The sequence below is a fragment of the Diospyros lotus genome, chromosome 3 (assembly GCF_014633365.1).
Source record: "Diospyros lotus cultivar Yz01 chromosome 3, ASM1463336v1, whole genome shotgun sequence".
Lineage (NCBI taxonomy): Eukaryota > Viridiplantae > Streptophyta > Magnoliopsida > Ericales > Ebenaceae > Diospyros > Diospyros lotus.
In genome coordinates, this window is record NC_068340.1 from 2300455 (window position 1) to 2371649 (window position 71195).

Here is a 71195-nt window from a genome sequence, read left to right on the forward strand (position 1 = left end):
TAATTAAAATGGAGATAAGTTAGCAATAAATTTGGATAGGGATCAATAGGTTGAATCTGAAAAATTACAAATATATCGAACATTAAACATTAAACAGCCTAAACCAGCCATCGCCACCAACGGCGTCGACAACAATCATTGGCTGGAGATTCCCACGATTAGAACTTACAATTAAAAACACCAAGTTAAGGAGGTTAACATACACAAAAATGGACCAGATTTAACGATTAAATTTTTGTAAATTTAATTTTTAATTTTCGACCATAAATAAAAAACGCACTGCTAGTCACCACCACGGGCCACCGTGGCCGGTGGTTTCCCGTGATCCCCAATCCACTATATAATAGAAGAACTTTGCGACGGTGCCAAAGCCCAAACCAACAGTGGCTTTCCAATTAGGAAATGCAAATTCCCCCCCGGGTCGTGCTCAGGGTTTTTTGGGTCCATGCAGGTGCCACCTGTATATTCGTCATTTTTTCAACATAATTTTTACAATCCACTATATAATAGCAGAACTTTGCGACGGTGCCGAAGCCCAAACCAACAGTGGCTTTCAAATTAGGAAATGCAAATTCTCCCCAGCCATGCTCAGGGTTTTTTTACGTACATGCAGGTGCCACCTGTGTATTCATCATTTTTTCAACATAATTTTTACAATCCACTATATAATAGAAGAACTTTGCGACTGTTCCGAAGTTCAAACCAACAGTGGCTTTCCAATTAGGAAATGCAAATTCCTCTCGACCGTGCTCAGGGTTTTCTTTTCCATGCAGGTGTCATGATAAGTGTCTTTTATACACTTATTTTGGTCTATAAACTTAGCATTTATACATTCAATGAGCATGATTTCTACTTGATTTGGTTCTATATATGGTTATGTAGATGTGGAGCATGTGTTAAAGCGGACATGGAGCAAAAAGAGTGATTTTGGTGCATTATGGAAGTGAAATAAAGCTTAGAGGCATGGTCGGGTATCAAATTAAAAGAAATCAAAAGAGTATCAAGAGCAAGAAGTTGAAAATGATAAAGCAAGAGGCTAAAGAAGAAGGCTAGCGGTTTTACAGCGGAATGCATACCGCTATAGGACCGCTATAAGGTTTAGTTTCTGGAGCTCACAGTCCTACAGCGGAATGCATACTGCTGTAGGACCGCTTTAGGAATTGCTTTCTGGAGCTCACGGTCCTATAGCGGAAACTTGCCTGGCTAAATTCTATCTCGCAAGTGGACGGATCGTGACAAGTAATATAGTGATGAACAGAGTGTCGTACCCACGAGGACTAACTTTTGACGTTTACTCTAACTGATTTAACCTTAACCTAACACACACATTAACGAAGAATTCAATTGTAATGAAAACTAATTTATGAATAAAAGATGCAAACAAAATAATTCCTTTGATTTAAAACTCACAAGACTAAGGCACTAGGGTTTGTGAATCCACCGTCGATCTCTATGATTCAATTATTCATTACTCGGGTGTTGCTATTCCTTATCTTAGGTTGAAAATCGATAATCCAATTACAACCAAAAGCCTCTCTCGATGGTCATTTAGTTCTATGTATATATATGAGATTAACTATCTCTAGTCAACCTTCGAACATATAAACATGCATTCAATCACGGAGATTATCACACAATGATTTCATAGGGCATAACGATATCTCTACCTATTATCGGACCCTACGTTGTTTGCTACCATATCTAATCCGTATTGAATCTCTCGAAAGCAATACAAATCACAAATAAGTTTCAATGGTGATCAAGCATCAAAACAACATTATAAACATAACAAACAATCAACCCGGATAGATAAGAAAATAGCAAACCAAATAATTTTAAATCAAACCATTAGAAGTCGAGGTTTCATCATTCACCCTAGCTATAAACACTTAGCTATGCATGCTCTCAATCAAAAGAAAAGGAAAAGAGTTGGAATCCATAGCAAAGAGTTGAGAAAGAAAAGAAAAATACAACCCAAGAGTAGTCTTCAATCTTCCATCCGCTTCTCTTCTCTCCCCCAAAAGATCCCAAATCTTCTAAGAATAAGTCTTTATATAGTCATCTTTAGGTTATCAAAGTCCTGTACCTTAAAGGAGTCTATTTCTCTTTTATTTGGATTGAAACGGACTTAAAACGGCCTTTTCTCGAAGCTTTGAACCCTACCGTGGTCCTACCGCGATATGCTTGTTGCTGCAGACCCGTGAGCTCCAGAAACTAATTCCTAAAGCGGTCCTACAGCGGTATGCATTTCGCTGTAGGACCGTGAGCTCTAGAAAGCAATTCCTAAAACGGTCCTACAGCGTTATGCATTCCGCTGTAAGACCGTGAGCTCCAGAAACTAAACCTTATAGCAGTCCTACAGCGGTATGCATTCCGCTATAAAATCGCTAGCCTTCTTTTTTAGCCTCTTGCTTTATCATTTTCAATTTCTTGCTCTCGATACTCTTTTGATTTCTTTTAATTTGATACCCGACCATGCCTCCAAGCTTTATTTCACTTCCATAATGCACCAAAATCACTCTTTTTGCTCCATGTCCGCTTTAACACATGTTCCACATCTACATAACCATATATAGAACCAAATCAAGTAGAAATCATGCTCATTGAATGTATAAATACTAAGTTTATAGACCAAAATAAGTGTATAAAAGACACTTATCATGTCACCTGTGTATTCGTCATTTTTTCAACATAATTTCTACAGAGGCTCGGGTAATCCAAGTCTCTTATACGGGCTTATGTTAGGTGTGCTTGTGCAGTCGTCGTCATATTGGATCCCAAACCTCTGATATAGGTTAAAAATGGTTTCTCTGGGACAGGTATTAGTTTCACAACCCAACTTATTGGCCACGATGCAGCAGCAAGAGCAGTGCAAATCAGCCACTGCCACCAATCCAATCTTTCTGTGTCTGCAAATTTCTTCAGGAACTCTACCATCACAATCTGAAGACCAATAGTTATTCCAACAATTCCAATAAATAGTTGGTTCTTATGAAGACCTGTGAATACGTTCCAGTTCTCCAGGTTCCTTGAATTGAATTCATTGAAAACTTGGCAAAGGACAAAAGTATTGAAGATAAGAGTGTTCTTTACTGCCTCACTCACATTGAAGATTGACTTGCCCCTGAACTGTAAGGTCAAAAGTACGGCTATCTGGAACAGTACTTGTGCTATAAGGTTTCTCCACATAATGTTTGTTATGAGGGGTTCGGTCCTACCCACAGGCTTGCGGTGCATCAGCTCATCTGTTGGCCGCTCGGTAGCTAGGGCCAAAGCACCCAAGGTATCCACGATGAGATTTACCCACAACAATTGAACCGCTGTTAGGGGAACGTCACCGGAAGAAACTGCTGCAATAAAATTGATCGCAAGAGCTGCAACATTTACGGTAAGTTGAAATTGGATAACCTTTTGGATATTGTTATAAACACAACGTCCCCACCTCAAAACGGTGGCAACAGAGGCAAAATCATCGTCCAATATGACAATATCTGAGCTCTCTTTGGCCACCTCGGTGCCCTGGATTCCCATGGCAAGTCCCACATCGGCTTCTTTGAGTGCAGGTGCATCATTTGTACCATCTCCGGTGACTGCAACCACATGACCCTTCTGTTTCAAGCATTGAACCATCAAAAGCTTGTCGAACGGGGACGATCTTGCCATGACGCGGATCTGATCGACCTTCCTCATTCTCTCTTCAGCGGTGTAGTTTCGAAACTGAACACCTTCCACCACCTCTTCACTGTTAACCTGCTGATTAGGCTCAAGAATTCCACATTCTGCGGCTATAGCTTTTGCTGTGAATACATTGTCTCCCGTTATCATTTTAATGCGAATTCCTGCAGACCTGCAAACCTCAATTGCTTTTTTCGCCCCTGGTCTACATGGATCTTTCAGTCCAACTATCCCCAGCAATGTCAGATCGTCTTCTATTAGCTTTTTGTACGCTTTTCCATCTCCAATGTCTTGCATATCTTCCTCCGAAACTTGCTTATGAGCAAAAGCAATGCATCGGAGGCTGCTCGCAGCCATTCCTTGGATTATCGTCTCAAATTGCGTCCTTTCTTCATCTATTGACTTGATTGCGCCGGTGCTCTGGCGGTAATTTGAACACATTGCCAGCACCATCTCAGCAGCACCTTTCCAGTGCACATGAATACCGCCATCAGCCGTCTTCCTTACTGAGACTCCGCTTCGTTTCTTCTCAGAATTAAAGGTTTCAACGTGGAGAATGCTACAGCTTCGCCTCAGTTTTTCCATGTCCATTCCCAGCTCCAGGACAGCCCAAGAGAGAATTGCCTTTTCCGTTGGACTACCAGAAAAATCAGGCATATACCCTGAAACTGGTTTATATATGCTACCAGTGGTGTTCAAGCCAACTCCTTGGTGGAACAGTTCAAGGACCTCAGGGGAAATTAATCCAGAATAGTCTTCTACTAGCTCTTCTTTGCCCAGCCAAAACTTGGTAACTTTCATTTGATTCATTGTTAATGTACCCGTTTTGTCTGTGCAGATTACGGTGGCCGAGCCCATGGTCTCACACGCCGGGAGCTTCCTGACCATCGCCTGATCCGCCATCATTCTCTTCATGGAGTAAGCAAGCGTGAGCGTGACCGCCAACTTGAGGCCTTCTGTAATTGCAGCGGCTACCATTTTTACAACAGAATTGAACACAAGATTTATGTCTGCTCTGCCACTGGTAAACTCCTTATTTCCATTCTCATCATCCGTGTTTGCTGTGAAATATTGAATTAACACAACTACTCGAAGTAGGACAGCTACAGCGAAGACTACCTTCTTGATCGATGAGGTCAGTTTGACAAGCCTGGCTTGTAATGGTGTTTGTTCATTGGAATCCTGGGTTATGGAACTCATCATCTTGCCCCAGGCCGTGTTCATCCCAACAGATGTCACCAGCATCCGAGCAAAACCATCTCCCACTTTAGAACCAGATAGCAAGAACGGGTTCTGAACGCTATCTACCTCTACGAGATCGATCTCTCCCGTCATGCTGGATTCATCGACTTGCAAGGAATAGCCCCTGAGGAACAGCCCATCGGCCGGAATTTGGTCCCCAGTTGTCAGAAACACGACATCTCCCACCACAATATCAAAGATGGAGATCTCTTGCCGCCGTCCATCTCTTGCAACTTGAATCTTGATGTCCCTACTTTTCTTCGATAGCTTGTCAAACTGCCTCTCCTGCCTGAAGTTACTAAGCGCAGATACACCAAGAACTAGGAAGACGGCTACAAAGATGTTGCCACCCTCGTACCACCCTTCTCCGGCGCCGTGTTCTTTGATGCCAAAGCCAAGGGAAAGGGCAGAAAAGCCCAGCAGGATGAGAATTGTGGTGTCCTTGAAAGCCTCCACCACGAAGAAGCCGAGCCCTTTCGGGGGCGGCTTGTGGTAGGTGTTGGAGCCGAACGTTCTCTGCCTCAGGCTGACGTCGCGGTCGTCTCCACTGGTCCCGTCTTCTGGGTCAGTCTGAAGAGCCTTGGCGAGACCCTTGATCCCGCCAAATCTAGAAAGCTCATTCATGTTTTTCTCTTTCGCCATATTTGCGAGACTTGCTTGGTCGATGTCGTGGAACGAAGAACAAGTCCCATCAATATCATCTTGAATCTCAAGTATTCCCAGGTTGCACTGCGAAGAAGAAGACGAAGAAGAAGAAGGGACTTGGTCAGCCATTGTTGCAGCTTTTTGAGAGATAAGTGGAATGGATGGAAAGAGCTTCATTAATCTGAAGCTCACACATATGTTCATTTGTTGTGTACTTATAGACCCACGCACACAGCTTATGACCTTTATCTTATGAATATGTTATACGTTTATATTAATTAATATTAAACAAAACAAAATATAAGACATTGGAGCTCACGAGATTTAGAGCTTCTCCAATGGAGAACCAAATTAGCGTCCACTTGGTGTCAAAATGCTCTTCAGTGAATACACCAATTTGGTGTTTGGGCACAAATTTTAATCATCAAATTTGATGTTGAGTGGATAATATAACATCAATTAACACTAATTTTGTTTTATTTTATTTTATTTTCAATTTCACCCCTCTTATTATAATTTTAAAATAAATTATTCTTTTTATATTTTTTATTATATTTATATTTTTTGATTAATAATTAAAGATATAAATTAAATTGTTATAAAAATATACATTGATGGAAATATTTTATTAAGATCTATAAAATAAGTATAATATTGAATATATTTTATAAATATCATGTTATAAAATGAACTAATTTTGTTTATGTATATGAAAATTTTTTATTTTAATAATTACTTCATAGAAAGAAAATAATTTTAATGTAAAAATTTAATAATATAATAAAAAATAATAACATTTTTATTAACTTAAATTAAAAATATATGATGAAAATAGAAAAAAATAATTGGATAAAAAAATAACAATAACATGGCTTAAAAATAAAATGCTTTCTATATTTAATTCTAAACTACCATTTAAAAAAATAAGTGGATAAAAGAAGGTGAGAAAATTAGTTGAAATATTAAGTGAAAAAATATTTATGAAAAAAATAGTTTGTTTCATTTAAAGTATTAGTTGAAAAAATGAGATGGATAAATAATTAGGTGGATAAACAATTATTTTGATAAAATTTAGGTGAAAATAATTAATTAAAAAATTAGTTGAAAAATTAAGTAGAATAACATATTTTGTAAAAAAAATTATGAGAGTAATTATTAATTTTTTTATAAAATGTGACTAATTATTTTTAATAATATTATGCTAAGTTAAATAAATTAATTAATATTGATTAAACAATTATTTATAAAATATTCTTTAAATATGTCTTTTGCACTAATTTTGTGTTGAAGATTTTGGAAGAAATACAAATTTGATGTTGAAAAATTTGGTGCAAACTACTCTTTTACACTAAAATAGTGTAAAATTTGATACGACAAATCTATTTGGATAGAATTTATCCAGATAGAAAGGCATTTAATTCTTGTTTTATATTATTTTAATAATATTTAACAAAATAAAAAGATAATTTTAACCTTATAAAAAATCTAAACATTCACTTGTTATTGTTGATTTACATCATTGAGGTCTTTGGAAGGTATTTTTTGTTTCTGGTTGACAACTACCACTTGTTAAAATAGACAAGAAATCTCTCGTGTAAGGTCTCTCTGCTATAACTATTTCTTATCACTACTACCTTACTTTCTTCTCTAATCTTATGAGTCATAGCTATAACTAAATCTAAGTCACTTGTGGGACCCCACCACACAAAAATCCAATAATTTTCACAATAAATGTACCCACCCATGCCTCATCTCTTCATTTGAAACCCTATTCATCGCGGAAGATAAGAGGTTTGAATAAACGGAAGCCCTATTCCACCAACCCCGTTCCCATTGAAATGTGGATTCATTTGTATTGTTGAATATAGAGATCTTTCTTACAATAATTGTGCCTTTAAATTAAAATAAAAAATGATTCTAATTTCACTCCATCTAATGAGGCTAAGACTTGGATTTTTTTTTTTTCATTCGAGGAGTCGACTGAAAATAGTCATACGAAAAATGGAAACAAATGAGATACAAAACAGAAATAGAGAAATAATATTTTTTAAAAAAATAAAAAATAAAAATTTATAAATATAAAAATCCTTTTATGAATATAATTTTTAATATAAAAAATTATAAAAAATAATTATTCAATCAAACATAAATAAAAATTACATTACCTATTCAACCAAACAAAAACACAACTTACTTTTGCCTCTAAAGTACTCGTCAAGTTAGCAAAGATAAAATTGTTTCCATCTTCAATGTGGTCGCCAAATAAAAATGCATCTCTATTATTTTTTTTGACCCTTTTTGGACAAGCTTGTGATAGTATTCATAGATGATATCCTGATATACTCTGCAAGTGAGAGTGAGTATGAGGAACATTTGAGGGTAGTAATGCAAACCTTAAAAGACCACAAGTTGCACGCGAAATTCTCAAAGTGTGAGTTCTGGCTTATGCAGGTAGCATTTCTTGAACATATAATTTCAGCAAAAGATATAGCCGTTGATCTAGCAAAGATAGAAGCAATTCAAAATTGGCAAGCATCTAAGACTGTTGGGGAAATTCGAAGGTTTCTTGGACTAACTGGATACTATAGAAGATTCGTGGAAGGATTCTCAAAGATATCTGCTCCATTTACCCGATTGTTGCAGAAGAAAGTTAAATTTGAATGGGATGAAAAATGTGAGCACAGTTTTCAAGAGCATAAGGCATGACTAATCACGACACAGATTCTAGCAATGTCGACGAAATCAAGAAAATATGTGGTGTATAGTGATGCTTCTGGAATAGGCTCAGGATGTGTTCTAATGTAAGACGAGAAGGTAATTGCCTACGGATCTCAACAACTAAAAAGGCACGAGCAGAACTACCCAACTCACAACTTGGAGTTAGCAGCCATAATTTATGCCTTGAAGTTGTGGAGACACTATCTATACTGAGCATAGTTTGAGATTTTTACAGATCACAAAAGTCTGAAATACATATTCTCTTAGAAATAGTTAAATATGCGACAAAGAAGATGGATGGAGTACATGAAAGATTACTATTGTATCATCTCCTACCATCCAGGGAATGCAAACGTGGTTGCAGATGCTTTTAGTCGAAGAAGTTCGGAGATTGTGGCTAGCATGATGGTTAAGGAATGGAAAATGATTGAAGAATTCAGTCGTTTGACAGTAAGTGTCTAGCCTAAACCAATCAAAGGGTATTTGACAAATCTGACAATCCAACCTGATATGGTGAATCAAATCAGGTCAGCTCTTCAGATAGATGCAAGAAGAAGTTAATGGATAGACGAAAATGAACAAGTAAAGGCACCTGAATTCAGTTACCGTGATGGTATACTTCAGTTCCAAGGAAGGACCTACGTGTTGAAAGATCAAGACCCGAGGCAAGTTATCTTAAAAGAAGCTCATCAAGCTAGGTACACCATACATCCAGGGTCCACAAAGATGTATAAGGACCTTAGGGAAGTTTATTGGTGGCCTGAGATGAAAAAAGTACGTTGCGCAATGCGATACTTGTCAGGGTATCAAAATTGAGCATTAACGTCTGGGAGGAATTCTACAATCTCTGGACATTCTCGAGTGGAAATGGGATCATGTTACTATGGACTTTGTGACCAACCTACCTCGAAGTCCTAAAGGAAACGATGTTATTTGGGTAATAGTGAATCGATTAACCAAGTCGGCACATTTCTTGTCTATTAATATAGGGCAACCAATTCATGCTTTAACTTAGCTATATATTGAGGAAATAGTTTGATTACATGGAATCCCTGCAAGCATAGTATCAGATCGAGACCCACGATTTACGTCAAGATTTTGGGAAAGTTTCCACAAGTGTATGGGAACACAACTGAAGCTTAGCACGACTTATCATCCCCAGATCGACGGACAGTCTGAGCAAACAATTCAAACGCTTGAGGATATGTTGAGGGCATGCATTCTAGATTTCTTAGGAAGTTAGGAGAAGCAACTACCACTGGTGAAATTTGCCTACAACAACAGGCACCATAGTAGTATTGGAATGGCCCCCTATGAGACGTTGTACCGGCGAAAATGCAGAACTCCACTTTGTTGGGTAGAAATTGGGAAAATAGAATTGATTGGAACCGAGATAGTGTAGATCATTACCGAGAAGATTAAAAGAATTCAGGAAAGAATGAGAACAAGTAAAAGTCGTTAGAAGTGGTATGCTGACCACCGAAGACGAAATTTGGAATTTCTGATCGGTGATAAAGTATATTTGAAAGTCTCTCTATTTAAAATAGTGATTCGAGGGAAAAAGAAAGAAAAATTAAGCTCAAGATATATCGGTCCATATGAAATTTTGAAGAAAATTAGACCAGTAGCCTTGCCAGTAGCACTAGCAAATATCCACAACATGTTCCACGTATCCCAACTGGGAAACACGAGCCAGATCCTACACAGGTTCTTCGAAATGAGATCATAGAGATACAAAATGATCTAACCTACCTTGAAAGGCCAGTTCAAATCTTAGATCAAAGGGATCAGGTCTTAAGAAACAAGGTTATCTCATTGGTAAAAGTGCTATGGAGAAACCATGACGAAGAAGAAGCCACCTGGGAAAGCGAAAAAGAAATGAAAACTTCATATCCACATTTATTTAATTGTGAGAATGAGTGATTTCAAGGACGAAATTCCTTTTTAGAGGGGGATGATGTAATACCTAGTATTTAATATCAAAGGTATTTTTGAAAATTATGGGGTTAAAATGGAATTTATCAAAGTTTTGGATCAATGTGTAATATTCAAAACTTGAACAAAAAGGTAAGTGACCTAACCAAGACAAAAATTGGAGGGTAAAAATGTTCAAAGAGTCATGGGATGTCAAAAACAAGAGATTTATAAAGGTTTTGGGTCAAAATTACGCGATTAGGGGCATTTAGCCAAAGTACAGAATCTAGAAATTAATGGAGGGTGGTCAAAATAAGGATTTTTCTAGACTTTCAAGGGTGTAGTGACACATCCCAAACTTTAGGGGGCTAATGGTATTAATGAAAAGCCAAGGGTTTGAGTGAAAGGGGCATAATCTTGAAATATCAAAAATTGGGGGGTGAAAGCGCAATTATCGAAAGTTAGGTGTGAAACCTGTAAACCACCGGCCAACTTTGGACGACCGTCGTCGGAACTACCAAAGGGCACCAGGATGTGCTCCAAGCCATGATGGTTCGAATGAACCAAGCCATTGGCTGAGATCAACGGTGTAGCGACGGGAATTAATTTTTAAAGAAAATTGGAATCTGACGAAAAATTTTGAAGCAATTTGGTCACCATTTGGCTCGATTTAGGGCTTGATATGATGAGGTTTGAAGCTTGGCAACTAGGAAAGCTTCTGATTGGTTGAAGAATCGGTCAAAATCGGGTATAAATAGGGGTCAAATGGCTGAGGGTTTCAAAACAAATTGAAGTAGATTGGTTGTGTTTTAGCAAGAATCGAGCCTCAAGAATAAGGGGCTTTTGTTCCTTGAGTGCTAGGGAGGTTTTGGTATAGGTTTAAGAGGTTTCAGTGGCTTGGCCGGAAAATCGGCCTTCGCCGGAGCCGACCCTGTAAACGGTCGTTTGAGACCTTTTCGGTGGCTTTTTCTGACAGTTGAAGGTACCCTTAGGATTGCCTCTTCAAGTACTTCAAGACCCTGTAGCTTGTTTGGCAGTTGTAGGTTGTCGTTGGTGGCCATCATCGGAGAATACGATTGGAGAAGACAAGGCGCGTGGGTGCATGCGCGAACTTTAGTCACAACCTACTTATTTGGCGCATGAGGGCACGTGAGGTACATCCAGGCTCCGAAATTAATTTTATTATTTTTGTAAAATTATTTTAGGGATATTTATGTAAAAATATTTGGAGAAACTAGGTGTTTAGTATTTATTATGGATTTTCAAAGGAAAAATGGTGTGGAAAAATAGAGAAAAAATAAGAAAAATTAAGGAAATTATAGGGAAAATGGAAATATTGATTTTTATAGTCATAATGGTAATCAAGAGACGACTTGACTGTTAGAGGAAAAAGATTATACGATTTTCGAGGTGCGACACGCTTTTCGAGGCAAAAATCAATTTTTTTTTAATTAAGGTGAGTGGTTCTATTCCAGTCTTACCGTTGTTTGAAAGTGTCTTGATGTGTATATAGTGAGTTTAGGTGAGCGATTCAACCTTCCCAAGCTTAGGATTGGATGTGTTTGAACCAGTTCCAATGAGAGGTTATACTCTCTAGAACTTGAGATATATTGAATAGGCATTTTACTTATTTGTGGCAGCGTATGCATATTTTTCATGTGGAATATTGCATCAACTATTTTACTTAAAAAAAGTTGGTACATGGTACGTATTTTCCTCATATCATCGAGGTATTGATTTTGTGTCGTTATTGAGGTGGATCTTCTTGAGAATGGAGCAAGGTTAATTCTGGTGATCGGATGACATGGTAGGGCACTCGGTGATTAAGTATGTCGCGGCAAGTTCAACCCCAAAGGTGAGTGGAATGGATTTCCACTAGAGGTTGAGTATGCTAGGGAGATTTCTTAAATTAGACGTGTTGCATGTGGTATTTGTTTATATATGTCATGTTCATGTGTTATTCATGCATTTAGTAAACTATATCATGCCATCAGTTAGATGTTTTATCATTTAATCTGGGTTATGCCCTTGGAACATTCAACGTTTCAGTCAAGGACTACTGCAAGGGCAAGGACGTGGTCAGTTGAAGGTCAACGGAATTTATTGTGATAGTCATTGTATCGTTTTGGGGTGGTGGTCTTTATTTTGAAATATGTATGGACAGGTGCATGATAGCGTTATTATCATTTTGTAGCATTGTAATACTTATCTTGCTATATATGTACCCCGTGGTAGGCCACGGTACTTGATGTTATGATATTATTTTTCGTTGCGTATATTATGACTTGTTTAGTTTGAGATTATGGATCTTGTTAGAGAAACGGGCAAGATTGGGGTTTTCGGGATTTTCATCTGCATGTGAAGATTGTTCTTAGAAATCACTGCGAGTGCCGGCCTATGTAAGCATGTGAGATTGTTCGTTGGATCGTTGTATGTGTCAAGTATGTTGAGAGTTGTTCTTGCTGCACTACGTGTGATTATCATGGAAGGAAAAAAAATTTCTCGAGAATTCCCTTATAGTGGCACGCCCGACGAGATGGAGGTGTTACACATAATTCTCTTTAAAAAAAAGGCGATAGAGAAGAAGATATGTAGATAGAGGTTAGAAGAAGAAGTATATGATAGAGAAGAAATATAGGTTGGACTTGGACGAAGAAGAAACACAAAATAGTTTCTTGGGGAATGCCATTGTCAATATTGATATTCTAAAAATTTATTAAATAAAGTGAGAGAATGAAATTTTGACTTGGATGAAGAAGAAGCACATAATAGCTTCTTGGAGAAAGTCATTGTAACTCTTGAGATTATAAGAATTCATTAAATCAAGTGAGAATAAAATTTAAAGTTAACAAGAAAGAGAATGAAATTTTGAGTTGTGACTGGAGATGAGTATTATTGATAAATAAAATATTAAATGACCTAATTATTCTAAGGTGAATAATTAAAAAGACAAAAAGAATAATTGGATATTATCTACCTAAATAGGAAAGTCCGACTTTGAAAGGGAGCTGCCGCCTAATGTATTTTGCCTTTCTTGTGAGCTTTATGATTGGAAGGATAAGGAGGAGAGGAAGGTGCAGCGAAGTTTCGCGGATGTGACGTGACTTTTAATATGTTTCATGATTTTAGCAAAAATATAAAAGTCGGTAATCGAGCAAAAAGTCAAGTCAGTAGAGTCAGTCAACTAAAGTTGCGTGCCTTTTAGTTGTCGCATGTCCTGCGAAACACAATTGTGTGAACTCTTCCTCTAATGTTTTATCGATTTCTAAATCTTTTCTTGGAATATAAATTTTAATTTTTATATTTTGAACAACAACAACATAAATAAAACTCATCTTTGGCCCTTCTCATTGCCCAATAATTTTCACAATAAATTAATGTACCCACCCATGCATATCTCTTCATTTGAAACCCTATTCATCGTGGAAGATGAGAGGCTTCAATAAATGAAAGCCCTATTCCACCAACCCCATCCCCCAATTGAAATGTGGATTCATTTGTATTGTTGAATATTATAACGACAGTGTAACATTGAAATCAACTCAAAAGTTTGACCATAGCTGCACAAACGCGAGTACATATATATATATATATTATTTTTTAATTGTGAACTGTCACAATTTAAAAATTTGGCCGTAGGCACAAATGATAAAAATTATCTTTCATATGATAAAAAAATAATGTTAATTGTAGTCCTATCAATATTAATATTAACATTATATAAAATAAAACGTAAGCGTATGAGTCCCAAAGTTTTACTAGTAATGAAAATATCATTAGAATATTGAGATATCACCCACAGGACTGATGTAATAATTCTACAAAAAATAATTAAAAATTTAACATCATAACACTAATTATTATTATCTTAATAATAATAATAATACCGTAACTTTTGTAAAGCTAGAAATCTCATTTATTTACCGTTTTAATTAATGATATTACTAATAAATAATTATCATTAAAATTAGAATAATAATAAATAACCTTATTATTAATTTTATTATGAATATAACATTTGTCGCAATTAAAGCGATGGAGACCAAGAAAAAAAAGCTGGCAAACTTTGAATTTAAAATCATTAAATAGAGCTACCACCATGACTTTAGTCGATAAACCTACCACCACAACTAATCACTTTAGAAGTATAATTTTCACCCCCAAGGCATAGTCTAGTGGGAAAAGAATAGGTTGGAAATTTGTCTAGTAACTTCCGGTATAAGTTTGATTTTTGAGAAAAGTATAATATTTTTTTATTTAAAAAAATTTTAAGAGCGAGATTAATGGTGTCAAAGCTTACTATCTTAGTTATTCGGACATATTTTTCAATTTATCTCCTCAATATAATTTTAGGAGGGGGTGATTGAAGACACTAGTTATAGGGTATAATAAAAAAGAAAAAGTGTAATTTCTCACTATTTTACTTTAAGACCAATAATAATAATAATAATAATAAATAATAAATATAAAGACAATCACCAGCTGCCATCTAGAGCAGCGTTAATCTCACGTTGGAAAATAGAGAATGTCATAAATCTCTACTACAGACAGACAGACAGACCGACCGACATGGGAGGGTATGCGTGGCACCTTCGTGGAAGTCACTCATTGTGGTGTGGTGTTGGACTTTTAGGCAAAAGTTAAAAAGAGCGTGTGGGTCGGGGGGGGGCGGAGAATAAATTATTATTGTCATCAATCACCGGCAGCAATCTAAAGCAGCATTAATTTGACTACGCTCTGATTCGTGAGCTCTTCCACAGGGTCAGATGCGTTTATGGACGGGTTTACAGAAGTGATATCTTGCAACAGAAGTGATATCTTGCAATATTTTGACTGATAAAATATCGTAAGATATTGGTTAAGTTAGAAGCGCTTGCGTAAAAATTTTTAGGGCTTATCGGGAAAATTTTTAGGTTTCTTCCTTCGGTTTCTTCCTTCAGATTTTAGTTTGTCAAGGGCTTTTAATTTGTCAAGATCTTCAAATTTTAGTTAAGAGGCTTCTGCTTAAAAGAGAGATTTGTTGTTGATTTTATTTAGATCTAAAAGATCTGCTTGCTGAAAAGAGGAAAAAACTGTGGGTTTTTGAGATTGTCGACAAAGGGGAGAGAATAAAATCAGAACAAGAGTAAATCCACAGGAAAATCCCAATGTCTTCGAAATGATACGGCTTCCTGTAATTGATCTTTCATTTCAAACTAAAGCATCTGCCATTATTCATCAAAATTTCAGAAATGAGAGCTTTTTACATAAAAAAATCTGTTAGTTTCCTTTGGATATTGACAGACACCTCAAAACATGCGTAAGATAAAAGAACAGGATAAATCTACAGAAACAGATTCAGTCTTAAGAAACAAAAAAACGCACCCACAAATTTATCATTGTTTCAGAAACTACTACAACAGACGGAGATGAGAGAGAGAGACGGCCGCTCCTGGTGTTCTGATGGTCTCGTCGACGGAGATGAGAGAGACGGAGTAACTCGAGAACAGTCCTTCAGTTGACGAGGACGGGAATGGCCGCATGGAAAGGAATGGGGTGCGATTGAGAGAGACGGCCGCTCCTGGTTAGGAATTGAAAGGATGAGGAGGAGGAAGACCCACCCTATTTGGTTTGCGGGAAATATTACCAACTTGTTAGGGACATTTTTGCTCCTGGTTAGGAATTGAAAGGATGAGGAGGAGGAAGACCCACCCTATTTGGTTTGCGGGAAATATTACCAACTTGTTAGGGACATTTTTGTCAAATCAAGACTTTCGGTAAAACGTCGGTAAGGCCTTTCTGGCCCTCCAGAATTTTCCCCGATTCGTGGCGTGTTTGGAAGGTGGGACATTGTAGATAGGTAACTTATAATAAATTGATAACCCCTTTTGTGGTCTTAAATATGTTACAGATGGCAGCTTCATAGTGGTGGATTGATAATGGATGACTCCAGACCACCGGATGCGCCCCTCAACGGCCATTATAAGGGTCCCATTTTGCTCAGGATTTCTACTCCTTGCTTCTTCTAGTCTTCGAGTTCCTACAATCTTGCGAGTTCTTGGTGTTTTCCTTTCATCTTTGGGGCCTACAGTCCAGAATTTTTTTCCTGTTCGCGCTCTCCCTTCGCCGACTTTTCTTCCTGTTCGCGCTCTCCCTTCGCCCGTTTTCCTTTCATCTTTGGGGCCTACAGTCGAGAATTTTCTTCTTGTTCGCGCTCTCCCTTCGCCCATTTTCCTTTCATCTTTGGGGCCTACAGTCCAGAATTTTCTTCCTGTTCGCACTCTCCCTTCGCTGACTTTCTTCCGGTTCGCGCTCTCCATTCGGCCGTTTTCCTTTCATCTTTGGGGCCTACAGTTCAGAATTTTCTTCCTGTTCGCGCTCTCCCTTCGCCCGTTTTCCTTTCATCTTTGGGGCCTACACACTCCAGAATTTTTTTCCTGTTCGCGCTCTCCCTTCGCCCGTTTTGCTTTCATCTTTAGGGCCTACAGTCGCTTCGCCCACGACTTTGACTAGGTAACTTCTCGAATCTGGATACCTTTTGTTATTGTGGGTTTATGTTGGGCATTGTGGGGATTTTGTAATATCCTAAATTCTCATGAAATTGTTATATAATTTAGATGAATTTAAAATACTGAAAAGTAACTTGATGGTGAAAATAAATTGTCAAATCAACTGCAGGAAATATCTTGAGATTGAGACTTCAAAGGAAAATAATATGTCATTACTAAGCCTCCCGAGATAAGATTTTTAGTATCAAAATAAATTGGATCGAAGTTAATTTTCGATACAGCTTCAGTTCGGGTTGAAAACTAAATTGTCGTTAGAGAGCGCCTCAAAATTTAAATGTTTAAAAAAAAGGATATATTATTGACAAGTACTCTAAGAATGTTTGATATAGATTATAGTTATTTTAAATAAAAGATGTTATGGTTAAAAAAAAAAATTCAGAATTTGTAACGTAAGGCATGGTCGCCTGTCTCAAATCGTGGAAGACAAATTCGGCAATGGGACAGCTGTACTTCGACAGGGCATGACCAAGCATGGGCCAAGATCGCGTGAGGGTGAAACAACGGCCTCTGATTGGTCAGAAAACGGACGAATTTGACTATAGAGTGCCTCGAAATTTAGATGTTTAAAAGAAATGATATATTATTGACGAGCACCGTAAGAATGTCTGATATAGATTATAGTTATTTTTAATAAAAGATGTTATGGTTAAAAAAAAAAAATTCAGAATTTGCAACGTGAGGCATGGTCGCCTGTCGCAAATCGTGGAAGACAAATTCGGCAATGGGACAGCTATACTTCGACAGGGCATGACCGAGCATGGGCCAAGATCGCGTGAGGGTGAAACAACGGCCTCTGATTGGTCGGAAAACGGACGAATTTGACTATAAATAGCCGAGTTTTGGTCGAGGGTTTGCATCAAAGATTTTACTTCGGATTTCTCACATTTGGGAGCGAATCAGAGGTCAGGGTTAAGGGGCTTTTGTTCCCCAGGTTGTGAGAAGCAATTTTGAAAATTTTGAGAATTTTCGGAATAGTATAGGGAGTGTTTTCGCATATATATATATATATATATTTGGCCCACCTATATATATATATATACATATTGCATGGGTGTTTAAATCGAGTTGTAGAGTGATCGATCGAAGGATCTAATAAGGGGCTTTTGGTTGTGAGGCTATGGGCAGATAATCTGGAAAGTTTCATGTTAATCGGAGTTCGAATCGAAGGTCAATTTGGTTCGTCAGAGTTCGTTGGCGGACGGCTTGGGTGGTCTATTTTCAGCCAAATTAAAGGGCTTTCGGTGGTGTTTTTCGACAAAGAAGGGTACTATTGGGATCGACTAAGGGAAAGGAGCAACCCGGTGTCATCAGTTCGATTTTCTGGTGTGCCGGCGCCAGAGAAGATGACTGAAGGTATTTTATGTATTTTCTTAAATGCTGAAAATATAAAAAATTTAAGAAAAAATAAATTAAAGGAAATAAAATTCTGAAAAAATATCCTGAAATTCAAGAGAAATGAATAGTTTATTTTGATGAATTTTTATCATGGAAATTTCTTGAGGAGATAATTATTTTAGATTTTTTAAAGGAAAGGTAAATGGAAAATAAATATGAGGGATTTTTAGAAAATTCTGAGAAACGTCCATAAGAATAAGAAATTTATTTTATGAATTTTTGTGATTTTTCATGGAGGAAATTCGAAGGAAATCAAGGATAAATAAATTTTCTCAAGGAAAAGTAATTATGGAAATTGGAGAAAATAGGAGAAAAATCTGAAAAATTTCCAGAAATTTCAGAGGCTTAAAAATATTGTTTTATGAATTTTTGTGGAGAAAAATTTAGAAAAATGCTTGAAGAGGTATTTACTTGAAATTATCGAGAGAAAAATAGGAAGAAATTAGAGAAAAATAATGAAAAAATTGAAAAAATAGATATTGATTTCCCTTTGAATGCGTATGATGTCTAGGGTATTGTTGAGGCTTGAGGTTGAGTTATAGTACGCCTGGCACTAAAATCGAGGTAGTGCACGAGGATCGAGACAATCTGAATACATTCGAGGTGAGTGGTTCTACCAGAAAAACTTGTTTGTGGCATGTGAATGGTTTACTATGAGTTGTTCAATCCAATTCTTGTGCATATTCTTGTTACTTTTGATCACTTTTGATTTATTGTGAGCGGTTGGTTTCGTGCGATGGTTCATCCAAATGATTATTTACACATGCATTTCGTACGATAAATTACATACATTGAAATGTTCATTTTATGTTATACATGTTATGATTTTTGGCATTGGCATGTTATGTGTTGTCCATGTGAGACGTGGGTTGTTAACCTATGACATGGCCCTTGAGTGACAGCACTCGGGATATGTGCCGAGCATTAATGCTATGTGGCCCACTTGGGACGGGGCTAAAGGGAACTTCACTCTACGGTACTCAAGTGGCGGGGTAGAAAATGGACACCACCTCGGTTGTTGGCTCAAGTGGCGGGGCTGAGAGTGGACACCACCTCAGGTTCTTTTGAGTAATAGCATTAATACCAATGTGTCATTGATTTCAGGGATAGTGCTGATGTGATACTCTTGGGATTAGAGTTGCGTTGGGTTTTGGAATGCTTTTGAGTAGGAGCGTAATTCCTAACAATGATAATGAGATGATTTCCGAGTTCATATGTCAAGGATGTCCCTCTTAAGCATGATTGTGTTTACCAATGGGTCAATGTGGTCGTGTCGCCTTTAGAGAGATTGCATTTTCCCCAGATAGGGCTAAGTACTATGTGGGATTCTCTTAAGCTAGGGCATGTCAGGATTTGTCGGTTTTATACATGATTTGCATATATTCATGAAAATATTTTTGAACCCACTTAGATGATTCAGCATCTAATTTGGACTATATCCCTGGAATATTCAAACGTTCCAGGTGAAAGCAGTGGCGCCAAGGGAAATGATGTCGTCAAGATGTAGCTGCTATGTTTAGTTTTTGTAGGTTTTGTCTATGATTACGATGTTCAGAAGTTATGTATTATTTTGATATTTTCATGTGAAATATTGATTTGGTTATTTAACTATAAAATGAATTTGTCGGTTATATATCATTGAGGTTTCGATCTTGCTTCCGCTGATGTAATTGATAATACCTATCTTAGTCTATTAATTTTTAAATTTTGATATTGTCAGGAGATGATTATGATGAGGGTATGTATATCGAGAGGTTTATGTTGTGTGTATAATGTTGAAAAAAAAAAATATTCTCGAAATCTTGAGGTAATGCACGTTCTAGGAAGACTGGGCGCTACAGATTTTACCAAGTGCGTGAGCAATTTATCGCTTCGCTCATTCTCACGACTGTGTATCCCTTTTGTAGGCAAAATGCCACCGCAGTTTCCAAAGAAAAAGCTGAAGGCACTCTACAAATGGAAGAATGAAACTATGTTGGGCTTTGCGTCGGTTGACAAAGCAGCTGGGAAGGCCTTAGCCCTGCCAAAGTTAGCTCCCTTTGTCGTACGACCCCTACCCACGGTTGTTCCTACCGAGGTCTTGATTCCCTGTCCCGAGGAGTTGTCTCAGCACAATAAGAAACAAAGGGGCTCTGAGTGGGAGGCAAGATCATCTGGTGGTTTAGACCTTGCTGGGTTTAAGACTTACTCGGTCTTATTCCAGGATCCCAAATTTTGGAGTGACCTCTTTATTGATGCTCATCTACATCCGTTGTCGGAGCGAAAGAGGCTATTGGATCTTGGGTAACTTGTCACGTTCCACTAGGTTGAGCACTAAGTACTCCAGTTTACTGTAGATTGTCGATTGCTTAAGGCAGATACCGTGAGCCAACTCACCAAAATGAAGTAGGATTACGAAAAGAAACTAGATCGGACTCAGGAATCAGTGAAAATGGAAGTAAGGAAGGCCGTGGAGATAATCACTGCCGAGGCAAAGAAGTGGGTCGACGAGATCGAACTTATAGTTGACATTCTTCAAAGCCACCTTGGACCGAGTAATTGTAATATTAGCTTTCGCCTTCATCTCCTTCTCGGTCACCTCAGCTTTGTCTACCACAACCTCCTCCTTCAACCTTCTTGACCCTTGGCCCATGACCCAAATCTTGGCCCTCAACCCTGGTTCCATCTTAACCCTAGGCCTGCGACTGGATCTTAGCCCTGTGCCAGTCTACAACAGTATCATTGCAGCCGCATGATGGGTATTCCCGTGCCCGCTCAAAATCTCATCCTCATTAATGGCAGATCTCATCCTCATTAATGAAAGATCACATCCACATTAATGAGGGTTTCATCGGCACCATGCCACCATCAGGGAGCCCCGTCGGCATCGGATATCTAGTCTCATCACCCTGCAAACGCACGATGCATGCATATAGGAAGACCTATCCTCCTTTTATATAAACCAATTTTCTTTAGAGCTAAAGTATGTCCTCTTCTACCCTACTGATACTTTGCCTATTTACTCTCTTACTCACTTGAGCGTCAGAGTACTTGTAGGTGCCCGCCACCCCCCGACTGACCGATCACTGGAAGCCCCCGTCCGACCATCCTTTTTGGTCGAAAGGAACGTTGTTAATTCAACTAAGACCATGAAGACCTCAGATGATGAACTTACTTGTAGCGTTTTCTTGGAGCAAGTTACTATAGGAGAACTCATTCGTAGCTTGCCATGTTTGCATCAGGTTTGTTTCACATTTTTACTACACTCACCACTCTAAAGCATTGAATTTCATTCAATTAATGATATTGTTGAATGACAAATGTTAGATAAAATTACATGATTTTCCATTGGTATTGTACTAGAGATCCACCATTTCAGGGCCTTCATTTGTAAGTGCTGACAAGAAGATTCATCACATTTTTTTTTTTTTGTTTATGTTATTTTTTTTATAGTGATGATGATGATGATTTGGTTGTTAAAATGAAAATTAAGGAACATGATTTATTTTGGGTTGTAATAGAACGTTATTTGTTTTTTTATTGTATTGTCTATGTATCCAAATGTTGATAAAGATTTTGGGGTCTTGTTTGCAAAGGAAAATGAATCGGGCCTATGTGAAAGGGCCGACGAACGGAATTCACCCACTAGCCAATGCAGCAAGAAAAAGCCTGAAGATGGTTTCAATGATTTATGATGAATACACAACTCATGATTGAATTTAGATAACTTCAATTTGTTTTTTTTTTTTCTTCTAGCTTCTGCATTGTCCAATTAAGCATTGTTTGACAGACTCGATTATAAAATGTTCATCTAAATCACACTTCATCTGTTCATAGAGCTGTTGTATATGATTATTGGCACTAAATGTATAATTGGTCTTCTTTTTTTTTATGATGTAACTCAAGAAATTTATAATACTTGACTATGCACCACATGTATTCTTTTCATCTTTTTTCACAATGTTGAAAATTTAAATATAATGCTAAAAAAGGGTTAAAAACGTGTATCAAATTATTGATATGAGTATGGTGGTGGCCCTTCAGGTCTTTAAATTGGTAATGGATATGAATATGCAAATTTAAATACAATCATGTAGTGGTGGCCTTAAATGTTGTAATGATTAAAGCTTAATACATTGTTTGTTTCTTTCACACTAATTCAAATGAAAGTTTAGAATAAACGAATGGCCTCAACCTTATGAAAACCAGAAAAATGGGGTAGAAATAGCAACATGCATGCACTTACAGAAAGAATGAGAGAAACACTTATAACCAACCATATCACTAATTTTCGACCATAAGTGAAAAATGCATTGCTAGTCGCCATTGGCCACCGTGGCCGGTGGTTTTCAGCGATCAGAGGCAACCACCCGACACCTAAAAACTTATCGACCAATGTACCCAAAAACCAACAAGATTGAATGGCCGAATCTTTATAGATCTAAGTTTTAAGTTTCAGCCAAACCCAAATAACGCATACACACATATATATGATGGATGTGTGCTGAAAATCATTGTGGATAGGTTTAAAAGACTTATCTTCTTGTACATTGGAGCTAATGGAGACTTGTGACAGACAGGAGACACAGAGAGAGGGCCAAAGCGAGCCCAAGAGACAGATGATCGAATCGGACGAGTCGAGAGATAGAGAGATACAGGTGGATAATGCTTGCACAGGACCGACCCAAGGGCTGCTGGAAGGGAGAGATAGTGATGGCTGAAATGACACGCGCACACACACACAAAGATTGTGATGTGAACGATAAAAATGCAAAGACAAGGATTGTCCAAGAGAATATAACTCCACGACTTGGGCCAATTACTTGTTCAAGGGCTAAACAATTTCAAAAGGAACTTGAGTTATTTATTGAGAAGACTCCAGCCCATTTGAAAGAGTTAGAATTCAAAGTGAATGAGCTAAAACTCAAATTAATCACATTGCTTGTTTGCTTGGGAGCTCAGAATCAGAATGTAACCTAGGCACTCCATGATCAAGCCCAAGTAGTCAACCCATCTCCCAAGCCTAAATCTTTTCAATAAGACCAAGTCTCATAACTGATATCATGCATGGTGACACCCTTCATTTATTTTTTATGTTTGAGAGTGTTTTATCTTTTATGTATTATTGTGTTTTATCATCGAGATTCCCTTTATCAAAAACGACATAATAATGTTTTTCTATTTTATGTTTTTGGTCTGTTTTTTATCATCATTAGCCATCTTTTGTCAAAAGAGGCAATCACGATTTTCTTTGTCAAAAGTGACATGATGATTTTTTTTTCTACTTTATACTTTTGGTGTGTTTTTTATTATCATTAGTCCAATTTTGTCAAAAGAGGCAATAATATTGTCTATCTTTAATTATTATAATTTGTCAACAAGACTAAGATTTATATGTGTAATCTTATAATATTTTGACATGGACATTTTTTATGAAGAAAGTGCAAAGAGCATTTTTACCTTAATTTTTATCAAAGCAATTTATTTGTTTAGGAGCGAGTTTACTTGATTCTTATCACTTTTTCTTCTTCTATTTTAGAATGTAGCGAATCAAAACTGGTATTTTCTTGTTTGTAGAGAATTTTCTTATTAAACAAAGGAGTGCTAGTATTTCTTTTATATTTTGGGCACATTAGATTGAGACCTCGAATCGCGCGAGCCTTTGGTATGAGAGAGAGAGGAAGGACTAGCTAAGGTCATTTTTGCAAATCGACACTATGAGTAGATTGGTAATTTGCTTGAGGTTGTCATTAAGGATGGCCGAATAACATTACTCTATTGTTAGCTACAACAAACTAAGTCTGTCATAACAATACAAAACAGTGAAGTGTGATTAACAAATAATTTTGGGGGAATAACACCCCCCTCCTCTACCCTAAGATCAATTTGTGGAAAGGTTTTATAAACACAAGCAAGTTCATCAATTTGCGGAAAGATTTCAACACATTTTGGAAATGTAGAGAAAAGTTTGGCTTAAACGATTTGCTAAATAAAAATAAAACAAAAAGTTGATTAGCCAAATTTGGATGTGTTGCGTGACATAGGCCAAATCTAGGCCATTCATTGGGTGCATGGACTCACTTATTTATCGGGTGTACCTAATAGGTATTTTCTCCCCTTCAGGGTTTATGCTGCATCCATTTCCATAACCCGAGTATTACTTTCTTGAAGAAACTTCATTGTTCAACCTATTTACAATTCTACCAATATAAGTAATCACATCCTTTCGGGTTGGGCTACGACGCCTCTCTATTTTCTCTCATTCGGTCCTACCTCACATCTCTCTTCTGCAACATGCTTCCATAGCCATCACTGTCAGTTGCCATAGTTGTCGTCTGCAGCCAGTCCTTTGGCCTCAGATCCGTTCTTCAGCCACCTCTTTGGCATCATGCCTTTTCTTTGGCTTCACAATTATGATTCATTGCTCAGTGCGCTGTAACTATCATCATCGTCATCAGAGCCATTGTTGTGGACAACTCACTGTTTCATAATCATTTTCATTGATGCTTCGTGCTACAGTGGAGGTGTATGGTTGACTTAAAAATGGGTGTCATGGCGTAGAGCAGATATATTGCCGTAGAGAAGATTTGTGTTCCAGATATGGAGACTATCAAGGCAAGGGTGCTGATCTGCACGGAGGATTTACAGTTTGCAATGTGGAGAAACAAATGAAATGTTGAAAATCTGCGTCGTGCTCCATCAATGAGGATGTTACAAGTTCTAGTAGAGAGGAGAATGCCACATGGACCCACCTGCGACAAGCTACTGTGGCTTTGTGGAGGTAGACTTGGAAGCATTTCAGTCAACTACGTGCCTGTTGGGACCTTAATTACCAATATTTTTAAGAACTTGAAATGATCATGCTTACACATTCTCCGGTTCTTGTGCTCTTAATTATGTTAATAGAAATAAATTATAAATGTGAAACTTTATCTCATTGTGCAGGGAGAGAGATAATCGAACTTATGACCTACTAAATTAATATTAATATATCACTTGCTCGATCGTTCTATCTATACTTTAGGCACATTTTTTAAGAACCTACTCTGATAGAAGTGTGGACATTTTTGATAATTAAGCAGTAGCAGCCAGAATTCTGACACAATTGAATAAGATAGGAATTACATGTCTCACGATTGTACTTAACCGAACAACATAAAGTCAAGTATCAAAAAAGATTAAAAAACAACCGCTGAAAGTGGTAGCTCCGCTGGTGATACTCCTTGAATGGAGACTTAAGGTCTTAAGTTTCCGTTAGGTGCCTAACGATTGCTAGGGTGGGTGGTCACCAGCCATACGATCCACAGGTTTCAATGGTGGGTCAACTTAGTTGAATAAGATAATATCCCAATAAAAATACGAAAAAGAATAATAAAGTGGGACATTTTTTTTGCTAATGAAATTATTTAATGTGATTTTTAAATAATAACAAAAAAAAATGTTGAATAAGTGGAGAAAAATAACTTTACTGCCTATTTATAAGAATAAAGAGACAATCAGAGTTGCAAAATTATTTAGAGACCAAGCTAATGAGCAACGTGTTGGAAGCTTTGGGATAGGGTAATAATTGCAAGAAGGTTTAAGGGGAGAAGCTATGGTTTGTGAAAACTATCTTGATTTTATGAGCAATAATGGAAACTATCTACTCATTGAGATGCTTAATGGAAATGTCAAAGATAAACAAAAAAATTGCATATGATATTTATAGACTTGAAAAGGCCCATGACAAAGTACCAAAGAGAAGTTTTGTAGAAGGTATTGGATGTATTAGTACTTATGGAAAAGGTGAAAAAGGTTTTTTGAGTTACAATTAGATTCCATCAAAGAACCACACCAAACCCTTACCTCTCTAGTCTTGTTATGGATTAAGTGACAAATATCTAATAATAAAAAGTGTCTTGGTGTACACTACTTGCCGATAATATTATCTTGATAAAAGAGACAAAATAAAGTGAGAATAAATAAGCTTGAATTATTGAAAAACACCTTATAATGCAAAGATTTTAAATAAGTCCCTAAAAATTGAATTTGTAAAATATAAGGTCAATAAAAATATAAGTAGGGATGATATTATTGTGAAACTTGAAGATCAAATTATTTAAAAAAAAAGATAATTTTGACATTTTAAATTGATTGTAGTTTTTGAATAGAATGGGAAAAACTAATTTGGTTAAGAATAGAAAAACTGTCACTTAGAGAAAAAAAATAATTATACAAAATTATAATCACATAATTTTTTACACATTTCCTCAAGTTGGGTTGTAAATATTAGGAAAACCTAACTTGGATCACAACATCTTCAAACTGGTCTTCGATAAATCCTTATCCACCTTCAAATTTTTTTTTTTTTATGAAGTGTGTCTATTTAGGTCACTTTGAACATATCGAGTTACTATCAATATCTAGTTAAATGACTAAAATATTGGGTAATCGAGAAGAATCCTTGACAACACATCTACCATGTCCTCAATGTCGGAATATGTCAGCTTTTCAGCATTCTAGACTTCTTGAGCCGCCTTGTAAAGGATAAAATTTATTTTGACTTGATGTGTCTTCAGGGTTGGAATACATCTCCTTTGTGACATTCTTTTGTGCCATCTTGTGGATGATAAAATTTTCTATCAAGTGTCTTTTATTAAAGGCGATCATTATCATCTTTTATGATGGTAGCTTTTGACGAATTTAGTTATAACCACTCTATGCTTTTACACGAGTTCAAGCAATAACTCTTTTAATGTTTTTTACACTTGGGCTAAAGCAATTACTCGTACAATGCTTTTTACACTTGGGCTAAAGCAATAACCCTTACAATTAAAATAAGATGAAGTCACCATAAATACTAAAACAACCTCCAAAAAAAATAAAGACAACTTGCCATACTTGCTGTTTAACTCATTCGTGGCAAGCATTTTTTTTAAAAAAAAAAAAAAACTCTGAGGATTTCTTGGCTAAGTCCATGAAAATCACCTTCTAAGGATATTTAACAAGGCTGACGAAGGGCCAATGGCTGTAGAGGTAATTCCAAGTGCCATTATTGAATGACCACATGCTAATGACCTTCGGCTGACGAATCGACCTTCTCTAGTGCGACTCTTTGCCTTCTCTGTGAGTCCGTCCGTGACCAACATCTACCATCTTCAATGCCAACTCTAGGCTACGTCCTTTCATTTTCTCCGACAACGGTGATGGTTGTTTGGGTTTTTGTGTTGCAAACCTTTTCGTCTTTCTCGTCAATCTCTATTATGCGAATCTTCGCTTTCTTCGTCGTGACTGTAGGTAGTTATCCCTTCAAGGACGATGGTTGTGGGAAATGGCGATGGTTGTGAGTGGGGCTGCGACTATGGTGGATGAAGTTAAAAGAGATGATTGAAGATGTGTAATGGCCGACGATGGTAGAGATCTTCACCACTTTCTATCTCTCTCTCTTTCTGAACTCTTCGTCTCACTGCTATGGCACCATGTAGTTTTTAGACAAAAATAACTTCTCTCACGTTTCATTTGACAGGGCATACATATATATAGAAAATACAAGGGAGAAACTGTTCGTATGAATTCGATTAAGGAAGGAAAAACTAATTCGGTTAAGGAAAGAAAAACTCACTTAGAAATAAAAAAATAACTGTACACGTAAATACAAAATTGTAATCACATGATTTTCTACATTAATTATTCAGAAAGATAGGGAGATTGTGAACATGTTACTCATAGAATCAAAGTTGGATAATTAAAGTGGAGAAATATGTCCAGCAATTTATCTATTGTAAAATTCCTTAAAAGCTAAAAGAAAATTTTATTAGAAGCTATAAGACCATCTCTTTATATGGCTTAGAATGTTAGATAGTGTCATGTACCTAGAGTTTAGCCTAGGATTGGATTGGAAATTGAAAGAATGAATGGAGAAATTTAGAAGAAGAATAAGGAGAATCAGAAGAGCAAAAAGTGAGGGAGAAAAAGATCGAGAAAGAAAGAATTTAGAGGAAGCAAATTAGAGTATTCAATTATCAATTCAAAACATAACCTCTCATAATCAAAAGCTATATTTTACTCAATCACCTATTCATATGAAATTAGAGTAATGTTATTCGGTCACCCTCAAAGCCACTCAAGATATCGTGATATGAAAAGTGGCCCTAAACCAATTATTTCAAATTTTTGTCCCCTCTCTCTTACTCACTCGGGCTGAAACCACCCCCTTCTTTCCAGTCGTCGCTCTATCTTGCTCCCTTTCGGCTGTCGCTCTCTCGCTCCTTTTTGACTGTCGCTCTCTCTCTTTCTCTTTTTCGGCCATTGCTCTCTTTCCCTTTCGACCATCTCTTTCTCCCTTCCGACAACCCTTGGGTCGGTCCCGCGCTCAAACTCTCTCTCTCTTTCTCTCACACTCTCGCTCGCGCTTCCTACGATCTCGTTCCTCCCTTCATCTTGTCCCATGCCACGACGTCTCTGACGTCCTTGTTTTGGCCCCGATCTACAAGGAGGTAAGTCTTTATGATTTTCAACAAAGGCCATGATATAGGTATATACTTACGATTTAGGTTTGGCCGAAAGTTTAAACTTAGATCTATGGAGATTCAACCGTTGAACCTTGCTAGTTTTTTGGTATGTGGGTCGATGGGGATAAGGGTGTCGAGTGGTTACCTCAGATCGCCGACAACCATCCGCCACGATGGCGACTAGCAGTGTGTTTATTATTTGGGTTTGACCGAAAGTTTAAACTTAGATCTATAGAGATTCGACTGTTGGATTTTGTTGGTTTTTGGGTGTGTTGGTCGATGGAAATAAGGGTGTAGGATGGTTACCTCTGATCGCCGGAAACCACCAGCCACAATGGCCGATGGTGACTGGCAGTGCGTTTGCATGGGTGTCCTAAAATTTAACAAATATTGCTTGTAATCTACATAAATTCATTAGCTTGGTCTATTATAATGTTAAATATAGTCTCTTTTGAAGTGCAAACTGAATGAGCATGTGATTGATTAGCCTCTTGCATCCTCTATAGAATTTGGAACTAGCATGAATGTAGTGTTTTTTAGTTGAATACAATTCCAGAACTTTGCTGACCTCAATAATGTTAACTTTCAACTCTCAAGAAATTGTTCAATACCGTTATACTATGTTGTTGGACGTACTATATGGATGAGATAATTTCTATGTAGAACTTCTTGATAGTTGGTAGAGTTATCTTGCATTTTTTACATTTAATTTTTGTTTGATTATGCTCATCAAGTGCCAACATTTTATTATCTTGTGGTTTAGTAGAAAAAACAAGATAGTGTTTGTTCCTTCTAGCCCAAAAGGATGGTCGGACAAAGGCTTGCAATGGCAAGGGATGGACTCTGACGATCGATCCGTCAAGGGGTGACGAGCACCTGTAAGCACTCCGATGCTCAAGTGAGTAAGAGAGTAAATGAGAAAAGTATTAATAGGCTAGAAGATAATATACTTTAGCTCTGAAAAGAGCTGATTTATATAGAAGGAGGAGAGGTCCTCCCACATGCATGCGTCGTGCGTTTCAAGGAGGAAAGGTCCTCTCACATGAGACTGGATATCCGGCACCAACGAGACTCCCTAATGGTGACATGGTGCCGATAAGACCCTCATTAATGTGGATAAGATCAGCCATTAATAAGGATGAGACCTATCATTAATGAGGATGTGATCTTGAGCGAACGTGAAAATACCCATCATGCGACTGCAATGATGCTGTTGCAGGCTGGCACAGGGCTAGGATTTGGCTGCAAGCTTAGGGCCGAGATCAGACAAGGGCTGAGGGCCAAGGGTCAAGATTGGACTAGTACGATCCACAACCCTCCAGGTTGAATGCTCGAGAAACGAGTATTCGAGTTAGAGAAGGGGAAGCTGGGTGAATTTATTACTTTAACCAAGTTTGAGAGTTGAGTTGACATTAGGACCTAGCTAGGATAGATGGCTGAGCCGACGTGCGGCTACGCCTAGGCGGATGTAGGTCTTGTGGGTACTTGAAGTTAGCTCAGTTCCTATGGTGAGACAACTCTTTTCACGCCCTGATTCATGGTGCATGTGGTTTTGAGATTCGAGGCACTACGCTTGGGATGTGGGACATTGCAGACAAGTAACTGATAGCCCATTTCACGGTCTTAAATATGTTACAGATGGCGGTTTCATAGCGGTGGATTGGTAACGAATGACTCCCGACCGTCGGATGCACCGCTTAGTGGCCATTATAAGGATCCCATTTTGCCCAAGGTTTCTGCTCTTTACTTCTTCTAGTTTTCGAGTTCCTGAAATCTTGCGAGCTCTTGGTGTTTTCCTTTCGTCTTTGGGGCCTACGATCGAGATTGTGCTTCCTGTTCATGCTTTCCCTCCGCCTACGACTTTGACCACATAACTCCTCGAATCTGGATTCCTTTCATTATTGTGGGTCTGTGTTGGGGCGTCGTGGGGATTTTACCAAGTGCGTGAGTAGTTTATCGCTTTGCTTGTTCTCATGATCGTGTATCCCTTTTGTAGGCAAAATGGCACCGCAATTTCCCAAGAAAAAGCTGAAGGCACTCCACAAGGGGGAGAATGAAATTGTGTCAGGCTCTGCGTCGATTGATAAGGCAATTGGGAAGGCCTTAGCCTTATCAAAGTTGGCTCCTTCTGTCGTACGACCCCTACCCACAGTTGTTGCCACCCATAGTTGTTGCTAGCTTGCAACATCATCATTGTAGCCGCATAATGAGTATTCCCGCGCTTGCTCAAGATCCCATCCTCATTAATGGCAGATTTCATCCACATTAATGATCGATCTCCTCTCAATTCAACAACCTTGAACCTATTTCACTGAATCACTGCTATGGATTTGCCTTGACTCTACTGCTCTAAATCAGTAGCAATCTTAGCCGAAATCAACCTGTAGGTTTTGCCTAACTCATAATGCAGTAGCTGATAACCACCAACTCTGAATTGCTTTCAAATTCGAAATCACGACTGACTATCCGCCGTCAATCCCTTCCATGCATCAAAATCTAATTTCGAGAATCAATAGCTAAGAGACCCACCCAAACTCACTGGAATGCTTGAACTCGCCGAGTCCATTGAATCACCAGACCTTGGACTTTTATTACTGAAATTGATTTCAGCAGCCTTCAAATCAAATCTTAATCACACCAAAATTCACCACTAGAATCATTGACCGTTAAGTGATCGAAAATTACAAAAGCAATAGGTGATTACTATTATCAGGAAACAATAGCCAAGATCGCTTGGGTTTACTTGCCTTTACCACATGCAGCGACTTGGATCTAACTGCTAGGATAGCTAGAATCTTCTCATACGTCACGATCAATTATGAAAAATAGATCCCATTCTTCAAGTTGCCTCCAAAATTCGGGCAACCTTTGAATTTCTAACCCCGAGTCAACCATTGGCTTCGCCTTCAAGACTCGGACTCGAATCTACTATAATCATAAAATTCACTGGAATTGGCTTCATTTTCACACGTCGCTTGATAATTTATGTTGAATCAGTGGTCAGAGTTATTGCTAGGAAGTGCCTCTAACACCTGAATGGATTGGCTTTGATACCACCACCTGCTGTGGATCAACAATCCACAATTCCCAACCAATCTCGGTGGGTCACCACAATTCACCGATTCGATCACAATCATTAGGATCCTGATGGCTCGAATCTGCCTCCAATACGTGATCGAAGTGAATTCGCCACTAGAATCGGCAAAATCATAGTCGAGAATCAGTCTCTAATACCAATTTGTCATGTACATAGAGTTTAGCCTAGGGTTGGATTGGAAATTGGAAGAATGAAAGGGGAAATTTAGAAAAAGAATAGGGAGAATCAAAAGAATAGAAAGTGAGGGAGAGAAAGATTAAGAGACTGAGAGAATTTAGAGGAAGGAAATTAGAATATTCAATTATCAGTTCAAAACATAACATTTCATCCTCAATTGTGGCTTATATATAGCTTACAGTCTCCCACATGCACTCATGTGCAATACAAAAACAACCTAACTGCCTATTAGCTAAAGACAAAGCCTTATAACATAAAACAAGAAAAAGAAATTACAATTATTGTATAATGCATGTAAACTCCTATTATTATATTTACTAATCTATCTTTGGGGTCATGACAGATAGTTAATCACTAACATGTGCAAAATATAAGTATAACTAAGATGAGAATATTACGATGACCATATGACCATACAAGAAAAAACAAAATATGAGTATTGCGGTGGGTCACCGCAATTCACCAATTTAATCACGATCGGCTTAGATCCGCCTCCAATACGTGACTGAACTGAATTCACCACTAGAATCGGCAAAATCACAAGCGAGAATCATTGGCTCTAATACCAATTTGTCATGTACATAGAGTTTAGCCTAGGGTTGGATTGGAAATTGGAAGAATGAAGGGGAAAATTTAGAAGAAGAATAGGGAGAATCAGAAGAATAGAAAGTGGGGGAGAGAAAGATCAAGAAACTGAGAGAATTTAGAGGAAGGAAATCAGAGTATTCAATTATCAATTCAAAACATAATCTCTCACCCTCAGCTGTGGCTTATATATACCCTACAACCTCCCACATGCACCCATGTGCAATACAAAAACAACATAACTACCTATTAACTAAGGACAAAGCCTTATAACAGAAAACAGGAAAAGAAAATTACAATTATTGTATAATGCATGTAAACTCCTACTATTATATTTATTAATCTATCTTTGGGGTCATGACAGATAGTTAAGCACTAAAATGAGAATATTACGATGATCATATGACCATACAAGAAAAAACAAAATAAGAAAAAAGATCATACATAATAAAATTAGAGTGTCACCTATTGAAGATAAGATATGAGAGTCACAATTAAAATGATTTGGACATGTGCGAGTAAATGAATGAAAATTTAGAATTCATATAGCTAATCCCACATAATGGGATAAAAACTTGATATGTTATTAGACATATGAGAATAAGATAGATAAAACACCCAAGAGGTAAGCCAGATGTAACAGAGGAAATTTGTAGCAAAAAAAGGGAGAGGATGGACAAAAAAACTTGATAAAAAAACATTTAAACAAGGCATTGGATATAATGGTCTAACAAAAGATAGACATGGATAGAGACTTTTGGCTGTCCTTGTTGTGATAGAATTGAAATTAGAGTTCTTTGAAATTTTCAAGGGCAATATGATTCCTTGAATGGGGTACATTTACTCTTAAAGATGAGAAATGTCTCAAGATGGATATATAAGGGGGAGTTACAATCAAGCTTCTTTCCTAATCTGATTGTAGTGAGATGTGTAAGGTCCCTATTATCAGTTTGTATAACCTTGTAATGCAGAAATGAACTTTCTTTTCCTCACAATGTTTAGGGTTTCAGTTGGAAATAGTTAATTTTCACAATTGTACGTTCAATTTGGCTTCACTAGCTCGTCAAAGGAGAGATCCACACATGGTGCCTTGGGCAAGTTCTTCTACCCCACAGACCTGTCCACGACGCTTTTGCCTTATGCTAACCTGATTAGAAAAACAAAAGATTGGAAGAATGAACAGGTCAACATATGCTTCTCTATTTAACTTGATGTACTGGGTCTTCTAAATTTAAAACTACACTATCTTATTCATGTAAAGAGTAAGGCCATTAGCTATGCGCCAGCAAAAGAACTAAAGGAAAACTTCACCAGCTTAAAGAAAACAAAATTCAGAACTTTCATTTAACATTGACAAACAATAGTTCTGATTAATTCCGTGGTTCGTGTAATCCCAGAAAAACAATCCCACAATACCCTTATTATCCAATTCTATCGTTTACACTCCATTAAAGAATTAAGATTAGGAGGTGTTACCTAATGGGGCAGCAACAAACTAATGGCAAGAGAATCAGGTTGCCCATAATGGTTATAATAGTTGATATAGTAACCACAATAATGTTATAGGCAGTGCCGGTTCTGAGATTTAAGCAAATATCAAAATAATGCAGCAGAAAGGACTGCCCTGGCAGTGCACATAGATCAAACGAGCAAAGTAGATATATATGGCAGTGATGGTAACAGTGGCTACAAACATGGAAATAGTGACAACCATAATTGATCAATTGTTTCTGAGTGCTTTTAAGTTCAAATTTGTGCATTTATAAAGGGTTGTCTAGAACCTATTGACGAATCAGCTGAAATTCATACCTATGCTATTCATGAAATCACTTGAAGATCAAATCAGAATTGTATAGAACCTTCACCAAAAAGTTGTACAGATAGAATTCTCTTCAAGAATAGGCTGAAATTCTTACCTATATATCCCGTTGGGGCTGAAATCAATTACTTTCGAGTTCCGCCTTCGAGAATCTTCAATTACGATTGGAAGTGCCTATCAGTTCACTCCCTCTAAAGTTCGTCAGTCGAAGTCGATCTTTAAACTCAGCCCAGGCGCCCAATTGGTCCAATCCTAGAAAACCAAACCCTAATCTAATCAACGGAGACGTCGCCCAACAGATTAACATAGAAGCCTCTTTCCAGTCCACCTTCCTGTGATTGATAGCGATTCGCGCGCCACTGAAAACGGGCCGACACTTGTCCGCAGCAAATTTCGAGCAATTGGCTTTGGCAGCCTCGAGGCAGAGCACCGTTTCTCGCTCTTCGCATTCTCCTCTGTCGGTTTGGGGTCGACCGAGGAGAGAGTGCCACCAGGGCGGCTTGCACTTGCTGGAGGCGCTAACGGCGCAGCCGATTCGCGCGCCGGCCTCGCATTGCTGGACGAGTTTCGATTCGCAGGCTCTGTATGCGGAGGCCCAGGAATCAGCGTCTCTAAACGCCAGCACAAAGCGACCATCGCCTTCGGGGACAGGTCCCCGGAGGAGAGGCACCGGCCGGTCGAAGGTCACGACGGTCGACGAAGCCGAGTAGTAATCTTCGTCGACACCAGTTGGCGGAAAGCTCATTTCTGCGCCGCCACACCTTCCGCTAATAGGCGAAGGTAAAATGCAAACGGGACTTGTGGCCAAATTGTAAGAATGAGAAATAATAATAAACATTTTCATTGTTACGAAGATATAAAAGGATTAATTTATGAAAATAATAATAAACATTTTTATATGCCAGATAGATTGACCGACAGACTTACAGAATAAGAACTAAAATACTAAAATACGTTCACTCATATTGCATTAAAAAAAATACAATATAATGTGGGCAAGGGTATTTTAATCTTTTAGCTCATATTCTTTAAGTTTGTTTGGCTCTCAAGAATTTTTCTTAATTTATTTTTTATCTTTTTTTTTTCAATTAAAAATAAAAAAAACACCCCATGTTGGAACCTACATTTGTGCCGTGCAAATGATGAACCATGGTTACTGTATGAATCCCAATCTCCATTTGAATAAGGGAAAAAAGAAAAAAAGAAGATGACAATGAAATTAAGGAAGTTGAAAGAGAGAGACCGAGGAAAACTTTATCTAGAATCCAAATTTAGATTCAAAGAATAAATAAAAAAATAAAAAAAAATAAAAAGAAAGCAAAACATTTCATCTCGAACAAACCCAAATTTAGGTTCATAGGAAGAGAGATAAAGATATAAAAAAGAGAGAGACTATTTATCTTGAATCCAAATTTGGGTTCAAGATGAATAAGAACCCATATTTGGAATTAAAGATAAAAAAAGAATAGAACAAGAAAAAATCCAAAGAGTAATGAGAGAGAGTAAATGCCTACAATCATCGATGTCACCATGATCAATCTCCGCCATGACAACTATTCGTTGTCGTTGTTCTTCTTCATCATTCATTGCTGCACAAGAAAGAAAGAAACAAAGAAATGATTTGAAAAGACAAAGAAAATGATGAGAAAAAAGGATAACAACTTAAATATAAAAATATTTTAGTCATTTAATAAAGTTAAATGATGGTTAACAATAGTAGGGGAAGATTGCAACTAACATTAAATTTCAGGATTGTTCTTTATATTTTCTCAAATGTTAAGATACTTTTTATAATTACCCTAAAGTTCAAGAATATTATATTGAGTTTTCTTATAATAATATGTATAGATTTTAGAACCAACATATTTCTCAGCCAAACACAGATCAAGTACAGTAAACAAGAACACATAAACGAAAAATACAACCACAACTCACACACACAAATAACGATACAGCGAGATACGTGTTCGGATCAATAAATCCTACTCACGGCAGAGGCTCCGCCTCTAGTCAATCCACCAGCTTCTCAAGTTTACAATTGATTACAAGATCTCAAAAAACAATAAGTAAAACAATATTGCAAATACAACTGAAACAGAATTCAAAAATTAAGAACAAGTGTAGATTTGTTCTAAACCGATCTCGCGATCAAGGTTTCGGATCTATTCTTTCAGCCAACCAATCTCTCACACCTCATGAGCTTAAAACAACATAAAGATTAAAATAATACTTTACTTACCAACAAATCTTACCATAGAAACAATATATCGATCGAACAAGAGAGAATGATTCACAGGATGTGTATCGCTTCAAGAGGCGCTGATTAAGGTTTCAGAGAGTGTGTCAGAGAGAAAAATGAGAACATTCTGGAGATTAAGGTATCGGATTGCCCTTTTATAGCATCGTCGAATGGACCGATAAATGAAACATGGAAAAGCCAATGGACTTGGGCTTGACCCATAATAAACTCAGCCCACATATATGACCAATGACCCAAATGATTTATACATCAACAGATATGTATAACAATTAAAATAAAAGAAAATGAATATAATATGAATCTCAATTTCATATAACAGCATGCAATCATTTTGATAAATCAAAAATACAAATGAAAAATCATTTAAACAATTTTGAATCACACAAAATCAACGATATATAGTAAATTACAACCCCCACCTTGGGGTGAAGTGTAAATTACACAAATCTCCTTTGCTAAAACGGAAACATGTAAAGCCAATGGACGAAGGTTTGGCTTGATATGGTAAGACGAGGCAACGAGAATCTTTAAATCACAAATTTGACTATTGTCACATACACATTATTTGTAGATTTTTCTTCAATATATTTACTTGTGTTAGGATAACATCTTGTATTTATCCATGTAATTTATATTTTGAAATAGTTTTGAATAGGTAGGACTTATACCTAGTCTTTAGGATATGGTTTTATCCAATCCGTATGGCTAGGAAATTGGTTAGCTTTCTGTATTATAAAACCATTCCAAATCCTATGTAATGTATCATTCAAAGCTTAAACCTTGTTATGGTATCAGAGCCTTAACAGCTTAATTGGCTATCTTGTTTCGATCCAAAATCCTTAACACCTTCTCTAAAAAATAGCCAGACTTCTCAGAGAATCTGTCGTCAATTTCATGGCTTCAAACCCAGCTAATGCAACAACCCTCGCTGTTGCATCACCTATTCCAAACATGGGATTGTCATTCCCTTCAGTCTCAATTAAATTAGACCATGATAACTTTTATGTGTGGAGTGCGACGGTGAAGGCTGCATTGGAGGCATTTGAATTAGAGGTTTTCATACTCAATGACCCATCTGCTACACAATTAGCTTTTGCTAGCTCTGTAACATTCCAAATTTTTTAAAAGGGCTCAAAAGTAATTTTAACGTGGGTCATAGGTGTAATTATCAAAAGAGTTGAGACTTAAGTATAATTTCTTACAGTTATCAGTACCAAATCGATTGCAGGGAATGTCCCGGAGTGTAAATGTCTATGAAAAATGATATGGTCTTCATGAGCGTCCAGAGATAGGATTTATAGTATTAAAAGAAATGAAAATCAAGACTATTTTCAGTACAGCTAAAATACAACTATGATTTAGGCTGAAAAATCGAATTATCATAAAGGACTCCCGAAAAATCAAAGAAAGCTTGAGGGGGTTTCAATTTTTCATAACAATCAACCCTATAGTGGTTTTGAGAGGAAATGAAGGTCCGGTGAGGGTGTAGGGACGAAATTGTCCTTATTAAGTAAGTTTAAAATTATTAATTTTAGGATTTTCTATATCGTAATGTAAATTTATTCGACGTTTGAGGGTGTATTTACAAATTAAAAATTTTCAAAGATAATAAGGAGGAAATATGGAGATTAAATGTGTATTTTTCTCATAAGTATATTAGTGTAATATATATAAGTGTATAAAGAATGGCAGACAGTGAGGGATGATATTCACGTGTGAGAGGCCAAATTTGCTATAATTAAGGGACAACCAATTAAAACATTGGGATAAGAGATTGGGTTAAGGATAAGGATGAGAGATTGGCTGCAATTATTTGATTAAAAGATGTAATATATATATATATATGCTAAGTGTGTGTGTGTGTGTGAAGAGGCAGAGGGCCGAGAGCTGTGAGAGAAGTCGAGAGAGAAAGAGTGAGGGCTTGAGAGAACTTGGCCGAGGGCCATGAGAGACCAAGAATGAGAGATCGGGAGCGAGAAAGAGAGAGGGAGAGTTGATCGAATTCGGCCATGGCTGCAAGCTTCAAACGCTATGGCAGCCGCGATGAAGGTGAAACAACCGCGATAAAGGCGAAGCAGGGCCAGCAACAGCAGTAATCGACCGGAGAGGCCGGAGGCACGGCCATGGCAGCCGCGAAGCTGTTGTTGCAACCAGTGCCGTACCTGAGATTTGGGGGCCCTGAGACGAAATATAAAAATGGGCCCCCGAATCATAGAGTATATTTAAATTTTATTTTTTATAATAAAATATAAAATAAATAAATAAATATTTATACCATATCAAAGAATAAAATTGAAAATTTTCTAAATTATCAATTAAAAACTACTCTCCTTACAGTTTTGGAGGAAAAAATATCAATCAAGTTTACATAATCAAGCTGGTCTAACATTTTTTTCTCAATAGACAACATAGCCAATCCATTCAATCTATCTTGTGACATAGTTGAGCGGAGATAAGTCTTGATCAACTTCAACTTGGAGAAACTTCTTTCTGCAGATGCAACTGTAACTGGTATAGTTAACAAAATTCTGTACGCTACACAAGCATTTGGGAAACACCCATCCATTCTCTTCAAATAGTTCACCACATCAATTGCTTTTTTTGTTTCTTTCGGTAAAGAGTATTTCAAGATTGTCAACTCCAAAAACAAATCATCTCCATCAATATCAGAATGACCATTATGTGTCAAGGATTTTTCAAGATTCTTACAAGACCCCAATAAAGTATCATCATCAGCACACTTCAACCTCTCCAAATTAAACAGAAATCCAAATATTTCCTCATATTTTTTAAATTGTTCAAATCTAGTTTGAAATGAAGAACGAGCTCGATCAATTATGAAGAGGAAATAATTTACTCTAAAAGAATCTTCTGCTGATTGTGTTATCTCATCACTGCCATCCTCATCAAACTATTTCTTTCTTCGAATCATACGTTTTTCTTGAAATACAGCTTCAACTCCTATTTCATTTGCTATTTGTTTCGCTTCAACCATGGCCTTATCAAACCCAGATTCTCTATAGTCATCAAGAAACAAAAGAAGTCCTTCTAAAAGACTGATAACAACATCAATATCCATATTTTCAGCTTGAAGGAATTTACTTACAGTGTTGATTGCATGCAACAACTTGTACCAAATTACCATGCCAAGCAAGAACTCAAAATTCTGAAGTTCATGTGTTGCTAAGGACTCAGCTTCGCTCTTTGTTTTAGGATCTTCACTAGTATCTACCAAATCAAATAAAGCATATATTATTTGTACAGTTTGCTCTTTTATAGGCCTCACACTTTCAACATGACTTTCCCAATGTGTTTGTGACAATGGCTTAAGTGTAAGACCTTTCACATGATCTTTGAAAATTTTCCATCGCTTGGTAGATGAAGAAAACAATGTATAGATGCGTTGTATCACTCCAAAAAATGACATAGCTTTAGGACAACAATTTGCCATATCACATAAAGTCAAATTAAGACTATGACCAACCACATGGAGTATAAAAAGCCCTCGGATTTATTTCAAGTAATCTTGTCTGTACACCTTTATGCTTCCCTTTCATATTAGACCCATTGTCATACCCCTGACCTCTTATATCATCAATGTCCAGCTCAAGATTGGTCAACATGTTTTTAAGCTCAGTAAAAAGTCCAAGCCCTGATGTATCATCAACCTTTAAAAATTCTACCCAATATTCTTCTACCATTACAGAGTTTGTTGAATAATCCACACATCGTATTACAAGGGACATTTGCTCCTCATGACTAGCATCTGGCGTACAATCTAATATGACCGAAAAATATTTTGCTTGCTTAACTTTTTTAAGAATTGAACTTTTTACCTCATTTGCCAACATTTGTATCAATTCATTTTGAATTTTAGGTCCCAAATATGTATAATGAGTCTCATGTGCTTGAATACGTCAAATGTGCTCCTTCATAATCGGATCAAACTCAGCAATCATTTCAATCATTTGCAAAAAAAGACAATTGTTTTCTACATACAGCTTCTCACAATCTCCTCGAAATGCCAAGTTATTTTTTGTCAATCTTTGCACAACAGCTATTATCCTCTTCAACACTTGTCTCCAGTGTTCTCTTTCTTTATTGATTTCAATCTGCACACTTTGATCAATTGTCTTATTTTTACTCAGTCTTGTTTCTAATTCAATCCAACTAGTCATGCAATCTATATGCTCCTTACTTGCTTCATGATTTTTAAAGCCTCGACCCATATTATGCCAATCTCTGTATCCTTCATTTCCCAACGGACCAATTTTACTCATTGTTTTTTGAGTCTTGAATAACTTATAGCAAAAGCAAAAAACCTTGTCCAAATGAACTGAATATACTAGCCATCTCCTGTCATTTGTTTCCCCATTGAGCAATACTCGCTTATATTGTGATAATTCAAAATGCCTACCACTACTATTTTTAGGAAACAAGACTCCATCAACTCTTTTTGGACCCCTCTCTACTAACAAATCTCTCATATTTTGGTCAATTTTATCCCAACACCCTGGATCATAAAAATTAATCAATAAATCTTTATGTTGAACATTGTCTTCTTCTTTCTCATTTGATTCATTGACATCAACGTGATCATCTTTGTCTTCATTCAATTCATCAACTAAGTCTCCTTGATCATTGACATTATCATTCCAAGTTTCTTGTTCCTCTATTGAAGTTTCACCCAAATTTTCAACTATTTCTTTTCTCTGTGTTACTTTGCTGCTATTAAAGTATTTAAACATATCACCAGCTTGATATTGAACTAATACTTCTTCCCTCTGTTTTCTTTTTCTTTTTTGAGCTCCAGACATATGTTTAGGAGGCATGATTTGTAACTATTGCTTAAACCTAACAAAAGTCAAAAGAAAAAAAATATTATGACATCACACGACACACTTAAACAATAATAATGTTAAACTTAATTTTTATCTCAACTTGTAATAATAAGAAGAATAAAATGAACCAAGCATCTCTAGACTCTAATTACAATTTCTAAGAATAAAACAATTATCACGTATATAAACAAAATAAAGACAATAATAAAATTAAATTTTATTTTACCAGATTCAGCCAACACCAATAAAGCCAAGTTAGCCAACATCAATAAAATAGACACATAGGCAGCTATCAAATAATCCAAATCTCCAATGTATCAGTATCACAAATGAAACGAAATGAATCAGCTATCAAATAATCCAAATCTCCAATGTATCACAAACGAAACGAAATGAATCAGCTATCAAATAATCCAAATCTCCAATGTATCACAAAGCTATCAAATAATCCAAATCTCCAATGTATCACAAACGAAACGAAATGAAAATGATTCGTGAAAGAGAAACTAACCGCTGAAAGTGAAAGTTGAAGCAATGAAATGAAGATAAGCTAAGTAGATCTTCTGGAGAAGCAGATCTGCTTCAGCCTTCAAGGACCGCCGAGTCGCCCACGCTGACTGAATCTGGAGGCTCCGAGGCTGGAGCGACTGTCGACTGAGAGGCGAGAGCGAGGCAGCGAGCCACTGGACCACCGGTGACCGGCCACGAGGGCGAGCGACCGCCTAGTCGCCGACGCCGACCGAGCAGGCGCAAAAAAAGGCGACAGGCGAGAAAGCAAGGGCGACGATCTGACGGACTGATGGAGCAGCGAAAGGAGAGAGGCAGCGAAAGGCGAGAGCGGAGAGCAAGGGCGAGCCATCGACCGACGGCGAAAGTGAGGCGTGAGACGAGGATGAGAACGACAGACGGAGGGACTTGCAGTTACAGAGCGATTGAGCGAGAGAGGGCAGCGAAAGCGAGAGCGAAAAGGGCAGGGGAGATCGCGAAGCTTCGAAGGGGAAGGGGAAAACCGTGGGCGGTTGGGCTAGGCGGCTGGGCTCACCAAAAAGAGGGTTCCAATTTATGGGCCCCCAAATTGATTAATTTTCATGGGCCCTGAGGCAGCTGCCTCACGGGCCTCATGGAAGGTCCGGCCCTGGTTGCAGCAGCCATGTCCGCGATCATGGAAGCCATGGAAATGGACAACAAGCCATAGCGGAGCGGGCAGCGCATAGCGGTGGCTTCCAGCGTTGATGGCGGCCACGTTACAGTGGGCAGCGGACGGTGAGGACGGTGCTGTGGAGGTTGGGCATGCGCACAGGCGCTAGTTCGTGCGCAGGGGAGATGTTGGAGGAAAAAGAAAGTGAATAGGAAGAGAAAGAAAAAGAAAAGAAAAAAATAAGAGAAAAATAGTAGGAAGCTCCCAAAAATTCTAGAAAAATAAGAAATAGTATTGTATTAATATTCAGGAGATTTTGATAAGAAAAATTGATCGGACTTGTATTTCGAGGTTAAAACACGCATACTGAGGACGCTTGAGAGGTTAAGTTAAGGTGAGTAAATTTTTTTTTTAAAAAATTAAAAAATTCAAGAATATTATTTTATTAATTGTTATAGTGAAATATTTGAGAAATAATTGATAAATATTTAGTTTGGATTTATTGAGGAAAAAATAGGAAGAAATAGAGAGAAAAATAAAAAAATGCAAGAAATTATGAAAAAATAGGTTTTAATACTTATTTAAATAAATATGATAATTATGGTACTTTGAGCCTTAAGTTGAAGTGACTTGTGCGAATTTTGAGGTTGGTATGCAAATCGAGACGATGCACATATTTTGAGGCAAAGCGTGAATCAAAATATTATGAGATACGCTCAAGATAAGTGGTACTTCCTAACTGGATTTAGTTTTATGATCTTATCATGTTATCATGCCTAGTTGTGAGTATATCATGTAGATTACATTTACATATTTTGATTTATGAAATATGCATATGAGCATGATGAGATTTACGGTCATACGTTGCATGGATTTGGGATTAGGTACTGGCGCCGTTGCTTTGCTAAGGGTGCACCCATACACCCCGGTCTGGCAGAGAAATTGGAAAAATAACGGGTAATCTTAAGGTGCAGTCGACCCAAACATGTTATGATGTTATGTGCATTGCATACATACATGAGCATTAAATGTTTTGTTCACTTATTTAGATGATTCATCATTTAATTTGAGCTTTTCCCCTAGAATATTCAAACATTCCAGATGGAGATTGTAGCTGAAACGATGATGAATGAGGCATGAAATGGCACTTAGCAAAGTGCATGATGAATTGTATGATGAGTTGAATGTATGTTATGTAGCTCATGTATTTAAGTTCTGCTATTTCGAATTCTGAACTTTTTGAGAAATGATGATGTAGAACCCTAGTAAGGGTTAATGTTAGTTGAGAACTTATGTTATGTATTAAGTCATGTTGAGAAATTTATGTTCCCGTGATATAAAAACTGATTTATGATTAAGGTTATGATATTAGGTTCGATTCTAGCTTCCGCATTTAATGTTTATGATAATTTTTTTTCAAGATAGATGTATGAAAATTTTGGGATGTATATGAGGAACAATATGGTTTAGCAATAGTTTTAGAAAAAAAAAATTATTATCCCAGAATTGTCATGAGTTATAACGCTCTCGAAAAAAATAGGGCATTACAAGCTCTGTGTCCGACACCTCCGCAACACCGACTTCCATCGCTTTGTGCCCTCGAAGAGACAAGTTGGTCCTCCTTTGGCTCCGATCCACAATCAGTGATCAACTACTAGGTAATATTACCAATGCCAAAACTTTTAGGGATGCATGGCTTACCTTTGAAAGAATATTTAAATCCCAAACTCGTGCATGTGTGATGTAAATACGTATGCAGCTTCAAACCATTACAAAGGGTTCCAAATCTATGGTTGAATATGTGGAACAAAAGCAGCGCCTTGTTGATGCACTTGCTGCTAACCTGTAACCTATCTCCTCTGATGATATGGTTGGCAACATTTTGATGGGGCTTGTAGACGAATACTCAGCCTTCCACACTTCAATCATCACTCGAATTGATCATGTGTCAGTTAAAACTTTGTTGGGTATGCTACTGTAGGAGGAAGAGTAGTTGGAGCGATCCCAAACCAATTTCCTACAAGCTCATGTAGCCAATGTCATGATTAATGGTTAATTTTGTAAAAATTTTGTTATAATTATACCCTTCTTTTGATCTTAAAAATGGTTTAAATTAGATATTAATATATATTTTATGGTTATATGCAAGTTTAAATTGAAAAATGAATGAAATGAAATTTTAAAGTAAAATTTAATAATAATAATATATAAAATTATATATAATACATATACATCATTATATGCATGCATGTAATATATATATATATAATATAATCTAATATATATATGTGCCATGTGTAATACATATATATAATATATAATTTATTAATAACATTAAATTATTTTTATTTTATTTTTTAGACATGAAGAATTCAAGCCCATGAAGACTTAAAGTCCATGAAGAATTCAAGTCCACGAAGAAATCAAACCCATGAAGAAATCAAGCCCATGAAAAATTAAAGTTCATGAAGAATTCAAGCCCATGAAGAATTAAGGCCCAATTTGAGCAACCCATGGAAGATTAAAAACCAATTTATAGAAATCTATTTTTATTTTTTATGTGAGAGCTTTATTAGGTGTGTTTTTTAGCTAAAATCCATTTAACTATTAGGTGGATATTATAGCTAAAATCCATTTAACTTTATGAGTGCTTTATTAGGTATGTATTTTAGCTAAAATTCATTTAACATTAGGTGTGTATTATAGCTAAAATCCATTTAACTTTAAGTGTGTGAGTGCCCATTAGATATAATTATATCTAGTTGAATAATTGAAATTGTGTGGTTTGTATTGCATCTTGTGGCCTATAAATAGGTCACTTGATTGCATTTGTAAGTGTGATTATTATTCTTGAATAAAAGTTTAGTTGTTTCCTTATAATTCTCTCTTTGAGAATTGTTCTTGTTCTTTTTCATTTTCTTTAGTACTTTCTCTTATAATCTTACTTTTTTCTTTTTTCTTTTAAATTCTTATGTCATTTATTATTACTTTATTATTCACCGCCTAAATGGCCGGTTAATTTGTGCCTTTAAATTTCTGCAATTTTAATTCTTGTCATTTAATTATTCACCGCCTAAATGGCCGGTTAGTTTATGCCTTTAAATTTCTGCAATTTTAATTCTTGTCATTTAATTATCCACCGCCTAAATGGCCGGTTAGTTTATGCCTTTAAATTTCTTGTCATTTAAATTCTGTTATTTAAATTACGTCATTTAAATTTATGTCAATTAACTTTCAAATAAAAATGAGTAGTTAAATCTAATCTTGGGTTAAGGTAAGGACAGTGTCCAACGCCAATGATTCCCAAAGAAAGCTGCGCTTTAAATAAGTAACATTAATTTAAATTTCAGTATGAGTGTGTATTAATTATTAAAAAATCACTAGGTTTGGATTGGAGCGTAAGCCTAACTTAGAGCTTTCATGCCATGTATGAGAGTTACTAGAACTGGAAACGCTATCATACCTAAACTCAGATGATTAATTTAGTTGTTTTGTGTATTAATTGCAATTGAATTTATGGTGGCTGCTTAAATTAGAATCTCGCATATCATGTATGGGAATTGCTTAACCTAGAACTATCATCATCTCTAATTGCATTTAATAACAAACCCTCATATCTGAAATTAAATTAATGTTGCTAATTTTTTATGCTAAAATTTGGGAATCAACGGGTTGGTACTGAAATTGTCTTAACTCAAGCACTATCCAAATTCATATTTTTACGTTTAATGTTTATTTCAATTTCTACCTTACTTTATTTTCTAGTATCTGTTGTCTAAAAAAAAAACTCATAAAAAAACCTTGTTGCCAATTTGTCCAAATGCGTGTGCGTGTGTGTGACATTCTTTTTCTTTTGCCATAAATAAATCTCTCAGTGGACGACCTGGATTCATCCAGAAAATATAAATTTAAATTTGGACTACAACTGCACTCGTACACTGGCGAGTATAAACCTCTCACTAAAATAAAAAAAATATAAAAGTTTTATTATGATTTGTTCTTATTATGTTTTAATTGCAGGGTGAGAGTGCAGTCATGTCACACGTGGAAATTCAACGCCCAATACACCGTTTGCCCCTTCTGGACGTTAGCACACTAATAATTCCTCCAAAGGCTACCGTGGCCACGGACATAGAGGACGTGGCAAAAGGTCCTATCTGCCCAGCAACAGCATTCATCTAACCCACATATGGGTTCTCATGACCACCAGCAAGGTAATAATAGGCATCGGAGTTAATGCCAAATTTGTACTAAGTTTGGGTACTCTACTCTCCAATGCTATAATAGATTTGATCACTCCTATGCTGCGGAGAATGCATCTCAAATTTCAGCACTGCTGGATGGCCCTGAGTCCCACGTCGACTCCTCATGGTATTTTGATTCAGGTGCTTCAAATCATGTGACGGCCGATCTCAATAATCTCTCCATCCATGGGAAGTACACCGGACCGAAAAAAGTTGTTGGTAATGGTATGAAGTTACCTACTTCTCATGTCGGGTCATCTACTTTGCTAACACATGATACACCACTTGTTCTCTCTCATATGTTATGTGTTCCACAGATATCGAAAAATCTCATAAGTGTTTCCCAATTGACAAAAGACAACAACATTTCCATTGAGTTTTTGGTAACTCGTGTTGTCAAAAATTCTCAGGGTCTTCCACTCCTCTAGGGACATCTTGAAAATGGCCTCTACAAATTTCCATTCACCATCACCTCTTCATCTCCACGCGTATTTCTGGGCATCAAAACCAATCTTCATGGCTGGCATGCCCGGTTAGGCCATCCTAATGAGAGCATTACTAGGAAACTCGTTTCTAGGTTTTCTTTACCTCTTTCCTCTAATAAGTTTCCCGATGTGTGTGGCTCTTGCTAACTTGGCAAAGCACATCGTGGTCATTTACCATTGTCGCATAAACGTTCTAGTGTTCCATTTCATCTCATTTATTCTGATGTTTGGGGCCCTGCTCATGTTCTTTCTCTTAATGGAAACTACTATTCTGTTCAATTTCTTAATGATCATTCCAAGCAAATCTAAATTTATTTTATGCAACACAAATCCCAAGTTTTTGACATTTTTTGTACCTTTCATGCTATGGTTCAAACTCAATTTCAACTATCAATTCAATTTGTTCAAACTGATTAGGGTGGTGAATACCGTAATGTCTCTCAATATCTTCACAAACTTGGCATAGGTCATCGGGTGTCTTGCCCTCATACACAAGCACAAAACAAAGCTGTGGAATGTCACAATCGTGATATCATTGATAAAGGTTTATCCTTTCTTGCTCATGTTGATCTACCATTTACTCTCTGGGAACATGCTTTCTACACTACTACTCATCTAATAAACTATACAATTACTCATGTTCTCAATCACTCCTCACCTCATCAAGTGCTTTTTTGTACACCACCTACTTACTCCTTCCTACGCACATTTGGTTGCTTATGTTACCCATATACTTGGCCCTATGGCTCCACTACACTTGCATTCCGAACCACCCCTTGTGTTTTTATTGGCTATAGCTCCAAACACAAGGGTTACTTGTGCTTACACCCATCATCATCCCCGTGTTTACATTGCCCGTCATGTCATCTTTGATGAATCCCGCTTCCCATATCGCACTCTCACCCAACCACTCCCATTTATTCCCACCGCCCGCTTACCCTCTGTCTCCCTTAACCTCTTCAATCAAGCTGTCATTGGTGGTATTAGCCAACCAACCTCCCATCCCCAAAGTGCTCAATCCCCTCTCCCCAATGCCTAGCCCAGCTCACCTTCACACACCAGTCAACACTATCAGCCTCCTACCACTCCAGCCCTGTCTCACTTACATGCAGCTTCACACTCAGTCCATCCCATGCTTACTCGTGCTCAAACAAGACATCTTAGGCCTTGGGTACTCCATGCTACCACCACCATCTCCCTACCTGTTCCTCAAATCGTTTCCCAGGCTCTTAAGGATCCCTTGTGGCATGCTGCAATGCATGATGAATACTCATCCCTTCAACGCAATCGAACCTAGATTCTTATCCCTAAACCTCCGCACACTAACATAGTTAGTAACAAGTGGTTGTTTCATGTTAAGTATCATGCAGATGGCTCGATGGCACGGTATAAGGCTCGCCTGGTTACCCAAGGCTTCAGTCAACAACCCAGGGTTAATGTCTTCCAAACCTTTAGTCCGGTTGTTAAGCCCACTACTGTTCTCCTTTTATTCTCTCTAGCAATCACTCATGGTTGGACTCTGCGACAACTGGATGTCAATAACGCCTTCCTAAATGGCAAGCTTAAAGAGACGGTGTTTATGAAGCAACCCCCTGGGTATGTGGACTCCTCTCATCCTGATTATGTATGTCAGTTTCACTAGGCCCTCTATGGCCTCAAGCAAGCTCCCCGAGCTTGGTTTGACAAACTCAAAGATACTTTTCTTCATCTCGGCTTCTCATCCTATCATACTGATTCGTCTTTATTTGTCCGAATCCATGGTGATTCATTCTCGTACGCTCTTGTGTATGTCGACGACATCATTGTGACTGGGAATGACCCTGCCTTTATTGATGACTTTGTATACACGGCTTTCCTTGTTATTTCTTGGGGCTTGAAGTTACTCGCACTTCCACTGGGTTGCACATCTATCAGCGCAAATACATCCAGGATCTTCTAGAAAAATACAAGATGCATCATGCCAAACCTGTTCCTTCTCTTATTGAGATAGCATCTCAACTTCTGGCTCATGGTGAATCCATGTTTGATCCAATGTTATTTCGCAGTGCTGTTGGTGCATTTCAGTATGCTACTATCACTCAGCTAGATATATCTTTTGTAGTGAATAGGGTGTGTTAGTTCATGCATCACCCCATGCTTCATCACTGGAAAGCAGTGAAGAAGATCTTTCGCTATCTTCGTGGTATTATGTCTCACGACCTATCACTTCGTCATGCCTCTCACTCGACCTTTACCGCCTTTTCTAACGCTGACTGGGCCGGTAATCCTAATGATCATCGTTTCACTCATGGATATATGTCATTTTCTATGGTGGTAATCTTATTAGTTGGTCATCTCAGAAACAGTCTGTTGTTGCCCGATCTAGTACTGAGGCTGAGTATCGTGGTCTTGCGTTTGCCACGGTCGAGCTTGCTTGGATCCAACAGATGCTTCAAGAACTTGGTATCATTCTCTCATCTGCCCCGGTGTTATTCTGTGATAACATTAGTGCTAGCCATATGACCCAGAATCCAGTATTTCATCAGTGCTCCAAGCACATCCAGGTGGACTATCACTTTGTCCATGAAAAGGTTCATCATAATGACCTTGTGGTTCGGTATGTCTCTTCGATTGATCAAGTGGTTGACATTTTTACCAGGGCTCTCAGTTCCGATCGTTTTAAGTTGCTACAGTCCAAACTTACTGTGTGTCCTACCCAATAGAGTTTGCGGGGGGATGTTAGGATAATGTCTTGTATTTATCCATAGGATAACATCTTGTATTTATCCATGTAATTTATATTTTGAAATAGTTTTGAATAGGTAGGACTTATACCTAGTCTTTAGGACATGGTTTTATCCAATCCATATGACTAGGAAATTGGTTAGCTTTCTGTATTATAAAACCAGTCCAAATCCTACGTAACATATCATTCAAAGCTTAAACTTGACTGCTTGAATTTGTTGTTCTATTGAATAGAATGAATATATCAACCCAAGAAGTCTTTTTTTGCAACCACAAGGTTGGTAGTCCTAGTGGTTAGAGCGTTGAACATTTACTTATAAGATCTTGTGCTTGAATTTGTTTAAGAGTCTTTTCAATCTATACTTGTAAATTTACATATAGTTCTTGTCTTTATTTATGTAGAAAAAGCCACTATTAGAAGTTTGATAAGGGCGTTGTTGAGATCTTTGTATGGCACCTCTTGTATGGATTGTGCCCCATTCGTTAGTCCAAACACCCATTGCTAACCATCAACCAACACGTTATAAGTAAGGACAAAATATAGAAAAAATATCTATAATCTTTGTAAGAATAATCCTCAAAAATAGGATGCCATTGTAAAATATGACCAAAATCTATGAAGCCCCAATTCCCTTTTAGTTATACATTATTTAGCTCTTTAAGAAAAAATTTTGAGAGCCAGACAGGCTTAAAAAATGGGAACTAAAAGACTAAAATATCATCGCTCACATTACATTACACTTTTTCTAATGCAATGTGAGTGAGGGCATTTTAGTTTTTTAGGCCCCATTCTGTAAATCTGTCTGGCTCTGTAAAAGAACTAGCTCTTTAATCCCCCGACAATAAATGCTACCCTTCTCCTCTCTAACTTTATGATTGTCACCACGACTTGACCTAAGGAGTTATACATAAAGCCCATACCAAAATGAAACTATCTAAAGTAAGTTGGAAACTAACCAGCTAAGTTATACCTCTTGTGCTACCACACCTCAGTGCACCCGACTAAGTTAGAAAGCTCCTTTTTTGGTCTCGGTTTTCATGACTCTTAACTCGCGCGTGACATCACACAAGAGAAAGTTTATCGTTGCCATCAAGGCCCGCCCTCAAGTTCGAAAGCCAGCAAGCTCCCCAAGCTCCTCCACCTCCTTGGCCAGCACCTCCATCTTTTCAGCAATCTGCAGCAACAAGAACAAGAAGCTGGCGGCCATAGCAATGCCTTCAGCAGTACTGCAGTTCTTCTGATCATCTGATGCTGCTGCTGCTGCTTCTTCTTCTTCTTCTTGAAGCTTGCAGCAATTAGGAGCAGAAGAAAAAGAAGAAGCGACCATTGCAGTGAGGCCAATGAGCTCCACTTTGATGGACTGCAACTTGGAAGCATCAATCAAATGCTGGGCTTTGCACCTCGCCATCTTCCTAACACTCTCTCCAAGCTCTCCCATGATGCTCCTCAACGCACTTCCAGCTGCTCTGCATGGCTCCTTCATCCGCTCTCTTGACCTTGATGAGGGCTGATTGTGCATGTAAAAAGGAATTTAGTTATTTAAAATATGCATATATGTCTATATATATATATATATATATAATAAGGGTAGAGTGCCCATTTGGCCATTTGGGACATGAAAACTCAAGGGTTGTTTAGTCCTAAAAAATAATTTTTAAATTTTTATAAAATTTTAAAAATACATTCAAATATTATTACAAATATATATATATGTATTTACATACCCGTTTTCTAAACATTTTGTATTTTGCTATTTTAAACAAGGTTTAAGGTAATGGTTAAGTAGCAATAAATACATTTTATTTTTGTATTAATTGCATTCATTTAAGATTCAAGAATTTTATTGATTGATTAAAGAAAAATGCTACTCTTACACCATTATGTATACTTTGGGCTACACAATGGTGTAAGAATGTCTAAAATACCCATGAATCTCACTGTGAGGCACAATGAGACACAGTCAGGCGCAAGATATTTTGAATATTTTTACATCATTGTGTAATTCAAGATATACACAATGGTGTAAAAGTACCATGACTCTTGATTAAATAGTTCAAAACACGATATAAAAAATAAGAATCAATAAATGCATTTTATCTAAAAATAAAATACATTTATTGCCAATTAACAATTACCTTTAAAAAATAATTAACATTACAAGAATGCTATTTGAACACTCGGAAGTAACACTCATGTAATACTCTTACTTTGATATATTATATTATGTGTCTAATCAACACAAATATATAATACACCAAGGATCACACTAAATATCACTCTTAAATATTCAAATAATATTTCCGTTAATACTTATCCTTCAAATAACAAGATATTATTTGTGGTTTCCACATAACCCAAGGATGAATGATAAAATCAAAAGTACAAATATTAGTTACTAAATAAGGACCTGTGTAGAAGACTGAAGGCACCCTTTGAGAGTGATAATAGTAGCAGCAAGTTCCCGAAGATCATCCCCAATCGGTAAGTACTTATCCCAAGGATATGTAAACCCAAACTTTCCATGCCATGGTTCCCATCTTGCAAAATTTACCTGAAAATTTGACACTTTGTAACTAAGTGGCCATTTAATTTGCCATCTTAATGGAATCAAACTTCGTACCTAAGATAGATTTAGAAGTTGGAGATTAATCCTATGTTTACAAACACATAATCTTGCCACCCATTAGTCAATGGGCCATAAATTTTATTTTTTTTTTCAATTTATGAAGCTATTAATGTTATGCTATTTCGATTATATTATTTAAATAAAAGTTTGTACGGTTATTATAATTATTTTATTTTTCATATCCTCAGAAGCACATATTGAAATTTAAACACCCATTGATTTTAAAGTTGAACCAATCCCTAGTGTGTAGGGAGTGTGCAAACAGTCCTAAATCGGACCAAAGCAGGAAACTTTTATTTCGAAGACTAAAGATTGAACTGGTTACTTAGCGGACCAGACCAACATCAATTGGTCTAGTCCAAATCAATCCAACAAACTAATTTTATTTCTGTTTAATATAAATTTATATATATATATATATATGCTCACACATGAAATAAGATACTTGGTCTTTGGTCCGAATCGAAACCAGACTGAAAATTAAGAATTATTATTATACACACAAATAAACATTTTGTTAGGACCCTATATATATATTGAAGGTAGTGTTAATAATGAGTCCAATTAATGCACTTTGAAAACCAGCTAAGTAAGTTGTACCTCTTTTGCTACCCCACATCAGTGCGCCCTTTGCTAATTGACTAGGTTAGAAATCTGGCAAGTTCCCCAAGTTCGCCACAAAGTTTTCCCCCCTTGCTTTTTGACTCGAACCCGTGGCATCAACCTAGACTCTACCTATTACATCACCCAAGACAAAGCTTACCCATCACATATATATCTAACCACAAATATATATATATATATAGCCATCACATGGCATGAGCAATTAATAATATATCACCTACAAAAATTTGTACTTGTAATATCAGAAGGAAAAATTACTAGAGACTCGTCGTTGGACTTGGAGTTGATCACTGATTGGCAATTGGCAATACTGACGTCCAACGGGTTTCCATTCTCATCGTTCACTCCGAAGTACCCCTCCAAGCATTCTAATTTGATGCGTCAGTGAAAGAGCATTAGTTTTCTCTCTTTTTGTGGTTAATATAAATAGATATTTCAGAAGAGATATTTACCTTGAATGCAGAGACTGAGCTTCTCAAAGTTAGCTGCAGTGGAAAGATGAAGCTCGTCGCCGGACCAAACGGGGAAGATGAGTAAGCTTGTGGCAATGCAGGCGGCTAAGCCAAGGCCGATGGTTAAGAGCCGATCAAAGGCTACTTGGGTGAACTCATTGGCGCGCAGGTCAGACACCAGGACCAGGTTGAAGGTGAGAATGCAAATCATGGCGCCATAGTCGTATCGCCTCTTAATGCTTGGGGCAAGTCGACAGTACGTTGCAGCTGTGCCTATATACACACATTTAAGATCATCATCAATTGCATCTCATCCTAACCAAGATAAGGTTGGTGATATCATATTTATGGTACTGCTGCTTACCGAAAACAAAGACACAAGTGACTGTAACAATGGAATTGCCAATGCCACCAACTTTATCGGCCAGAAGAGCCGCCAGACATCCCAGACCGCCACCTAGTACTGTTCCCACCACCCGGTTCAAGCCCTTCCCGAGTGTGGCACCTGCCATATGTACAAACATATGTCACGTATATAAATTAGAGGTATACATACATATATATATGTATGATAGACGACAAGGAGATTGATTAGCAGACCTGCAGAGAACTGGAAGATGACGACAACAGTTATGAGGGCCCACGTGGAATGATCCCGAAAGCGGTTGTAAACAGGATCAAGGAGGTGCATCAGAAGCGAAACCAGAAGCAGTGCCATTCCAACTTTGGCACTATGAATGACTTTTGTATGAATGTGCAGCTGTCTGGCCGTTAATGATGTCTGCTTACTAATCTTCTTCCGATCAGCATCTTCTTCAATAGGAATCGCTAATACTGCTGTTGAACTCACCATGATATATGTATGGGTGATTGTTTGCTGAGTAAGTAATTTGCTTGAAGCTATATATAATCTCAGTCGATCTTGGAACTAATGTTGGGTTGTAATTGTATATATCTAGATATTTCTTGTCAGGGATTGAAACAGCTATAGCTAGCTAGCTAGAGTTGGATTATAACATGTACATAGTACGCATCCGGGAATAATGTTACCAAGCAAATTGTTGAAAAAGGAGAACCAACTAAACCCCCAAGCGCGTAAAAATATATTGCCCTGCTAGCTAGGTAATACCAGCTTAGTAAGGCTGAATAAGGAAGTGGTCAAAGAAACAATATTCCAGTATCACAAGATCTTCTAATGCTCAAAATTCCAGTCAAAACGTCAACAATTAACGGTATTAAAAATGCTCAGGACTTCTACTACTAGACATTATTCATGTGAAGTGAACCCCCCGGCAGTGCAAGTGGAAGTGCAAGGCTGGAGGGCAGCCAGCATACCTAGTTCTTGCATCAGGTCATCTTCCCCAGAGGTCAACAATTAAGGGTATTAAAAATGCTCAGGACTTCTACTACTAGACATTATTCATGTGAAGTGAACCCCGGCAGTGCAAGTAGAAGTGCAAGTGGAAGTGCAAAGAAACAATATTCCAGTATCACAAGATCTTCTAATGCTCAAAATTCCAGTCAAAACGTTAACAATTAAGGGTATTAAAAATGCTCAGGACTTCTACTACTAGACATTATTCATGTGAAGTGAACCCCCCGGCAGTGCAAGTGGAAGTGCAAGGCTGGAGGGCAGCCAGCATACCTAGTTCTTGCATCAGGTCATCTTCTCCAGAGGTCAACAATTAAGGGTATTAAAAATGCTTAGGACTTCAAATACTAGACATTATTCATGTGAAGTGAACCCCGGCAGTGCAAGTAGAAGTGCAAGTGGAAGTGCAAAGAAACAATATTCCAGTATCACAAGATCTTCTAATGCTCAAAATTCCAGTCAAAACGTCAACAATTAACGGTATTAAAAATGCTCAGGACTCCCACTACTAGACATTATTCATGTGAAGTGAACCCCCCGGCAGTGCAAGTGGAAGTGCAAGGCTGGAGGGCAGCCAGCATACCTAGTTCTTGCATCAGGTCATCTTCCCCAGAGGTCAACAATTAAGGGTATTAAAAATGCTCAGGACTTCTACTACTAGACATTATTCATGTGAAGTGAACCCGGGCAGTGCAAGTAGAAGTGCAAGTGGAAGTGCAAAGAAACAATATTCCAGTATCACAAGATCTTCTAATGCTCAAAATTCCAGTCAAAACGTTAACAATTAAGGGTATTAAAAATGCTCAGGACTTCTACTACTAGACATTATTCATGTGAAGTGAACCCCCCGGCAGTGCAAGTGGAAGTGCAAGGCTGGAGGGCAGCCAGCATACCTAGTTCTTGCATCAGGTCATCTTCTCCAGAGGTCAACAATTAAGGGTATTAAAAATGCTCAGGACTTCAAATACTAGACATTATTCATGTGAAGTGAACCCCGGCAGTGCAAGTAGAAGTGCAAGTGGAAGTGCAAAGAAACAATATTCCAGTATCACAAGATCTTCTAATGCTCAAAATTCCAGTCAAAACGTCAACAATTAACGGTATTAAAAATGCTCAGGACTTCTACTACTAGACATTATTCATGTGAAGTGAACCCCCCGGCAGTGCAAGTGGAAGTGCAAGGCTGGAGGGCAGCAGCATACCTAGTTCTTGCATCAGGTCATCTTCTCCAGAGGTCAACAATTAAGGGTATTAAAAATGCTCAGGACTTCAAATACTAGACATTATTCATGTGAAGTGAACCCCGGCAGTGCAAGTAGAAGTGCAAGTGGAAGTGCAAAGAAACAATATTCCAGTATCACAAGATCTTCTAATGCTCAAAATTCCAGTCAAAACGTCAACAATTAACGGTATTAAAAATGCTCAGGACTTCTACTACTAGACATTATTCATGTGAAGTGAACCCCCCGGCAGTGCAAGTGGAAGTGCAAGGCTGGAGGGCAGCAGCATACCTAGTTCTTGCATCAGGTCATCTTCTCCAGAGGTCAACAATTAAGGGTATTAAAAATGCTCAGGACTTCAAATACTAGACATTATTCATGAGAAGTGAACCCGGGCAGTGCAAGTAGAAGTGCAAGTGGAAGTGCAAAGAAACAATATTCCAGTATCACAAGATCTTCTAATGCTCAAAATTCCAGTCAAAACGTTAACAATTAAGGGTATTAAAAATGCTCAGGACTTCTACTACTAGACATTATTCATGTGAAGTGAACCCCCCGGCAGTGCAAGTGGAAGTGCAAGGCTGGAGGGCAGCAGCATACCTAGTTCTTGCATCAGGTCATCTTCTCCAGAGGTCAACAATTAAGGGTATTAAAAATGCTCAGGACTTCAAATACTAGACATTATTCATGTGAAGTGAACCCGGGCAGTGCAAGTAGAAGTGCAAGTGGAAGTGCAAAGAAACAATATTCCAGTATCACAAGATCTTCTAATGCTCAAAATTCCAGTCAAAACGTCAACAATTAAGGGTATTAAAAATGCTCAGGACTCCCACTACTAGACATTATTCATGTGAAGTGAACCCCCCGGCAGTGCAAGTGGAAGTGCAAGGCTGGAGGGCAGCAGCATACCTAGTTCTTGCATCAGGTCATCTTCTCCAGAGGTCAACAATTAAGGGTATTAAAAATGCTCAGGACTTCTACTACTAGACATTATTCATGTGAAGGGAAGCCGAGCAGTGCAAATAGAAGTGCAAGGCTGGAGGGCAGGCAGCATACCTAGTTCTTGCATCAGGTCAACTTCTCCAGAGGTCAAAAATTACCCACCCCTACTATGTCCCATTTGTCATATCCAAGTGCAAGGCCGCCTCTCTCTCTCTCTCTCTCTCTCTCCCTCCCTCTCTATTAATTAAGATAAGAGTAAATTACAGTGACCACCCTAAGATAAATCCTAATTACAAAAACCATCCCCTTATTTTCAGAAATTACAGTATCTCTGCCATAAACTTGAAGTTAAAAATTTAGTAAACTGACCTATTGATCCTTACCTTCTGCTCACTCTTTCCCTTTCTCTCCCGCTGATTCACTAAGCATATGAATGTAAAATTTTATATCATATATAAACTTGATCAACCATTGAAACACATAACAGAACCCAAGAACATGAACACAAACACGAACAATATCAGGAATTGCTATCACTTCCCATCAATTTCATCTATAAATAGAGAAGGATCCATCCTCGAGGTAAGTCATTTTTTTCTCATTCAAGAGCTCTGCAACTTCCTCTTATTTCAGTGAATTTGACTTAGGGGATGTTTGGCTTAGTGGTTTGACCACTTATAAGCTTCTCCTTCAATTTATAAGTTTACATAGTTTATTTAGTTACACGTTTGTTAAAAATCCAAGAGCGTAAATGTTGTTTTAACAGCGTTTTGGAAAAGCTACCCCTTAGCTTTTCCAAATAAGCTATTGGTAGCTTATTTCATTGACCAAGTCAATTACAAATTTTTCCTCAAACAACTCAAATATTTACAACTCTCTATCCCTTAAAAAAGTACACTCTTATCCTTTTCCATCTCCTTCTCTAGTCGCCTCTTTTATTGCCAACTTTCATCATTATCGCCTCCAGCAGATTAGCTGCTGCCCTTGCCCAGCACCGTCATCATCACTTGGATCTCCTCCTTTGTCACGTCCATCACTGCCTTCTGCTTCTAGATCGATCACTGCCTCTAGCCCAGTGTCGTCGCCTCTATCTCCTCTTTTGTTGCGTCCATCATCGCCTTCTTCTTCCAGATCAACCGCCACTTCCAGCCCAACGCCGACGCCTCAATCTCCTCCTTCATCGTTGTCACTGTCGCCATCACTCCATCCCCTACCCTTCCTTCTCTCTCTCTCTCTCTCTCTCTATATATATATATATATATATATTTTAATGCCTCAACATATATATTTAACATTTTTATGAATTAAGCCTAAATTTAAACATAAAATATTGTATTAATATATTTTTAAATAATTGTATATAATTTATCAGCATCTAATGATAAAAATTTTATCAATTGGACATCAATTTATAATTTATTTTTATTAAAAATTAGTATTTTTATGAATTTTATCTGTATTATTCAATAACATATCCATTTTAATCTTTTTGTTAAGTTATGATAGCTAATCAACTTTTTCAAACCAAACACATAACTATATAAATGACAGCTTAAAACACATTTATACAAACACTTTATTAACTTAAATGCTAGCCGACTTTAAAGCTTTACACAACTTATAAGTAGAAGGAACACCTTGTATTTGCACAATAAAAAAAAGTGTAAGCCAAACAGTCTCTTAAGCATTGGAGTATTTGCACAAGGAACACCTTATTCCCTCTGATGGTCTTCCTTGTAGAGTATGAAGCTTCTGGACGGTTCTTCCCCGGCAAAGGAATTATATTGTCGTATTCGAGTGACAACAAAAATAAATCAGAAAAACAAACCAGATTTGCACAAACAAGGATTGGAGAAGAAAAAAAAAATCTAAATTACAAAATACCAGATTTGAACACCAACAACTTGTTAGGGCGAGTCTGGGACATTGAGAAAGGAAGAGGGAGAAAGAAAGAGAAAGCAAGACTGAAGGAGGGAAAGAGATAGGGGAGAACCCAGCAAGCTCTTGACACTGCACATTGTCGTGTTGTCAACCATCAGCTAGAGGAGAGAAGCAATCTAACACTGCTGCTAGCCTAGGAGACGGCAAACTATGGAGAACACTCACAGGAGAGATATGTGAGACTCATTGGCAGTGGAGAAGACTAGCCTCCATTGAGTCTTGCCGTTTGCCGCCATAACCTGAAGATTGGAGCCTAGCTGCCACACATTGTGAGACACCAATTTCGCCACCAGATTCATCTATTTCTTGGAGAAGAAGATTGAGGGGGGTGAGAGAAAGAGAGAGTTCAAGTTAAGGGTATTTGGGATATTATCAAAAATTTAACCACATTTGTATTCTTAACAGGAGCTAATCAATACGAGTCTTTAATGCTGGCTGTAATTTTTGAAAATCAACGGGCGGTCTCTTACATTAGGTCTTATCTTAGAGGTGGTTAGTGTAATTAACTTGAGATAATCAGGAAAGAAAAATCCACACCACAAAGGGGTGGAGCAAAATAAAGACCATGCAAGAACTAAGAGTGAGCCTACCAAACTTCCATTTTCGAGCAATTGCTAACTCTGGAAGGAGCCCAGAACATTCTTAAACATGGCCTATCTAATCTAGTTTTCTTCTGTCTATTGGGGGGTGTTTGGGGCAGCAGTTTGATCACTTATAAGCTATTAGCGAAAGTTAAATGATGTATAACTTATTCAATTATACTTATATATTTATTAAAAATTAAAGAGGTTAAATGCTATCGAGCTTAAATGCTATTTTAATAGCATTTTAGAAAGCTCGCCCCCCAAACTATTCTCAAAACATTGTTATCAGTTTATTTCATTGACCAAGTGTTTTACAATTTTACCTTTCAAAAATTTTAATATTTCCAATGCTCTTCTCTTAAACATTGTGCCTCCCTCCCATCTCCTTCTTGCCGCCACCTCCATCAGCCCCATTGTGACCGCCACCTCCAGCTTCCATCACGGCATCGCCACCTCACTATCGCCGCCATCCCCTGCCCTTTTGTAACATCTCGCATCGAGCGATAAGAAGAACCAAAACAACTTATCCTGATGGGCCTACCAGAACTTCCCCAGGGGGTCACTTATCCTTAAGTTTCCCCAGCTCAAGCATGCTTAACCCGAGAGTTCCTTGCCTTACATTTAGCCTAAAAGGTATCCAGCTGGTGTTGTTTCCTTCCTTACTTATTCTTGATATATACTACAATTCTCTAGACTTTTGGAGTATTACATTCTCCCCCCCTTGAGCACATGACGTTCTCGTCTTGCGACCTTACAACTAGTTCCAGATCTTCTCTCATTTGGAGGCTATCATCCTAGAAGCCTGCCAGAAGCCGCTCTTTGATCAGGCCCTCGTGCCCCGACGCCACTCCCCGCCCTCATCGGACCGCCTTCTCCAAGGGTCGGCTCTGATACCACCTGTAACATCTCGCATCGAGCGATAGGAAAAACCAGAACAACTTACCCTGATGGGCCTACGCGAACTTCTCCAGGGGGTCACTCATCCTTAAGCTTCCCCAGCTCAAGCACGCTTAATCCGGGAGTTCCTTGCCTACATTCAGCCCAAAAAATATACAGTTGGTGTTGTTTCCTTCCTTACTTATTCTCAATATATACTACCCTTCTCTGGGCTATTGGGGTATTACACCTTCTCTCTCTCTATATATAGAGAGAGAGAGATCTCTCTATATATAGAGAGAGAGAGAACATATTTATATATTTAACATATACATTTTTTAATGTCTCAACGTATATATTTAATATTTTTATGAATTAAACCTAAATTTAAACATAAAGTATTGTATTAATATATTTTTTAATAATTATATATAATTTATGAACATGTAATGGAAAAATTTTTATCAGTTGGACATCAATTTATAATTTATTTTTATTAAAAATTAGTATTTTTATGAATTTTCTTTGAATTATTCAACAACATGTCCATTTTAATCTTTTTGTTAAGTTTCGATAGGTTATCAGTTTTTTCAAATCAAATACATAACTATATAAATGACAGCTTAAACCACATTTATCCAAATACTTTATCAACTTAAACGTTAGTCAAATTTAAAGGTTTGCATAGCTTTTAAGTAGAAAGGCTTAAAAGCAATCTTAAAAAAGGGTAAGCCAAACAGCCTCTTGGTCCCAAATACACTGTTCACATACTCGTTTTATTGAAAGAAAAGTCCACAAAGAGCCACATACAATAGACTTTTCCGAGGTGGTCATTATTTAGTTTAGCCCAATAGATCCTATCAGAATCAGTTGAAAGAGAAACCTTCACATGCTCTTGCTATTTAGCAATGCTCCCTAAATATACTTGCAGGTATTCCCAGGAAAAAATGTTTAAATTGAATGGTTGAGAAGACATATCTCTTGTCCTACAAGCACAGACATGTTGGTTCTTTGAGTTTAGATGGGGATCCCATAAATGAGACAGTATCCCGCCATCCAAGCAACTAATTTGAATGTTTGTCCTGACGACTGTACCTCATCAACCAATTGTAAGGGATTGGAAATCACAACACTAAGGAACTGAATTGCTGTACATGAAAAAGCTTTTAATTGCTAAAATGTTTCATTGCAATTCTTCAGAAGTTGTTGTGATGAATGATAAAGCTAATAAGCGGCTAGCAAATGATGTCTAGTTAAAAGGTTGAACATAAGAAACTCTCCTAGAGAATGGGCAGAAATTCTTACCTATATATTCCGTCGTCGCTGAAATCAACTACTCTCGCCTTCGAGAATCTTCAATTACGAGTGGAAGTGCCTATCAGTTCGTTTTTCTCTGAAGTTCGCCACTCGGAGGAGTCGATCTTTACACTCAGCCCAGGCGCCTAATTGGTCCAATCCTATAAAATTAAACCCTAACGGCCTCAACGGAGACGACGCCCAACAGATTAACGTGGGCGCCTCTCTCCTGTGATTGCGTCGCTGAACATTGGCCGACACTTGTCTGCGGCAAATTTCGAGCAATTGGCTTTGGAAGCCTCGAGGCAGAGCGCCATTTCTCGCTCTTCGCGTCCTCCTCTGTCCGAATTCGGTGATCGACCAATAAGAGAATGCCACCAGAGCGGGTTGCACTTGCTGTAGGCGCTAATGGCGCAACCGATCCGGCCCGCGGCCTCGCACTGGCGGATGAGTTTGTATTCGCAGGCACTGTATGCAGAATCTCGGGAATCGACATCTCGGAGTGCAAGGACAAACCGACCGTCACCGGAGGTCAGGCACCGGGCGGTCGCAGGTAACAGCGGTCGGGAACGCTCATTTCTAACCGGTGAAGTGATCCGAACCAAATCGAACCGTGCCTTTTGAATTGGTTCTATGATTTAACGGTTAGGTTTTGATTCTAAAAAATTAAGAATTAATATATTTAGTTTGATTATTGATTTTTATTTTCAAACTGTGGTAACCGGAATCGATATTATACATATATATATTATAATTTTTTTGATATATATATACATACGCATAAATATATTATTACTTGTAATTTGAATCCACTAGTTTTTTTTTTTTTTTTTTGGTTATTGTTATTCATGAACTCTTCTATTTCTAAACTTTTATGTACTATTGTTATATTAAATGGTCGATGTAATCTCATTTGATGAGCTAATTTATGAATTATTTTATTCTACTTTTACTTCAAGATTTGAAGCATTAAAAAAGTTAAGAGTTTATTTTAATTAACAAATTTGTTTGTGATTTCATATTTTATGAAAATGTTTAAAAGTTAAATGTTAATTGGATAGAACCGAAATCAGTCCGATACGACGTATTGGTCATGGTTTGATTTTATTTATGTAATGGTCCAGTTACTGTTCTTATTTTTTCGAAACCGTTAAAAATGATTCGGTTACTAAATTCTTATAAAACCGAACCAATCCAAACCGTTGACACTCCTAATTTAGCGCAACGCAGCTCAATCTTCCGATAATTGGCAAATCATATATGATAAATAAACAATTTTCTTTTATTATTATAAAATTGCATAAATTTTCTCTTCTTGATAAGAATTTCATTACCAACACTCGTCTACAATTTCAAACAGAAAACATATTCCTCCAAACTAAAAAAATAATAATCCATACACAACTAATAGAGAAAGTCGGCTAAAGATGTGTATGGAGACCTTGATTCCTGAACCCATGTTAACGAACTTTTCTAAGTACTTAAAGGTTTTTTACAGGAATGTTTACATTTATAATGCCAACATTCAGTTATTCACTGAGAAGAACTTAAGAAGAGCTTAATCAAATCATAAACTGTCATGGAACCTCCCTAAGTATTGAATTGGTAAATTTTCCTAATTTGGAAATGAGTTCAGTTAAGTCAAGCTGAATTTTAATTTGGTTGTTAAGTGTTAATATCCTGTGAAATAAAGCACACAACCACACGACCAAAAACAAGAGAAGTACCAAGAAACGATACGAAATCAGAAGCCAAAATAGAAATAAAAAATCACAATACAATGTACCCAAGAACAAGAGATATACGTGTTCGGATTCGAAAGAATCCTGCTCACGACAGAGGCTTCCAACCCTTAGTCAATCCATTAATATATACAATGGGTTTACAGATATTAAAAACAATCAACAACAATAAAAAAAACTACTTTCAGTATCGACAAACTGGCAAAGAACCAAGTACAAAAGGTTAAAAAAAAATAAGTTATTCACAGCATTTACTCTCGCCATTCTCACTCACTATCACAACACTTTGATTTCAAGATGAAAGAGAAGATACAAAGCTAGGATTTCTCTCTTGCACGATTGCTTTCTCCCTTGCGTTTTGTTTGCTACTTGCGCATTGAAATTAATAATTGTTCAGCTGCCCCCATTTGCCTTATATACACGAGCCAACTCATGATAAATGACAGAGTTGGACTTGGGCTTAATTTGCTATAAGATACCAGCGCCCGTGGCCAATATTATATTATATTACATAACCCAAATCCACATTACTATAATATAGAATGCCAAATGCACATACAGATCAAATGCTACCCAAATGTAAAATACATCAATTTATTTAACATCAAAATATAACGCTATATGTTATATGATAATTACATGAATTGATTTATAAAACAATATAACATATCAATATATTTTAAATCACAAATCTTAATGTTAAGATATAATAATAAATTTATAATTATAAGATAATGTTCATCTGTAACCTTTAGTCTTTAGAAAATCTATAACATAGAAGACGGTCAAGGGTGTTAGACGTTTTTGGCACATGCCATGTAATGCTTCTTCGCAAAAAAGTATATAAGATAAAAAAAAATGCAATTTGAGTAGTATTCTCATCATACATTCATAAGAGGAATCACTCTTTATTTCCAAACAGATGCATCAAAAGTGAGTTGATGTTTTTTTTTTACATGGAGACTTGAAAAGATCTCTCAAAAGTACCTGAGAGAAAGGTTCTCAAGAATGTCTCTCAAGGGTACTGGAGAGGATTTCTTGGAGATATTCAAGAAAAGCCCTCGAGAGGGTATCTTAAGAACTAGTATGTCGGGAAAGTCTCCCGAGTTTTTCTCCCTTAAATTTTTTTCCTCTTAAACATATCTTGAAATTGGACTCGCTTCCTTAAACACAACAAAATTGATTTAACTACTTGTTCAATTTGAACTTATTATGAGTTAAATTTTTTAGCACCGGCTTGACTCAAATAAAGTTTGCGAATTGTTCCAGCAAGTCATAAATTTGGTAAAATAGTATAATTTATTTAATTCAATTTAGTCTAAATGTAACAAGAAATATTTCAAAAATCACTTATTATCAATACACAAAAAATTAATTGAGAGAAAAAGGCATGGATCAAATATGTAAATTAAATATTTTTTATAATCATAAAAAATTAGTTTATAACATTCAACATTAAAAATTCTTTAAATGAAAATAAAGTAAATAATAATAATAATAATTAACTGAAAAAAACTAAATTGCAACAAAAAGGCAAAATCCCAAATATTGCACTACACAATAATAATTACAAACCCTAATCTCAATTTCATTACACGACAACAATCACAAGTATTAATCTCGACAAGTGGAGGAAGCATTCCTCCAATGCTTCCGAGCATCATAAGCTTCGTATTTTGAGAGTAGATGTAGTAGATTTGCTATGAACTCTCTACAATTTAGGTCATTTTCAATGAGTCTAATTGAGACAATTTAGTCACTAAAAGGGTATTGTTCATATCTAATGGTGCAGTCAACGAGGATGGACCGAGCGCCGATCCGGCTGTTGCAGGCCCCGAACATGGCCATCTTGGCAGCCCCAAGGCAGGTGCCGCAGTCGGAGGCCGTGAGGTTTTTGTTGCAAGCGGCATGGCCATAGGCAAAGGCATTGGGGTAAGGAGAAATATTGTGGTAATCGTAACCTCGAATGGTTGGTGTAACAGCCTCTAGCTCCGCTATAACATAGGCAAGACTGGTTGCGAAGGGGTTGCCTTCGGAGTAGACACCATTGTTGCACAAAACACTCGACACGTTGGTGTTAGGATTGCTCTCCCCTCTGCAACAACACCAAATAATATCAATATGATCGCAGAAGCTCTCATCTTCACCTTCAAACTAAGCCCATATCTCTGATTCTTTAGCTCTCATCTTCACCTTCAGATTAAGCCCATATCTCTGATTCTTTTCTCAGAAGAGATAAAAGAGAAAGATACTTTGCCAAGTTGATCTTTTTCTCCGACAAGTTTGACATTGTCCTTGTGAATTATTGTCCCCTCCTTTGTTTTCTAGTGAAGATTTAAAGGTATCTTAATTATTGTCCTTCTCTTGTTTTCTAGTGAAAATTCAAAAGGTACCCTTAATTATTGTCCTTTCTGGTATTGAAATTGAAAGGTGCCCTTAAAATGGGCATTATTAGAAAATTATTTTTTTGTTCAAAAAATTATACCCATGCCAAGTAAATAGGATAATTTGATGTTATGAAATATTGTTAATAAATTTAATTTTTAAAATATACTTTATATATTTTGTTTGAAAAAATAAAAATGAACTCTGCTAATAAAATTTAAACTCTTTGACATTTGAATTATAATTAATTTAATTTTATAAAATCTGAATTACAACTACCGATGGCGCGGAGAGAATAATTTTTATTTAAAATATTTTATTTTTTATTTGTACTTGAATAGCAGGAGTCACGCCTCTATTTCATTATGGAGTATCTTAAAATCTTGATAAAATTACAAAAACGTTATTTAGGCCCATCACGAAGACGTTATTTAGGCCCAAAGCCCAAATTTAGCTTGAAGACCCATCAATCACTGAGTGCCAAATTTGGCTCAAAGAGTTGGGCCCAAATCCAAGCCCACACCTCTTGCAAGCTAGGTCGACCCATGTGTTCAAATCCAACCTTTCGGTGCGATCATAACCCTCCACCGAGGCAACATTCAATCGTCTGTGTGACTCCGATTATGGTCCTTCACTAACTCCACAATTTATATGTAAGAGCACGATTAAGAATTAGATATCTCATTAATTATATTATTATTGTGTCACTCAATTTTAAGTTTAGTGATTAATTTAATTTTTAAAAGACACATCGAATTTTGCCCTTCATTAGTAGGGCAATCAAGTCCTAAAGAAGGTCGGGATTGAGGACAACTAAGAATGTCTTTAAACCAAAAAAAGCCAATCAAGAGCACAATTATTATACAGATCATGTGATGATCAGTTCTGAAATATCATCAACGCATACATTCATGCATGTTTTTTTTTTTGCTAGGTATAAGGAGGCTATTTTGTTTAGTATTGAACACAAAAAACGATGTGTCTCTATAAGTAATGTTTTCTTAATTATAATTTATTTTAGAAATGCTATAACCCTAAGATTATGGTAAAAATATAATAAATATATTTTATTTTTAGATAATATTAATTTGTTACGCGTTATTTTAAACTACATACAAACACACTCTTATTAGTTGATAATAAATGTATCGTATTTTGTAACACTACATCGCCAAATAAAAATACTATAAAACTAAAACCAAAATATAATAAATAAATATTGTCTAAACCTTTTTTTTTTTTTTTTTTTGGAGACAAAGCTCCCCAAGTCTTCTACCTCTCTTTTGCTACCACACCTCAGTGCACCCTTTGCTACTTGACTAAGTTAGAAAGCTGGAAAGTTGCCCAAATTCTCACAAACTCTTCCCCTTGCTTTTTTTTCGTCTCGGTTTTCACGACTCTAACTCGTGACATCACACGAGAGAAAGTTTACCATTGCTATTAAGGCCCGCCCTCAAGTTCGAAAGCCAGCAAGTTCCCCAAGCTCCTCCACATCTTTGGCCAGCACCTCCATCTTTTCAGCAATCTGCAGCAACAAGAACAGGAAGCTGGCGGCCATGGCAATGCCTTCAGCACTGCCATTCTTCTGATCATCTGATGCTGCTGCTGCTTCTTCTTCTTGAAGCTTGCAGCAATCAGGAACAGAAGAAGAAGCGACCATTGCAGTGAGGGCAATTAGCTCCACTTTGATGGACTGCAACTTGGAAGCATTGATCAGATGCTGGGCTTTGCACCTCTCCATCTTCCTAACACTCTCTCCAAGCTCTCCCATGATGCTCGCCATGGCACTTCCAACTGCTCCGCATGGCTCCTTCATCCACTCTCTTGACCTTGATGAGGGCTTACCAACAAACAACATATTTATCAGTGGCTTTTAAACCCTTATTCAATTGCTTCATTATACAAATGAAACCATACATACAATCATTTCTAGGGTTCTACTTGTTTTTCAGATTAGCAAATCTAAATATAAGATTAAGAAATTCCTGATTTAAAGTTTGGGTTGATTAAGCAATCTAATTGGCATACCCCCAATTATACATATTCGTTTTTAAGGAGGTATAAGTATAGTTAAAATTTTAAATTTTCACTTATTATGTGATAAAGGAAAACAAATTCCAATAGGGTCAATTAACCCCCACAAAATATACCTTTGGCTTGTCCATGCATAGATCAAGCTTTAATGTCATTAAGTAAGGCTGGTTAGGTGAATTCTAGCTCGTCTTGACGAGGACTAATCGCACAAGTAAAATTAAATATATGCAGACCTGTTTGAAAGACCGAAGACATTTTCTGAGTGTGATAACAATAGCAGCAAGCTCTCGAATACGACCCCCAATTTGTAAGTGTTTATCCCAAGGATGGGAAAACCCAAACTTTCCATGCCATGGCTCCAATCTTGCAAAATTTGCCTGAAAATTTGACACGCATGAATGCAATCAAATTACTACTAAGCAAATGAAAATTTAACAATTTTGAACCAAGCCTCTTTGAATGCTTGTGAAATCATGGCAACAATATACGTACAAATAAATATTTTAATATTAAAAAAATTGCACTTGATACTCTTAAGTTTTAGGATAATTGCAACAGATATTTATGACATTTAAAAAAATACAATTAGTACCTTTAAAATTTAATATTATGTTATAAATTTTGTTTTACTATTAGTTAACCTTCATTAAACATTAAAAACTAACTAAAATACTCTCATATTTAAAGACTTTCCTCGTTTTTCATTATTAGTTCTTTTTCTTCTCAAATCTCTCTTTTATTTTTCCCTCTCTTTTGATCCACAACAACAATTTGATGAAGACAACAAATGTGAGTTTCTCTCTCTACAATGAATTTAGGTTCATTGTGGATAAATCTAGACTATTCGGGTTATCATTTTTCTAGATCTAGAACGATTTAAATGATACGACAATGAAATGGTTTGGCAACAACGATTTGACAGAAGACAACGATGTAAATCTCTCACTCTCTCTCTCTTTGCAACGAATCCAAATTTGGTGTGAGTATATCATCTCTCGCTTCTAGCCTAGGTTCATCATCATCTCTCTCTTATGCAATAAACCCCAATTTAGTTTAAGTTCATCATTTCTCTCTCCTTTTTCTTTTCAAATGGTCTTTGATGACCCTTTTTTATTTTTTTATTTTTAAACCAAAAAAGTAATTAAGAAAGTGAAGAAAAATGAGACAAATGAAAGATAAAATAATTATTTAGTCTTTTTTATTAACAGGGATAGTTATTGCTATTCTCAAACGTAAGTAGATTTCTTGCAATTTTACCAAATCTCAAGAGTCTTCTTTGCAATTTAAGCTTTAATATTTTACTATAACTATATATTAAAATTGCTCATAATATCAAAAAAAAAAAAAAAAATTACCAGGGACTCGTCCTTGGACTTGGAATACATCACTGATTGGCAACTGGTAATTCCATCTTCGTCCATCACATGGAAGTACTCCTCCAAGCATTCTAATTTGATGTCCAATGAAAAATCATTAATTTCTTTTTACTTTAATTAATTTTGACTATTTTTTTAGGTCAAGCCTATATTTTGTTTCTTTATTTTTATATATTTTTTTTTTGTCATTCATATTTTTCATCATTTCGATAATACCCTTAAATCTGCATATTCAAATTATAATTTAACTCCTATATTTTGACTTTTTTTTCGTTTTATAATTTAAACTTTAGTTATTTTGATTACACCCCTAATCTTATATTTTTAAATCAATTTAATTCATGTATTTTAATATGAATAGCGTATGACATATACTTTATCATCTAATTTTGCCCATTTTTTTATATGAAAGTATATGTGTTAAGTTGACTCGAAAATATAGGTCTAGAGTCTATTCAAAAGTTCGGGTTATTACACGAAAAAAATTAAATTAAATTAATTTAAAAATTAAATTCAAAAGTATAATTAAAATAACAAAATATTTTACTACACAAAAAAAAAAATGAAAGTACGAGGGCAAATAGATTTGGCTAATTTTTTTACCATATATATATATATATATATATATACCTTGAATACAGTGGCCGAGCTTCTCAAAGTTAGCCGCAGTGGAGTAATGAAGCTCGTCGCTGGACCAGATGGGGAAGACAAGTAAGCTTGTGGCAATACAGACGGCTAAGCCGATGGCGACGGTTGAGAGGCGATCGCGGGCTATTTCAATGACCTGATTGGTGCGAATCCCGGCCACCACAGCCAAGTTGAAGGTCAGAATGGCAATCGTGGCTCCGTAGTCGTATCGCCTCTTAATGCTCGGCGCCATTCGACAGTACGATACCACTGCACCTACACATGCATGTATTTTATTGACAAAGATTAGGGCAGATATAGATATGAATGCATATATATATATATATGCTTACCGAAGATGAAGACAGAAGTGGCCGTAACAATGGCATTGCCAACATTGCCACCGGCTTCGTCGGCGAGAATGGCCGCCAGAGATCCCAGACCGCCGCCTAGTACCGTTCCCGCCAGTCGATTCAAGCCCTTCTCAAGCGTGGCACCTGTCATATTCATATGTCATGTAGTACGTACATGTAAGGTTGGGTTTGGATTTGGATGGCGGGATTAATTTTAAATACAAACTGATGATGACGCGCGGGTACCTGCAGAAAGCTCGAAGATGACGACGATGGTAATGAGTGCCCACATGGAACGGTCTCGAAAACGGGTGTAGACAGGGTCGAGGAGATAGAGCAGAAGCGAAGCCAGGAGCAGTGCCGATCCAACTTTGGCACTATGAATGAGTTTTGCATGCCGTTGCCGTGGCCGTGGCCTTGGCATTGATCTCTGCTTAATGTTGTTGCACCCTTCATCTTCTTCGTTGGGTATCACTATAACTGTTGAACTCACCATTGTGGAATATCGTTTCCAAGTACGTACTCCGCTTGGTGGTGAGATATTGATCTTCTGGGATCGATGTTGGAACTCAGAGGGTCCGTGTCCTCTATGTCTATATATATATAGGAAGGAAATGGGGCTGAAATATGTACCTAGGGTAGGGAAGTGTAGGGTAGGCAGGAAGAGTTGAATATTAACATTTCTATATTGTCCTCAACCGCTCAACGTAGCCGACCAATTCAAGAGTTCTCTTGTACTTTTCTGACCCAAATTTATAACATGAAAAT

General features: G+C 37.1%; 6 protein-coding genes and 1 long non-coding RNA gene across 28 annotated transcripts in view; 1 reads left to right on the forward strand and 6 right to left on the reverse strand.

Moving 5' to 3' along the window:
• LOC127797163 (calcium-transporting ATPase 12, plasma membrane-type-like) overlaps positions 1 to 5774 on the reverse strand; it is a 6183-nt gene extending 409 nt beyond the window's left edge. The window contains exons 1-2 of one of the 2 annotated variants that reach the window (XR_008022138.1): positions 2668 to 5774; positions 1 to 2558 (exon numbers count right to left, since the gene is read on the reverse strand). The exon at positions 1 to 2558 is cut by the window's left edge and continues 409 nt beyond it. Coding sequence is in view for 1 of the 2 variants with exons in the window: in XM_052329773.1 (XP_052185733.1) it covers positions 2737 to 5766 (3030 nt within the window). In the remaining variant the exon portion in view is untranslated. The other variant, XM_052329773.1, reaches the window with a different exon arrangement.
• A 10435-nt stretch (positions 5775 to 16209) lies between these two features.
• On the forward strand, positions 16210 to 21951 carry LOC127797954 (uncharacterized). The gene is made up of 4 exons (XR_008022309.1): positions 16210 to 16686; positions 17868 to 18095; positions 18649 to 18740; positions 21713 to 21951. It is a non-coding gene; the product is annotated as an uncharacterized LOC127797954 (long non-coding RNA).
• A 4851-nt stretch (positions 21952 to 26802) lies between these two features.
• On the reverse strand, positions 26803 to 35087 carry LOC127798057 (uncharacterized). Of its 2 annotated transcripts, none has more exons than XM_052331353.1 (2): positions 34382 to 35087; positions 26803 to 27561 (listed from the first exon to the last, which is right to left on the reverse strand). In XM_052331353.1, exon 1 carries the CDS (start codon positions 35027 to 35029, stop codon positions 34439 to 34441), a length of 591 nt encoding a protein of 196 aa, XP_052187313.1. In that variant the 5' UTR covers positions 35030 to 35087; the 3' UTR covers positions 26803 to 27561; positions 34382 to 34438. The 2 variants fall into 2 exon arrangements, with proteins under 2 accessions (XP_052187313.1, XP_052187312.1); XM_052331352.1 differs by lacking the exon at positions 26803 to 27561 and adding an exon at positions 33210 to 33612.
• Positions 35088 to 38566: 3479 nt separating this feature from the next.
• LOC127796197 (uncharacterized) lies at positions 38567 to 40245 on the reverse strand. Its single transcript, XM_052328220.1, has 4 exons — positions 40029 to 40245; positions 39495 to 39772; positions 38913 to 39248; positions 38567 to 38722 (listed from the first exon to the last, which is right to left on the reverse strand). Exons 1-4 carry the CDS (start codon positions 40243 to 40245, stop codon positions 38567 to 38569), a joined length of 987 nt encoding a protein of 328 aa, XP_052184180.1.
• Positions 40246 to 50558: 10313 nt separating this feature from the next.
• LOC127797109 (aluminum-activated malate transporter 13-like) lies at positions 50559 to 62517 on the reverse strand. 20 transcript variants are annotated; one of them, XM_052329666.1, is made up of 7 exons: positions 61920 to 62517; positions 54280 to 54516; positions 54044 to 54184; positions 53680 to 53952; positions 53486 to 53595; positions 52385 to 52528; positions 50559 to 51484 (listed from the first exon to the last, which is right to left on the reverse strand). In XM_052329666.1, exons 2-7 carry the CDS (start codon positions 54395 to 54397, stop codon positions 51080 to 51082), a joined length of 1191 nt encoding a protein of 396 aa, XP_052185626.1. In that variant the 5' UTR covers positions 54398 to 54516; positions 61920 to 62517; the 3' UTR covers positions 50559 to 51079. The 20 variants fall into 20 exon arrangements, with proteins under 20 accessions (XP_052185626.1, XP_052185625.1, XP_052185624.1 ...); XM_052329665.1 differs by lacking the exon at positions 61920 to 62517 and adding an exon at positions 57328 to 61910; XM_052329664.1 differs by lacking the exon at positions 61920 to 62517 and adding an exon at positions 57181 to 61910.
• Positions 62518 to 65404: 2887 nt separating this feature from the next.
• On the reverse strand, positions 65405 to 65942 carry LOC127796201 (antifungal protein ginkbilobin-like protein). Its single transcript, XM_052328223.1, has 2 exons — positions 65905 to 65942; positions 65405 to 65747 (listed from the first exon to the last, which is right to left on the reverse strand). The coding sequence occupies exons 1-2, from the start codon at positions 65940 to 65942 to the stop codon at positions 65405 to 65407; spliced, it is 381 nt and encodes a 126-aa protein (XP_052184183.1).
• Positions 65943 to 67193: 1251 nt separating this feature from the next.
• Positions 67194 to 71195, reverse strand: part of LOC127797112 (aluminum-activated malate transporter 14-like) — a 4218-nt gene continuing 216 nt past the window's right edge. Inside the window, exons 1-6 of the mRNA XM_052329667.1 lie at positions 70674 to 71195; positions 70428 to 70571; positions 70078 to 70350; positions 69427 to 69518; positions 68305 to 68448; positions 67194 to 67877 (exon numbers count right to left, since the gene is read on the reverse strand). The exon at positions 70674 to 71195 is cut by the window's right edge and continues 216 nt beyond it. Of these exons, the coding sequence (XP_052185627.1) occupies positions 67491 to 67877; positions 68305 to 68448; positions 69427 to 69518; positions 70078 to 70350; positions 70428 to 70571; positions 70674 to 70923 (1290 nt within the window). The 5' untranslated portion in view covers positions 70924 to 71195 and the 3' untranslated portion in view covers positions 67194 to 67490. The remainder of the gene's footprint in view (positions 67878 to 68304; positions 68449 to 69426; positions 69519 to 70077; positions 70351 to 70427; positions 70572 to 70673) is intronic.

What these genes read in the sequence shown, in the direction of transcription:
- LOC127796197 (XM_052328220.1), bottom strand. Translation starts at nt 40,245, where the DNA reads ATGGTAGAAGAATATTGGGTAGAATTTTTAAAGGTTGATGATACATCA. An exon ending in ATGAAATAGGAGTTGAAGCT is followed by an intron (nt 39,249 to 39,494) that starts GTATTTCAAGAA and finishes GGGTCTTGTAAG; the next exon opens with AATCTTGAAAAATCCTTGAC. An exon ending in TGTTAGACCAGCTTGATTAT is followed by an intron (nt 38,723 to 38,912) that starts GTAAACTTGATT and finishes ATTTCGTCTCAG; the next exon opens with GGCCCCCAAATCTCAGGTAC.
- LOC127798057 (XM_052331353.1), bottom strand. Translation starts at nt 35,029, where the DNA reads ATGAGCTTTCCGCCAACTGGTGTCGACGAAGATTACTACTCGGCTTCG.
- LOC127796201 (XM_052328223.1), bottom strand. Translation starts at nt 65,942, where the DNA reads ATGTCAAACTTGTCGGAGAAAAAGATCAACTTGGCAAA. An exon ending in AAAAAGATCAACTTGGCAAA is followed by an intron (nt 65,748 to 65,904) that starts GTATCTTTCTCT and finishes GTGTTGTTGCAG; the next exon opens with AGGGGAGAGCAATCCTAACA.
- LOC127797109 (XM_052329657.1), bottom strand. Translation starts at nt 54,532, where the DNA reads ATGGTGAGTTCAACAGCAGTATTAGCGATTCCTATTGAAGAAGATGCT. An exon ending in CACTTGTGTCTTTGTTTTCG is followed by an intron (nt 53,953 to 54,043) that starts GTAAGCAGCAGT and finishes GTGTGTATATAG; the next exon opens with GCACAGCTGCAACGTACTGT. An exon ending in AGTCCAACGACGAGTCTCTA is followed by an intron (nt 52,529 to 53,485) that starts GTAATTTTTCCT and finishes TCAAATTTTCAG; the next exon opens with GTAAATTTTGCAAGATGGGA.